The 60948-nt window shown below is 30.9% G+C and overlaps 3 protein-coding genes across 3 annotated transcripts; 2 read left to right on the top strand and 1 right to left on the bottom strand.

The window, feature by feature from the left end:
• The first annotated feature begins 24964 nt into the window (after positions 1 to 24964).
• Positions 24965 to 29551, top strand: LOC131602032 (linoleate 13S-lipoxygenase 2-1, chloroplastic-like). The gene is made up of 6 exons (XM_058873977.1): positions 24965 to 25450; positions 26653 to 26921; positions 27025 to 27580; positions 27670 to 27755; positions 27859 to 27969; positions 28063 to 29551. The coding sequence occupies exons 1-6, from the start codon at positions 25084 to 25086 to the stop codon at positions 29392 to 29394; spliced, it is 2721 nt and encodes a 906-aa protein (XP_058729960.1). The 5' UTR covers positions 24965 to 25083; the 3' UTR covers positions 29395 to 29551.
• Positions 29552 to 33743: 4192 nt separating this feature from the next.
• Positions 33744 to 41472, bottom strand: LOC131602033 (linoleate 13S-lipoxygenase 2-1, chloroplastic-like). Its single transcript, XM_058873978.1, has 8 exons — positions 41059 to 41472; positions 37819 to 38087; positions 36155 to 36392; positions 35739 to 36059; positions 35571 to 35656; positions 35376 to 35486; positions 34986 to 35287; positions 33744 to 34899 (listed from the first exon to the last, which is right to left on the bottom strand). The coding sequence occupies exons 1-8, from the start codon at positions 41411 to 41413 to the stop codon at positions 33870 to 33872; spliced, it is 2712 nt and encodes a 903-aa protein (XP_058729961.1). The 5' UTR covers positions 41414 to 41472; the 3' UTR covers positions 33744 to 33869.
• Positions 41473 to 43714: 2242 nt separating this feature from the next.
• LOC131605184 (uncharacterized) lies at positions 43715 to 45150 on the top strand. The gene is made up of 2 exons (XM_058877572.1): positions 43715 to 44474; positions 44573 to 45150. The coding sequence occupies exons 1-2, from the start codon at positions 43715 to 43717 to the stop codon at positions 45148 to 45150; spliced, it is 1338 nt and encodes a 445-aa protein (XP_058733555.1).
• The last annotated feature ends 15798 nt before the right edge of the window (positions 45151 to 60948 follow it).

A 60948-nucleotide genomic window follows, 5' to 3' on the forward strand; every position in this document is an offset into this window, starting at 1 on the left:
AATAAAGAGATCTCGATAAATTATGTCCAAAATGGAATACAATGGAACCGAAACGAAGTCGACATTGATGATGTTTTTGCATACAATATAGCGTTGAATGAGATAAATGGCAAAGAGGATGAGGAACCAACGTCTATCAAAATTTGTAGACAAAGTGAGGACTGGCCAAAATGGAAGGATGCAATTGAAGCGGAATTAAACTCACTCTATAAAAGACAAGATTTTGGACCTGTAGTCCGCACACCTGAAGGTGTGAAGCCAGTTGGATACAGATGGCTTTTCGTACGAAAACGAAATGAAAAAGGTGAAATTGTGAGATACAAAGCTCGACTTGTCGCTCAAGGATTTTCCCAAAGACCTGGAATTGATTTTGATGAAACATATTCACCTGTAATGGATGCAAGCACTTTTCGATATCTAATAAGCCTAGTAGCACATGAAGGGCTTAATTTGCACATGATGGATGTTGTAACAGCTTATCTGTATGGTTCACTTGATAGTGAAATTTACATGAAACTCCCTGAAGGGTTCAATGTACCAGATGCACACAACTCCGAATCTCGAGAACGCTACTCCATAAGATTGAAAAAGTCTCTTTATGGGCTGAAACAGTCTGGACGAATGTGGTATAATCGCCTCAGTGAATATTTGCTTAGAGAAGGATATACAAATAACTCCATTTGTCCTTGTATTTTTATAAAAAGATCAGGAAAGGAATTCGCAATAATAGCTGTCTATGTGGATGACATAAATATTATTGGAACTCCTAATGAGCTCCCAAAAGCTATGAGTTGTTTAAAGAAAGAGTTTGAGATGAAGGACCTAGGAAAGACAAAATTATGTCTAGGTTTGCAAATTGAACATTTGGACAAAGGAATATTTGTACATCAAGAAGGCTATATAGAAAAAGTGTTAAAACGCTTCTATATGGACAAAAGTCATCCGTTGTCTACTCCAATGGTTGTTAGATCATTAGATGTGGAGAAAGATCCTTTCAGACCTCGATAAAAGGATGAAGAATTGCTTGGTCCTGAAGTACCATATCTCAGTGCAATTGGAGCACTAATGTACCTTGCGAATTACACACGTCCTAATATATCATTTGCTGTAAATCTATTAGCAAGATACAGTTCTTCACCTACACGAAGACATTGGAACGGAGTCAAACATATACTTCGTTACCTTAGAGGTACAATAGACATGGGTTTGTTTTATACAAAAGTATCCCAATTCGAATTAACAGGTTATGCAGATGCAGGTTACTTGTCAGATCCTCATAATGGTAGATCACAAACTGGTTATTTGTTTACATGTGGAAGTACAGCTATTTCCTGGAGATCGGTGAAACAAACCATAGCAGCAACATCATCTAATCATGCAGAACTTTTAGCATTACATGAGGCAAGTCGAGAATGCGTTTGGTTGAGATCCTTAATTCAGCACATCCAAAATACTTGTGGTTTATCTTTTGAAAAATTAAATACAACGATCATATATGAAGATAATACCGCATGCATCGCTCAATTGAAAGATGGTTACATTAAAGGAGACCGGACAAAACACATTTCCCCAAAGTTCTTCTTTACTCATGATCTCCAAAAGAATGGTGATATAAGCATCCAACAAATTTGTTCATGTGATAACCTTGCAGACCTTTTCACAAAGTCACTCCCAAGCAGAATTTTTAATCAACTGGTACACAAGATTGGTCTTCATCGAAGAAATGACTGTTCAACTGAGGGGGGAGAAATGAAAGGATATTGTACTCTTTTTCCTTCAATAGATTTTTTTTCCCACTGGGGTTTTTTCTAGTAAGGTTTTAACGAGGCATATCCTCAATGGACATCCAAGGGGGAGTGTTATAAACATTTATACTAGTGGATGTCCATCCCTCTTCTTATTCTTCATCTTCCTATTCCACTTTAATGTACTTAATTTTCTACCTTCCTTGGGTCCTATAAATAAGACTCATGTTACAATGTAAAATTCACCTTTGAGAAGAATATAATACAATGTTGCTTGTTCTCTTCTCTTCCTATCTTTTGATCTCTATATAGTTCCATTTAGTTTATAATACTTTTACATTTATCTTTCTTTAATTGTCTACTCCTTTCTCTTAAGTTAATTATTTAATTAATCAAACGTGGATTGACATAATTAATTGTTAATAAATTATATTATAATCAATTATTATTAAACACTAAGATATATGAATTAATAGATTGTGTTGTGTATCTGAATGGACTATGATGGATTGTACCATTAAGTTAAGCTCAACGAGAGGTCTCTGCCGTCAACCATTTAGTTATTTAAGTAAAGTCTCATTAGATGATTAACGTACTCTAAAACCTAGACGACAATGAGGGTAGTAACTCTCTCATATTTATTCTCTTCGACGACAATATCTACGATCCTACAAGGGACGCCGTTCATATTATTTTTGAGTATTCTATAATAATATAATATGTTTTAATTTGTATCTATCAAATTTAATTAAATCCATCAATTGATATCAGAGTCGGATATATACATCTTATTACACTTGCTTATATTTTGATTGGTTAGTGTTTTGAACATTATTAAAACTCTAATATTAAAATTAATATTTTTAATAATTAATTACTATCTTCCAAGTGAGAGATTGTTAGACTAATTCTTTAATTAATCAAATGTGGGTTGACATAATAATTATTAGAAAATATATTATGGTCAATTATTTTGGCTTGGTTTGACACTTCTTATGCCATTTCTGTGTTGTCTTTGTGATTTTTGGTTGTTATCTTTTTCGCTTATTAGTATACTATATTTGCCTTTTCAAAAAAACATAGATGAATTACTTGATTGTGTTTGGTATCTTAATAGACTGTGAAGGATTGAACCATTCAGTTAAGTTCTATGAAAGGTTTATGCTTTCAACCGTTTAATTATTTAAGTGTTACTTCATTAGATGATTAACATACTCTAGAATTCTAAACGGCAATAAAGATAGTAATTCTCTCATACTTATTATCTCCGACGACAATCTTTTTATTATTCTTATAAGATATGTCGTTCGTATTATTCTTAATTACTCTATTCTATAATAATATAATATGTTTTAATTTATATTTATTAAATTAATTAAACGATCCATCACCTCCTCTCATATTATAATATAAATAAATTTTATCTTTTTAAATTAATTAAATAATTGATTTACATTTTAATTTTAATAAGTCAATTATTTGAAAGTAAATTTTTCTTATTATATAAAAAGGAGGGAGTGTATTTTTTTTTCTGGAGTGATGGAGGGAGTTTATTTTAAAACTAAAAAAATATTTGATGTTAATCATTTATGAGATATTATATAGGGTCTTTGTCTATATCTATAGTCAAACATCACATCAGTAAAGGATAGTAGCATTTATATTGGCCTTAAATCTTAAAATTTTACCTAGTCCAATAATGTTGTCACATGTTTGAAAACTAAAATCACGTTTGTACTATCTCCGGACTCCGATTCTTATCTTCTTTAAAGACGTGTTTGGTTTGAGAGGCTATGATATGAAGAGATAAATATAGAAGAGCGTAAAAAAAAAATGAAAAAATTGACAAAATTTATATATTAATTTATAGAAAAGAAATATGAGTTTCGTTAATGAGTGTTGTAAAAAATAGAATTTTAGTATCTCAAATAAAACAATTATTTTTAAAAAATAGCGATATATATATATATATATATATTTATATTTATATATATATATATATATATATATATATATATATATATTTATATTTATATATATATATATATATATATATATATATATATATATATATATATATATATATATATATCTTAAAATGTGTCCTAAAGATATTTTTAACATTCTTTATTAATAGAGAAGATATAAATGTGTTAAAAATGATATTTCTTAATTGAATCTTTCATTAAATTTATTTAAATTATTTTTTTTTGGTTTTCACCACTGATATAATTCGATTCGGAGGTCAGATCTGATCGAGTCCTTTCTATCAAATCCAACGCTAATTATCACTGGACCAACTAACGATTGATAATTTATTTAATATTTTAAAATTAAGTGAATAATTATATTTTAGCCTTCATTAAATTTAGTTAATTTTATTATTTATGCTTGTCAAATATAATTTTTTAATGAAATTTTAAAAAATATATATAAATTAATTAATTATTTGAGTCGACCCTTTTTACTATCTTCTTAAAAGTTGATTAACTTAAAGATATACTCACATTTACATTGAGTGATAGACACATATGTAAAGTTGGGCACTTAAAGGAGCAAATGCAGATATTATAGTACTCACTGCTCCGCAATTGTATATATAAAAGGAAACAATTATTTTATTGATCATAATATTTCGTGAACTTGTTACATTCATAATCCATTGGTTTTGTCTAGCTATTTCTTTATCCCACCCAGAATTACCTTGTTCGTCGACTCGACCTACCTATTCGTATGCAGGTGAACAATTGAAATGAACTTCGTTTGTATTTTTAGGTCTTAATAGAAATCGACCACATTGGAGTTGGAGAATTGTGTGCCATTGTCTGAGATGATAACTCCCAGTAAATTGAACCTGCATATGATCCACTACCAATAGAAGTGACAAAGCCTTTGTGTTGTGATTTTAGAGACGACTTTCAAATTCAATCCATTTCGGGAAATAGTCAACTCAAACGATTAGAACATCAATTGGTTAGATGCCAACTAGAAAGAGCTTAATATGTCCATGTCCTATTGGTAAAATGGTCGTGGTGATGTGCTAGAGTGGGGGATCTTAGATGGCGTGTAATGGAGGTTGATATGTTTCTGACATTTTTCATATATTCTGATGAATTTTGTACTATCCTTCATCAGAGTGGGCCGATAATATCATGGTATACTTTACCGCTATATTTTGGATATTCTTCGGCTTCAACTCATTTGATGGGAGTTCGTCTAACAATATATAACGAATAATGGGAGCCATCCAACTAGTGGCTTGGGAGAATTCAAGAATATTGGTTTCCCTCACATCAATACTGAAGGCGGCTAGAGTTTTTGAATGACAATCAAATTATAACTTGATCTTTTGGTAATGATGAGCTTGAAAAGAAGATCAGCTCTAGAGTTTTATTCCTTGGGCACGTATATTATCTCAAAAGATTTGAAACAATTAGAGAATTCAAGTACCTTTTTTAGATATTTGATCAGTTGAGACTCTTTCATCTTATATTCCGTCCAAGGACCTGATTCACTACAAAGTGTAGTTTTCTCATGGCCGTGAGACTTGAAGCGTCCACCTTTAGGGAGAAGACCATGATGACGATGAGAGCTTCATACTCATCTTGGTTGTTTTGGTGTTAAACTCAAACTTCAAAGACTGTTATATCACGAGGTCGTCTGGTCCATCTAGCACTATTCTAGCACCACTTTCTTTCATATTTCAGGCATCATCCAGTAGGGAGTCTCCTAATTGACTGGTGAACTAAACTCTGCCAGGAAGTTGGCTAGCAGTTGCAATATAATGCTTCACTGGGTACATATTGGATATCATACTCATGTAACACTAGTGACTAGGTAATCATCCTTCTTACGAGATCTGGATACTTCAGAACCTGGAGAATAAGGTAATTGGTTTGTACCATGACACACTACCCTTAGAAATTCCGTATAAGCTTCCTCGCAGTTACATGACCGTCAGACCAATCTTTTAATTTCGAATATTTGGTTTTGACTCCTTTTAACACTTTGCTAATGAAACAGACGGGCTGCTCAACTTTAGTTTTTTACTGGATGGGCACATAGATCATCACATTATTAGTAACCAACAGATACAAATAGAGGGATGCGTCCACCTATGGGCATGTCAATACGAACAACGTTACAAGGAAGGCCTTTAGATTGGAGAATGCCTCCTCACACTTCTCAAATTTTGAACCTGTTCATCAATATTCGCCAGTTTCTCCTCACCCACCTTACGCTTCCTCTTGGATAATATTTTCACGGTGGAATCAATGGCGAAGCGATGAAAAATCACCCTGGTATACATCCCGACATGTATGTGGGACCCATGTGAATAAGTCATCATTACTTCTAAAAATGGAGACCAACTGCTCTCCCTCAGCTTTAGATAGAGAGATACCTAGTTTGGTGACATAGGAATATAAGGGCCTAATATGGACCTCTTTTAGATCCTCGTTGGGAATGAACCTTTCATTTGCTGCCTTCACTTTGGGATCTAAACTTGTGGCATCTATTTCCTGCATGCTTGGCTATGGGATGGTGACCACGACCATCTCCTCTCTTTTTATTTTGAGACTTCTTTGATAATATCCATGTGTGGGCTTCTGAATATTGATGTTGTATGGTGATGGACCTCATTAGGTTAAGGGTGGGCTTCTGAATATTTATGTTGTATGGTGATGAGACGTCTACTATGAGGTACTTGACTTTGTCTATCTTTGCACCCGCGTCCAACCCGAACACCATCTTGAGCGTTATCTGACCTTTCACCTATAAATGTTTGCCAAAGAGACCGACTAGAGAACCTTGGAACATTCAGATGTCTTCTGGATTGAGTCAAAGTCTCTCAATAGCTTCCAATAAAAGAACTTTTGCCGAGCTTCCGAGGTCGATCAACACCCGTTTTATGTCCTAATCATCACATTGCACCGTAATGACCATGTGATTATTTTTATGAAGGAGGATGGCAATAATATCATTAAGGGAAAAGTGATTTCGAATTTTGGTTCCGTCGCCAAACATGCCTCAGGGCTAGTAAGTATGATGTTCCGTCATAATCTGCATGACATATTTCTGACGAGAAGAGTTGGATTCTCCACCACCGATGAATCCTCCTGCGATGGTGTTGTTTAGAACTTTTGCACATTGTACCTCCATCTTGTGAAAGAAGGTGGTTGTGGTGTTTGGAAAATGGTAATGACTATGGCCTAAGTTAGTTATATCGAGTCCTACAGTGGGCCTCAATTGTACTTGCTAAAAAAATGTACAATGATGATAACCTTGTATTTTGAGGGTTATTTATGATGTTAAGAGTTATTGATGGCGTTTAGAGGTAGCTCACACATAGTAATGAGAAGCTCAATATATGTGATTTTGGGTGAAAATGATTCGATCCCTTCCAATCTAAAGTTGGGGTATGTATAGAGGCCTATTGGGTCTGAATCTTTAGACCTAAGGAGTGGTTATTCTCCCTCTTCCCTCTGAAACATGGGATATGTGGGGGTCGTTATTTCTCTTATAATTATCGAGAATGTGGTATTCCTTCTTCATTGATCTTTCTATTTCATTAGTATGCAAGGATACGTCATTCCCCACACTTTATAAGCGGGTGAGAGACAAACCGACTAAAACCAAATACATGTGAGTGATTTCAACTAGTAGGCGACCAAAAGCACGTCTTTAGATGGCCTGTGGCGCTACCCTTGAGCTCTCCCGACATCAATATGTCTTATTTTCCTTGCTTCCTATTAGATTACCTTTCCTTAAGCATAATGAAATTATCCCAGTACATTAGTGATATAGACACATTATAAGGTGGGAATGCACATGTAAAAGAGGAAACATAAAATTACACGAAAGAAAGAAAAAAATATAGCCAAGCATAAAGTGTCACATAAATCAAACAAAGAGAATAATCACTAACTATTTATGCAAATAGTTAGACAAAGTTAAATTTTATAAGCAACAATTTAACCAATAACACTAGTGTTTACTTATGAATATCACATTTGTATTCTTAGCACAGATATTTAAGGAGATTATTTACATATTTTTTTTATCTTTTAATCTTTTTGTGATATTTATATTTATGCATTTTTTAGTTAAGTAATTGGTTTTGTTCGATTTTGAAAGAATCTGATACTCAAATTGATTAAAAACATATTGATTGATTTTAAATCGGATAGCACATTTTTGCAATAAAACTCAAGCCGAATCAAATCAATAATGGTTTGAATTAAATTGAACGAATACATTAGAAACAAATATGCAAAATATTTTTAAAAGATATTTAATTCGCATCAACTAATTTTTTAAAATAATATAAAATCTATAAGTTTTTATTTTTTCATATAAGTTGTTAATATCACAAATGGCGTTTCATGGTTTTCTTTTTGAAGTTAAATTTTTTATACTATATTATATTATACTAATTAATTATGATTGATTCGGGTAGATGAGATTGCGGGTAGAATTTTGAAAATCTATTATCTGAACTAATTATCAACGAATTTCATTTGTTCGATTCGATTTTTGTTCGAACTAAAGAAATGTCCGACTTAAATATCATAGTTTCGTTTGAATTATAATTTGATTTGAATTTGACCGAATCAATAAACACCAATAAATATTCCCATGATAGAGGGACATTCTTTCTCGATATAATTGTTTAAAAAATCATGATTAAATTTATTCATCGGCTTCTTAACTAATTTTTAAATTTCGACAATATAAATATTAATGTATTTTTTTTTCTTTTGTTAGAATGTGAAATCTCTATATTATGTTAATAGACTTTTATTAAAAATGTGATCATATAATATTTATTTCTTTAACTACGTTATTTCTTTCAATCTAAAGAAAATCCTAATTCTATATCCTCTATCTTGATTGTTTGGTTCCCTTTTGTTTTTGTTGATTGTCTTCTTTGCTAAATGACTGACAACAACGTGGTCCACGCGGTAGCTATGTTTGGATGAATTATTGTGTCTTTCTAACTAAGGAGTTCATTTTTAATATCTTAGTCGATCTTTTTTAGTAAATGATTATACGTCAAAAGATTTTTTCAACATTTAAAAAACATATGATTAAAATTCTATAGAATTATAAAATATATTTTAAAAAAGCTATATTTGAGGGCAATAATTTATTTTCACTCTTTCAGTATAACCAGAAATTTTACATTTAAATTCATTCATAGACATTCAATAATTTTAATTTTTGTGAGAGAATGCTTGTCGTAATTCACTCTATATGCATTCGGCCAACATAATTTACTCTTGAATGTTATCTCAATTAAATAATTATATACAACAAATTATAATTTGTAATTAATTTATATTTATAAAGGATTTTCTCCGTTTGAGTTTTACATGTTCTCAATAGCCAATACAAGTATCTTAGATTATTTTATTTAGCGTGCTATCTAGGAGTTATCTAAGGATAGGGATAAGAATAAGTCATACTAAGGTAAGGTCTATGATATTAGCCTACACAAACTCAGATTATGCCAATTTTATTTTAAATAAAAATAACATAACTTTTTTATGAGTCTGTTTAATTAAAAAAAGACTAGGTCATAAATCATAAATAAATTTAAGTCTATTAGACAAATTTATTTGAATAAATATAAATTATTTTAATTTTATTATACTGTAATTTTTATATTTTAAATTAAAATACACATATAAAATTTAATTATCAAGTTAAAAAATTTTATGAACAATGTCATAAATTATTTTCATAAGTTCTCTTAAATAAATAGTATCACAAAACTAATGTTATTAAATAAACTCAAATAAATAAATAAAAACAAATATTTCATCTTATTGATATTTTAATTTATTAGTCTATTTAAAGTGTGTAGTTCAAATATAGCTAATAGGTTAAGGATATAATATTTATATGTAGAAGAGAAATTATGATAAGATATAAAAGATTAGGGGTGGCAAAACGGGCCGTCCGCCCCGCCTTATGCCCGCCAAAAAACGAGCGAGGCGGGCATGTCCGCCAAGTAAAATGGGCATAAAAGTCATGCCCACCCCGCCAAGATGGCGGGTTGGCGGGCTTACCCGCCTATTTTTATTTATATTTTTTTAATAGATTAATAGGCTTTTTTTTACCTTTTAATTAAACTTTTCACTTATTTTTTAAAACAATTTTTTATAAAAGTAATTTTTTAAGAAATTTACTTAAAAAATATTACATATACTTATAAATAAATATATAAAATAAACCATCAAAAATTGGAATTACTAGAATTAACTAAAAAAAGAGTGAGTTTTGGAGGAGGATGGGGCTTTGGCGAGCGGCGGGCTTTGGCGGGGCGGGTATGGCGGACGGCGGGCTTTGGCGAGCGGCGAGCCTAAAATCCCAACCCAACACGCCATTTTTTGGCGGGTGCGCGGGCGGCCCGGCGGGCCCCGGCCCATTTTGCCACCCCTATAAAAGATGATATAAGATGCTTACTTTCTAAACATTCTTGAGTGATAGAAGAACCTGAGTTGTGAATTGTACTATCAAGTAAGTTGCAATGATAGTTTTGTAGGGATGAGAGAGATTTCACAATTCTAGTGGATCTTCTAAGTTGAAGATCATTGGTAGGTGAGGTATGTATAGGATTAGAGGAACTGTGCATATCGGTGGAATTTGTAAAATTATGGTGAGAAGGTGAAATAGAAGTGTGGGAAATTTTTTGAGATGATTTATTTTGAGAGTGTGGAACAAGTGTTGTTGCTTCTAAGATGACATGTATAGGTTCATGGGAATGGGGTTAAGACATGGAAGTAAAATCAAATAAATCATCTAGAACATAAGTATTATAAGTTTCAGAAGCAGTAAGATTTAAATCTTCTTCATGTGACTTAGTTTGATAAGGAAATATGTGTTTAAAAAACATGAGTTCTCTTGAGGGAAAAAATTCTTTTGAATGCAAGTCAAAAAGTGTGTGTCCATTGATACCAGTTTTAAAATTCAAATATATGCATTTTCTAGATCTAAAATCTAATTTCTTTCTATTTACTTGAAAAGTAGAAGCAAAACATAAAAAAAAAAAAAACAAAAATCATTAAAAAAAAGCTTATATCAAGTAAGGATTTATGTAGAACATGATAAGGTGACTTGTTGTGCAAGAAATGAGTTGACAATCTATTTATGACATGAATCAAATGGCAAACTGCATAAAACCAATTATTTTTGTCAAATCTGCTTGAAATAAAAGAGCTCTAGTGATGCCTAGAATGTGTTGGTGCTTCCTCTCGACAATATCATTTTGTTGAGGAGTACCAACACAAGAAACTTGATTAAAAATACCAGTTTCATTATAAAAATATTTAAGAATAAATTCAGTTGCATTATCTGATCTTATGCACTTGATTTTTTCTTTAAATCGTGTATGGACCATAGAAACAAAAGACTTAATGAGATTAGAATTTTTTAGTTCCATCTCATGAGAAATATCCAATAAATATACTTTTATCATTAACCACTATAAGAAAATATTTATGACTATTCATTGGAGGAATGGATAAAGGACCACAAATGTCCATATGAATTAAGTTAAAATTTGCAATAGATTTATAAGTACTATTGAGAAGAAAAAAAAATCTTTTATATTTTTGTATAAAAACACATATAACTAGAATGCACAATTTTAACAAAGAGAAAACTTTTATTTATTTCAATCAGTTTTTCATTTGAAGGATGACCAAATTATAAATGTCAAATATTACAATCAACTTTCTGTCCTAAACTAAAGTTCATAATAGAATTGACACAATTTTTCTTTCATAAGGTGTACGTTTTTAGAGAAAGGACATTGAAATATGATGGTGTATGTAATATAGTAACTAATGGATAACTGAGAATGTAAGATCCACCTCTCAATTCACTTGCACCAATGATCTTTTTGGAGTAAGTATTATGTATCAAACCATTTGAATTATAAAAAAAGTTGGTATTTGAGATTTTGAGTCAATTTTGTAACATATATGAGGTTAAATGAAAATTTGGCTATGTATAGAACATTAGTCAACAATAAATTTTGATCAAACAATATGGTTCCTCGATATTGGTGGCAACTAAGGAACCATTTGGTAATTTTATGGTTACGGGCTTAATTATCTTCAGGCATTGAAATTTTTTCTGAAAAAATATACATGGTCAATAGCACCAGTATCTAAAATGAAAGTTTCAGGTCTAATGAAAGTGGGAATTGCATATATAATACCTTATTTTGAATTGGGTTTTGTGGCAAAGTGATTCACACAATGAGATGGCAATTGTGATGATTGTTCAAGTAATGCCAATAAGGCTTTATGCTGATATGAAGTGAAGGCTAATAAACTATAACCTTTCTCATAGTAATATTTTTCATTAGTCTCAAAATGAGAACCATCATTGATAGTACCATATTGTTGCTAAAGTGCTGGATAATCATGATTCTTGAAGCATTTTTCTTTGGTAATGTTTTGTCTTTTTTGTTGAACAAGTAAAGAGTAAATTTTATAAATGTTAGGAAAATTCTCTATTAACATGATTTGAGATCTAGAAAATAGAATATTGATCATTCAATTCTTTAAAAAAATCTAATAACTTAATCTAAATACTTGTAGCTATGAATCTTGTCGATGGATGGACAATTAATATCACATTCATAAACAAGAATTGAAAAAAGACCAATTCTTACCACAACATTTTCAATTTTGTGTAATAAGAAGAGATGGAGAAATCACCTTTTTTTTAGGTACATACTTCCTCCTGAATATCTAAAATTATAAAAATATCTCCATGATAGAACATGTCTCTCATCTCTTTCCAAATGCTAGAGGTAATTTTCATCCATAATATGATTTGAGAGATTTCTGAATCAACTAAATTATTGAGCCCAAACATGATCATAGTTTTGCGCCTATCCCAAGTTATCGAATCACATTCTTCATCAGGTGGTCCTGACAAAGATCCATAGATAAAGTGAAGCTTAATTGAAGGTTGGGATTACTAATAATCCTAACTGAATTGTGAGCTATTGTTACCAATGTTCTTTTTCAAATATGATAGTCCAAAAATAATGTTAGGCATGGCAAGATCAAGCCCAATGTAACTGCTTCTATTGATTGGATTATGTAACATGTTCAACTTTCAGGTAACAATCCCACCAGAACATCTCAAATCAATATTATGGACTTCTCATATATAAAAGCTTTTAATGTTAATATTCACACTCTCAAAGCTCCCTTTATTAAAGAAGTTAGTTGAGACCCTCTTATCCAGAGTTTGTATAAATGCAATTATGATGGGGCTTTTAATCGTGGTACGCTTGCTTCTGGATGTGGAGGTATTTTTAGAAACCATAATGGTGATTTTTTGCTGGCTTTTGCTGAGAAGCTTAACTCTGACTCTTCTATTCATGCAAAGTTTGTAACTATTATTAAAGTGATTGCAATTGGTATTTGTCATGGTTGGTTAAAACTTCAGCTTGAGACAAATTCTAGCATGGTGGTCAAAGCTTTCTTCAACCCTTTATTAGTCCCTTGGAAGCTTAGGAGCAGATGTAACTTGATCTTTTGGTAATGATGAGCTTGAAAAGAAGATCAGCTCTAGAGTTTTATTCCTTGGGCACGTATATTATCTCAAAAGATTTGAAACATTTAGAGAATTCAAGTACCTTTTTTTAGATATTTGATCAGTTGAGACTCTTTCATCTTATATTCCGTCCAAGGACCTGATTCACTACAAAGTGTAGTTTTCTCATGGCCGTGAGACTTGAAGCGTCCACCTTTAGGGAGAAGACCATGATGACGATGAGAGCTTCATACTCATCTTGGTTGTTTTGGTGTTAAACTCAAACTTCAAAGACTGTTATATCACGAGGTCGTCTGGTCCATCTAGAACTATTCTAGCACCACTTTCTTTCATATTTCAGGCATCGTCCAGTAGGGAGTCTCCTAATTGACTGGTGAACTAAACTCTGCCAGGAAGTTGGCTAGCAGTTGCAATATAATGCTTCATTGGGTACATATTGGATATCATACTCATGTAACACTAGTGACTAGGTAATCATCCTTCTTACGAGATCTGGATACTTCAGAACCTGGAGAATAAGGTAATTGGTTTGTACCATGACACACTACCCTTAGAAATTCCGTATAAGCTTCCTCGCAGTTACATGACCGTCAGACCAATCTTTTAATTTCGAATATTTGGTTTTGACTCCTTTTAACACTTTGCTAATGAAACAGACGGGCTGCTCAACTTTAGTTTTTTACTGGATGGGCACATAGATCATCACATTATTAGTAACCAACAGATACAAATAGAGGGATGCGTCCACCTATGGGCATGTCAATACGAACAACGTTACAAGGAAGGCCTTTAGATTGGAGAATGCCTCCTCACACTTCTCAAATTTTGAACCTGTTCATCAATATTTGCCAGTTTCTCCTCACCCACCTTACGCTTCCTCTTGGATAATATTTTCACGGTGGAATCAATGGCGAAGCGATGAAAAATCACCCTGGTATACATCCCGACATGTATGTGGGACCCATGTGAATAAGTCATCATTACTTCTAAAAATGGAGACCAACTGCTCTCCCTCAGCTTTAGATAGAGAGATACCTAGTTCGGTGACATAGGAATATAAGGGCCTAATATGGACCTCTTTTAGATCCTCGTTGGGAATGAACCTTTCATTTGCTGCCTTCACTTTGGGATCTAAACTTGTGGCATCTATTTCCTGCATGCTTGGCTATGGGATGGTGACCACGACCATCTCCTCTCTTTTTATTTTGAGACTTCTTTGATAATATCCATGTGTGGGCTTCTGAATATTGATGTTGTATGGTGATGGACCTCATTAGGTTAAGGGTGGGCTTCTGAATATTTATGTTGTATGGTGATGAGACGTCTACTATGAGGTACTTGACTTTGTCTATCTTTGCACCCGCGTCCAACCCGAACACCATCTTGAGCGTTATCTGACCTTTCACCTATAAATGTTTGCCAAAGAGACCGACTAGAGAACCTTGGAACATTCAGATGTCTTTTGGATTGAGTCAAAGTCTCTCAATAGCGTCCAATAAAAGAACTTTTGCCGAGCTTCCGAGGTCGATCAACACCCGTTTTATGTCCTAATCATCACATTGCACCGTAATGACCATGTGATTATTTTTATGAAGGAGGATGGCAATAATATCATTAAGGGAAAAGTGATTTCGAATTTTGGTTCCGTCGCCAAACATGCCTCAGGGCTAGTAAGTATGATGTTCCGTCATAATCTGCATGACATATTTCTGACGAGAAGAGTTGGATTCTCCACCACCGATGAATCCTCCTGCGATGGTGTTGTTTAGAACTTTTGCACAATGTACCTCCATCTTGTGAAAGAAGGTGGTTGTGGTGTTTGGAAAATGGTAATGACTATGGCCTAAGTTAGTTATATCGAGTCCTACAGTGGGCCTCAATTGTACTTGCTAAAAAAATGTACAGTGATGATAACCTTGTATTTTGAGGGTTATTTATGATGTTAAGAGTTGTTGATGGCGTTTAGAGGTAGCTCACACATAGTAATGAGAAGCTCAATATATGTGATTTTGGGTGAAAATGATTCGATCCCTTCCAATCTAAAGTTGGGGTATTTATAGAGGCCTATTGGGTCTGAATCTTTAGACCTAAGGAGTGGTTATTCTCCCTCTTCCCTCTGAAACATGGGATATGTGGGGGTCGTTATTTCTCTTATAATTATCGAGAATGTGGTATTCCTTCTTCATTGATCTTTCTATTTCATTAGTATGAAAGGATACGTCATTCCCCACACTTTATAAGCGGGTGAGAGACAAACCGACTAAAACCAAATACATGTGAGTGATTTCAACTAGTAGGCGACCAAAAGCACGTCTTTAGATGGCCTGTGGCGCTACCCTTGAGCTCTCCCGACATCAATATGTCTTATTTTCCTTGCTTCCTATTAGATTACCTTTCCTTAAGCATAATGAAATTATCCCAGTACATTAGTGATATAGACACATTATAAGGTGGGAATGCACATGTAAAAGAGGAAACATAAAATTACACGAAAGAAAGAAAAAAATATAGCCAAGCATAAAGTGTCACATAAATCAAACAAAGAGAATAATCACTAACTATTTATGCAAATAGTTAGACAAAGTTAAATTTTATAAGCAACAATTTAACCAATAACACTAGTGTTTACTTATGAATATCACATTTGTATTCTTATGAATATCACATTTGTATTCTTAGCACAGATATTTAAGGAGATTATTTACATATTTTTTTATCTTTTAATCTTTTTGTGATATTTATATTTATGCATTTTTTAGTTAAGTAATTGGTTTTGTTCGATTTTGAAAGAATCTGATACTCAAATTGATTAAAAATATATTAATTGATTTTAAATCGGATAGCACATTTTTGCAATAAAACTCAAGCCGAATCAAATCAATAATGGTTTGAATTAAATTGAACGAATACATTAGAAACAAATATGCAAAATATTTTTAAAAGATATTTAATTCGCATCAACTAATTTTTTAAAATAATATAAAATCTGTAAGTTTTTATTTTTTCATATAAGTTGTTAATATCACAAATGGCGTTTCATGGTTTTCTTCTTGAAGTTAAATTTTGTATACTATATTATATTATACTAATTAATTATGATTGATTCGGGTAGATGAGATTGCGGGTAGAATTTTAAAAATCTATTATCTGAACTAATTATTAACGAATTTCATTTGTTCGATTCGATTTTTGTCCGAACTAAAGAAATGTCCGACTTAAATATCATAGTTTAGTTTGAATTATAATTTGATTTGAATTTGACCGAATCAATAAACACCAATAAATATTCCCATAATAGAGGGACATTCTTTCTCGATATAATTGTTTAAAAAATCATGATTAAATTTATTCATCGGCTTCTTAACTAATTTTTAAATTTCGACAATATAAATATTAATGTATTTTTTTCTTTTGTTAGAATGTGAAATCTCTATATCATGTTAATAGACTTTTATTAAAAATGTGATTATATAATATTTATTTCTTTAACTACGTTATTTCTTTCAATCTAAAGAAAATCCTAATTCTATATCCTCTATCTAGATTGTTTGGTTCCCTTTTGTTTTTGTTGATTGTCTTCTTTGCTAAATGACTGACAACAACGTGGTCCACGCGGTAGCTATGTTTGGATGAATTATTGTGTCTTTCTAACTAAGGAGTTCATTTTTAATATCTTAGTCGATCTTTTTTAGTAAATGATTATACGTCAAAAGATTTTTTCAACATTTAAAAAACATATGATTAAAATTCTATAGAATTATAAAATATATTTTAAAAAAGCTATATTTGAGGGCAATAATTTATTTTCACTCTTTCAGTATAACCAGAAATTTTACATTTAAATTCATTCATAGACATTCGATAATTTTAATTTTTGTGAGAGAATGCTTGTCGTAATTCACTCTATATGCATTCGGCCAACATAATTTACTCTTGAATGTTATCTCAATTAAATAATTAGATACAACAAATTATAATTTGTAATTAATTTATATTTATAAAGGATTTTCTCCGTTTGAGTTTTACATGTTCTCAATAGCCAATACAAAGTATCTTAGATTATTTTATTTAGCGTGCTATCTAGGAGTTATCTAAGGATAGGGATAAGAATAAGTCATACTAAGGTCTATGATATTAGCCTATACAAACTCAGATTATGCCAATTTTATTTTAAATAAAAATAACATAACATTTTTATGAGTCTGTTTAATTAAAAAAAGACTAGGTCATAAATCATAAATAAATTTAAGTCTATTAGACAAATTTATTTGAATAAATATAAATTATTTTAATTTTATTATACTGTAATTTTTATATTTTGAATTAAAATACACAAATAAAACTTAATTATCAAGTTAAAAAATTTTATGAACAATGTCGTAAATTATTTTCATAAGTTCTCTTAAATAAATAGTATCACAAAACTTATGTTATTAAATAAACTCAAATAAATAAATAAAAACAAATATTTCATCTTATTGATATTTTAATTTATTAATCTATTTAAAGTGTGTAGTTCAAATATAGCTAATAGGTTAAGGATATAATATTTATATGTAGAAGAGAAATTATGATAAGATATAAAAGATTAGGGGTGGCAAAACGGGCCGCCCGCTCCGCCTTATGCCCGCCAAAAAACGAGCGGGGCAGGCATGTCCGCCAAGTAAAATGGGCATAAAAGTCATGCCCACCCCGCCAAGATGGCGGGTTGGCGGGCGGCGGGCTTACCCGCCTATTTTTATTTATATTTTTTTAATAGATTAATAGTTTTTTTTTACCTTTTAATTAAACTTTTCACTTATTTTTTAAAACAATTTTTTATAAAAGTAATTTTTTAAGAAATTTACTTAAAAAATATTACATATATTTATAAATAAATATATAAAATAAACCATCAAAAATTGGAATTACTAGAATTAACTAAAAAAAGAATGAGTTTTGGAGGAGGATGGGGCTTTGGCGAGCGGCGGGCTTTGGCGGGCGGCGGGTTTTGGCAGGGCGGGCTATGGCGAGCGGCGAGTCTAAAATCCCAACCCAACCCGCCATTTTTTGGCGGGTGCGCGGGCGATCCGGCGCGCCCCGACCCGTTTTGCCACCCCTATAAAAAGATGATATAAGATGCTTACTTTCTAAAGATTCTTGAGTGATAGAAGAACCTGAGTTGTGAATTGTACTATCAAGTAAGTTGCAATGATAGTTTTGTAGGGATGAGAGAGATTTCACAATTCTAGTGGATCTTCTAAGTTGAAGATAATTGGTAGGTGAGGTATGTATAGGATTAGAGGAACTGTGCATATCGGTGGAATTTGTAAAATTATGGTGAGAAGGTGAAATAGAAGTGTGGGAAATTTTTTGAGATGATTTATTTTGAGAGTGTGGAACAAGTGTTGTTGCTTCTAAGATGACATGTATAGGTTCATGGGAATGGGGTTAAGACATGGAAGTAAAATCAAATAAATCATCTAGAACATAAGTATTATAAGTTTCAGAAGCAGTAAGATTTAAATCTTCTTCATGTGACTTAGTTTGATAAGGAAATATGTGTTTAAAAAACATGAGTTCTCTTGAGGGAAAAAATTCTTTTGAATGCAAGTCAAAAAGTGTGTGTCCATTGATACCAGTTTTAAAATTCAAATATATGCATTTTCTAGATCTAAAATCTAATTTCTTTCTATTTACTTGAAAAGTAGAAGCAAAACATAAAAAAAAAAAAAAAAAAAAATCATTAAAAAAAAACTTATATCAAGTAAGGATTTATGTAGAACATGATAAGGTGACTTGTTGTGCAAGAAATGAGTTGACAATCTATTTATGACATGAATCAAATGGCAAACTGCATAAAACCAATTATTTTTGGCAAATCTGCTTGAAATAAAAGAGCTTTAGTGATGCCTAGAATGTGTTGGTGCTTCCTCTCGACAATATCATTTTGTTGAGGAGTACCAACACAAGAAACTTGATTAAAAATACCAGTTTCATTATAAAAATATTTAAGAATAAATTCAGTTGCATTATCTGATCTTATGCACTTGATTTTTTTCTTTAAATCGTGTATGGACCATAGAAACAAAAGACTTAATGAGATTAGAATTTTTTAGTTCCATCTCATGAGAAATATCCAATAAATATACTTTTATCATTAACCACTATGAGAAAATATTTATGACTATTCATTGGAGGAATGGATAAAGGACCACAAATGTCCATATGAATTAAGTTAAAATTTGCAATAGATTTATAAGTACTATTGAGAAGAAAAAAAAGTCTTTTATATTTTTGTATAAAAACACATATAACTAGAATGCACAATTTTAACAAAGAGAAAACTTTTATTTATTTCAATCAGTTTGTCATTTGAAGGATGACCAAATCATAAATGTTAAATATTACAATCAACTTTCTGTCCTAAACTAGAGTTCACAATAGAATTGACACAATTTTTCTATCATAAGGTGTATGTTTTTAAAGAATGGACATTGAAAGATGATGGTGTATGTAGTATAGTAACTAATGGATAACTCAGAATGTATGATCCACCTCTCAATTTACTTGCACCAATTATCTTTTTGGAGTAAGTATTATGTATCAAACCATTTGAATTATCAAAAAAAGTTGGTATTTGAGATTTTGAGTCAATTTTGTAACACATATCTTAATATATATAAATGGAAGGTTGTCATGATGGCAACCCTAGCCACGTGTCATCATGATAGTCATTCCTAGCAAAAACCCTACAGTGTTATTTACTTATTTGACCCTACACCTAATGTGTTATTTACTAATTTGACCCTATATTAAAAATAAATAAATAATAATAATATAATATTTCGGCACTACTATTAATAATAATCATATAAATAATAATATAATAATATATAATAATATAATATATAATAATACTATCCAGATAACAATATTAGAAATAATTTTGTTTATAAATATTATAATTTTTTGTGTATTATACAATAGCCAAAAATAAAAAATATAAATACAATTTTAATAAATGTATAATAATATCATAACAATCAACATAATATTAATAACATTAATAAAATACAATTTTAATAAAAAAAATTAATCTAAAAATAATTTAAAAAATTAATTAATATAAAAAATACATAAAAATATGAGTAACTAAATCCAAGTATTTAGAACCTATCATTTTTCACTGAAAATGAAAAGATAATTTATTTATAATGAATTTTATAAAAATTAAATAACATAAAATTATATAAAAATATGGGTAATTAGAATGAGTATTATATATATTATTAAAATGTTATTAAATTAAAAATACATGAACTTCTTTAGAAAAATAATATATTTAAAGTATAAAACGTTTTTATATTTCATGATTTTTTACGATTATAATTTAAGATATCTAAGAACATTTTGATGAAATCATTGAATTAATGGAATCAATGTAAATAGGTGTCATTAGTAAATAAATTAGAGGATTTGGGGTGACAAAATTAATGAGAGAATGTTAAAAAGGAAGACTTTGATGTAATTAGTTAATTAATTTTTATTACAAATTTTTTAATTTTATTTACATTGTTATTATATTATTTTATTCTTAATATCTACCAACAATATTTGTTTTGGTTACTATCAATGAAGTTTCTAATAATCATTTTACAAATAATTTTAAAAGTTGAAGCAATTTAAAATTTATATAAAGTAATGTAAAATAATTTTATTCTTACTCTATTTTTTTTGTAGTAAATTGTATTTTAGTAGTAATTATTAATTTATATAATTTTTTGTTTTTATATTTTAATGTTATCATAATTATATTGTATATCAGTTACGATTTATTTTAAGTACAACTATCCGTTACAAATTTCTAATTATTGTAAAAGTTAATGTTTATAAAAGAAAGAGTTTAATGAAACGGTTAATTCAATGAAAATTTAAATTATAAATTCAATCACACAAATATATAAATTAAATTTAATAGTTTGTAATTTCTTCATAAATTCAATCAAAATATATGTGATGTTTTATTTCCTTCCATAATATCATTTTATTATTCTTAAACTGTCAATTTGTCCCACCTTCTATCTTAAATAGATAAACTCCTCTTGCTGTCTTCATGACACGCATATTTTAGAACATGCATAAAATGGAAAAGCATGAGATGAATGGGCAAATTATTCAACACCTATAAAAAACAAACTTGCTTTTTCTATCTTTATCTAATCATGAAAGGTTTCATTTTTTTTTTACAACAATTCAAATCAATTTCATATCCATATTTTTCTCTATAAATTTTAATTTTATTGTTTTGATCATATTCCAATTCATTTTATAAATATTAATTTGATCATGTTTAAATTCATTTCATACTTATAAGTATCAAAATATAGTATGAAGATCAAAATATAAGTATCTTACTCTTACAATCATTTGGAGCATCACAAATTTAGAAACTGAGTTCAAATATTTTTTTGTATTGATTTTTATTTATTTTTGTGGGTTTAATTTCCTTCCTCTTTCTTCACAAATCTAAAATAACTATATTTTCTTTCTGATAAATATTTATTTCTTTCTTTAATATAAATTCTAATTATTATTTTAATCATATTTTGTACTCATAATTATTTTGATATAGATTGTTTATTGTCTTTGTAATAAACATTCACATAAATTTACATGTCTAGCTGTTTTATAGTTTATGGTCTCTACAGATAACAATCTTAGAATGAAGATTGAAATATACACTGTCATTGCTTTCGTCTAGATCTAACCATACCAATTAAATTATTTTTTTAATTAATTTCCTTCTTTTATTTATGATTTCTTTCGAATATAACCATATAAATAATATTTAATTTTCATTTAATTGTTATGAACATATTTTTTAAAAATTCTTCTATAAATTGACTTATTATTCTATATTTTATTCTGCTGCATTAAAAAAACTACAATTATGAGGGGATGTGTCAGTTGAGAAATATAGAATATGAAAATAATAAAGATTTTAACATTTAGGGAGTTGGTAGTGACAAAAATAAATGATATAGCCGCGCATCGCGCGAGTCACAATCTAGTAAGGATAAATGAAAATTTGGCTACGTATAGAACATTAGTCAACAAGAAATTTTGATCAAACAATACGGTTCCTCAAAATTGGTGGCAACTAAGGAACCAATTGGTAATGTTATGGTTACGGGCTTAATTATCTTCATGCAGTAAATTTTTTTTTGGAAAAATATACATGGTCAATAGCACCAGTATCTAAAATCAAAGTTTCAGTTCTAATGAAAGTGGGAATTGCATAAATAATACCTATTTTTGAATTGGATTTTGTGGCAAAGTGATTCACACTATGAGATGGCAATTGTGATGATTGTTCAAGTAATACCAATAAGGCTTTATGCTGCTGATATGAAGTGAAGGCTAATAAACTATAACCTTTCTCATAGTGATGTTTTTCATTAGTCTCAAAATGAGAACCATCATCTTGATTTTTATCATTGGCCAAGTTATTGATAGTACCATATTGTTGCTAAAGTGTTGGATAATCATGCTTCTTGAAGCATGTATCTTTGGTAAATGTCTGTCTTTTTTGTTGAACAAGTAAAGAGTAAATTTTACAAATGTTAGGAAAATTCTCACATGATTTGAGATCTAACAATAGAATATTGATCATTCAATTCTTTAAAAAATTTAATAACTTAATCAAAATACTTGTAGCTATGAATCTTGTCAATGGATGGGCAATTAATATCACATTCATAAACAATAATTGAAAAAAAAAAGACCAATTCTTACCACAACATTTTCAATTTTGTGTAATAATAAGAGATGGAGAAATCACCTTTTTTTTAGGTACATATTTCCTCCTGAATATCTAAAATTATGAAAATATCTCCATGATAGAACCTGTCTCATCTCTTTCCAAATGCTAGAGGCAATTTTCATCCATAATATGCTTTGAGAGATTTCTGAATCAACTAAATTATTGAGCCCAAACATGATCATAGTTTTGCGCCCATCTCAAGTTATCGAATCACATTCTTCACCAGGTGGTCTTGACAAAGATCCATAGATAAAGTGAAACTTAATTGAAGGTTGAGATTACTATAATAATCCTAACTTAATTGAAGGATGGTTCTAATACAATAACAAATCATCTTTGTTAGCTTTGGTCTGGTGAGCTATTGTTACCAATGTTTTTTTCAGATATGATAGTACAAAAATAATGCTAGGCATGGCAAGGTTAAGCCCAATGTAACTGCTTCTATTGGTTGAATAATGTAACATGTTCAACTTTCAGGTAACTATCCCACCAGAACATCTCAAATCAATATGACAGATTTCTCATATATAAAAGCTTTTAATGTTAATATTCACACTCTCAAAGCTCCTTTTATTAAAGAAGTTAGTTGGGACCCTCTTATCCAGGGTTGGTAGTTATATAAATGCAATTATGATGGGGCTTTTAATCGTGGTACGCTTGCTTCTGGATGTGGAGGTATTTTTAGAAACTATAATGGTGATTTTTTGCTGGCTTTTGCTGAGAAGCTTAACTCTGACTCTTCTATTCATGCGAAGTTTGTAACTATTATTAAAGTGATTGCAATTGGTATTAGTCATGGTTGGTTAAAACTTCAGCTTGAGACAAATTCTAGCATGGTGGTCAAAGCTTTCTTCAACCCTCTGTTAGTCCATTGGAAGCTTAGGAGCCGATATAACTTTTGTATGAATACTGCTAACTTTTCTAACTTAGTAATCATGCACATATATAGGGAATGAAACACTTGTGCCGATTATTTGGCGAATTTTGCGCTCAACCCTAGTTCAATCACTTTTTCTGATTTCATTCCTTTCCATATTAGAAAGGAATTTATAAAGAATAAGTTAGACATATCTTTCTTTAAATTTTCTTAGTTGTCTTGGGGTTAACTTATTCCCTATTTTTTATCCGTTTCTTTTATCAATATATTGTTCTTTATATAAAAAACTAATGTGATTGTTCTTTAAATTTTTCTCTTTTTAATTGAGTTTTGGCCTATTCCCTTATTTTTTGTGTATCTTTTTTCTCTATCAATGTATGGTCTTTATTTAAAAAATGTTATACATATAAACTCAATTCAACGAGTGCTAGAAAAACCTATTTTTAAGTCTTTCTATAACACATAACTTTTTAATAAATAAAATACATATGAATTTTCATTTTTAAAATGAATTTTGAATAAAATTATGAGACTCATGTGTTTCGTCAATAAAAAAAATTAAATAACGTTAAAAATGTCACTAATTAATTAAGATTCATACTTGTGTCATTGATAACAATAAATTTTAAAAATATTTTTACAAAAATAATTTTGTCATTTAAAAAAAAAATTGACACAACTTATTATCTGTTGAGGTTCTATTTCTATTTCTATATATGAACATAGAAATAACAAGATATTATATAACAAAATCATACTACTATACAAAATTTTTAGAGAACGTTAAAAAGAGGGTGACCACCTATTCAGATTTCTCGACACATTACATAAAACAACAAATCATGTACAGTATATGCCATTATACATGTGAACAATGTTGTTATATCATCTAATATTTATAAATAAAAAATAATTTTATTTTGCCTATTTTCGTAATATAAATATATGTTATTGGAGATCATATCTTCCATCCCATTTCCATAGCTTCTTTCCCTCCCAACCTCTTCCTCTACTCTTTCAAACCACAAACATTAAGAGTAAAGGAAGAAACACCAACACATAATAAACCCAACATGTTTATGCAACAAAGTTACGTATCAAACTTAAGACCAAACTGTCTCACCTTGCACAAGCCATGTCTTCATGGCATTGGAAGTAGTAGTAACCAAACATGTTTTAAGGTTGGGTCTTCAAGGCCATTGTTGACAAAACAAAAGAATGAGAGTAAGTTTAAAAGAAACCAGTGCAATAAAATCAAAGCTGTGGCTGTGAGTGAAGAAGCAGTAGACAAGAAAACAGTGAAAGTCAAAGCTACAGTAACTGTTCAACCAACACTTGGAGGACTTTTCAGAGAAGTGGGTGCTAGAGGGTATGATGACTTCAAGGATTTGTTGGGTAAATCAATTCTCTTGGAGTTTGTTAGCATTGAGCTAGATCCAGGTGAGTTCTTCTTAATATTTATTTAATGGAAAACTATGTTTAAATTTTTTGTCATTTAGTACTGGATATTTGTTTTGTTTCTTGATCAAAAAAAATACTTATTTTGTCTATTCCATTTATTTTGTTTTGGTTTATTCCATTTTTTAATTTTAAATTAATTTAAATTAGTTTAAGATTATATTTTATTTGATTTAAAATTTAAATATAATTTGAATTCAAATTTAAAATTAGAATTTAATTAATAAAATAATAAAATCCATAAAATAGTAAACATATGTGAGTTTAAGTAAATACAAAATTAAATGAAACAATCATTTACTTTTTTTTAAACTAGCAAATATCCTTCATTCAATAAAAATCAATTATCGAATAAATTAACATATAATAAATAAAGTCAGTCCAATTTATCTAAAGATTTAAAATGACTTTTAAAATAATTAAAAAAGAAATCAATTTTGTAGATCTAAGTTTTAATCTATGGTTCAAGAAAATAAGAAGTATTTCTTTTACCTACTTATATATATATATATATATATATATATATATATATATATATATATATATATATATATATATATATATATATATATATATATATATATATATATATATATATTATATATTTTTAATTAAGTTTGACCTTTTTTTAAATATTTTTTATTTAAAATCCTAAATAGGAACTTGTTGGAGTTGGACCATGGACTGATCTTGATTATAAATGAGACACAAGTTTTTTATCTTAAAACAAAGTATAAATTACTTAAAAAGCACTATAAACATGTGTTAAAGACAATTATCATTTATCAGTCAAGTTTTTCTTAATAATATGGACTTATAAATTATAATTAAAAAAATCTCTATAAGCTGGCCTGTTGGTTTGGTTTCTTGTCTTGTCTTGCCAAAGAAACTTTTAATTACAAATTATTTTAGTACCACAAAATCTAATATGCCTTATCTTGTAAACGAAACACTTTTCTTTGGCCTCTCAAAAATTCATCCGTTTGGTTTCAGCATCTAATCTATAATTCTTATTATGATAATGAAGTATGAAGACAAAATCATGATAGTTTCCGTTAAAACAAGCTAAAAATTTATTACTTAGTTTGTAGTAAAAATAAAAGTCATTAATTAGTTTAAATTTTTGCCAAAAGAGTTACTAATTAGTTACTTGTAATTTTGTGTCATCGTTTTTCATACAAAAGAGACAAACTTGGAGAAGAAAAGAATCAAAGGTTACGTCCACTTGACGCATCGATCAACAAAAGAGATTAAGTATGAAGCTGATTTTGATGTACCAGCAAACTTTGGTGAGATTGGTGCTGTTCTTGTGGAAAATGAGCATAAAAGAGAAACATTTATGAAGGAAATTGTTCTCGATGGCTTTCTCACTGGTCCTATTAAATTTGCTTGTGATTCTTGGGTTCATTCCAAGTTTGATAACCCCCAATTGAGAGTGTTTTTCTCCAACAAGGTATATTTATCGTAGTAGTGACGTAACTAACTTGTAACAAACTTAACTAACTAATAACTAATTATAAATATTACAGCTAACGTAACTAACTCTTTTTGAATAGTCATATTTGCCATCTGAAACACCGGAAGGATTGAAAAGGCTAAGAGAAGGCGAACTGGTAACTTTACGAGGCAATGGCCAAGGCGAACGCAAGATTTTCGAACGTATATATGATTACGACGTGTATAATGACCTTGGAAATCCAGACAAGGATATCCATCTCAAGAGACCTGTTCTTGGTGGCAAAGAACATCCGTACCCGAGACGTTGTAGAACTGGAAGGCCTCGTTGCGCTACAGATCCGTTGTCGGAGCAACCAAGTAACAAAGTCTATGTTCCGCGAGACGAAAGCTTCTCGGAAGTAAAGCAAGTTACATTTTCTGCAAATACGTTACAGTCGGCTCTCCACGCACTTGTGCCTGTTCTGAGAACATCTGCAGTTGACAAAAATCTTGGATTCCCTGTTTTCTCAGCCATAGATGATCTTTTCAATGAAGGATTTAACTTGCCTCCTCAACAACAACATGATTTCAAGACTGCTTTGCCAAGGTTGGTCAAGCTTGTTCGAGATGCAAGAAATGACATTCTTCGTTTTGAAACTCCGGCTACAATGGACAGTAAGATATTTATACTTCTTTGCTCATGTTTAATGCGATTGCGAGTATAGAATTTACAAATTATTTATGTGATTATTTGAATATGGCAGAGGACAGATTCTTTTGGTTTAGAGATGAAGAATTTGGAAGACAGACTATAGCTGGTCTTAATCCTTGTTGCATCCAATTGGTTACGGTATACTTCTAGCACAAGATACCTTTTTTATTTATTATTTTTTTTAAGAAAATCGAAACTCAACGATGATCATTGATAATTTGCTATAAAAAAAATCATGTAGGAATGGCCATTGAAAAGCAAGCTTGATCCTAATGTTTATGGTCCTGCGGAATCGGCGATAACCACTGATATAGTCGAGAAACAAATCAGAGGATTCTCTACAGTAGAAGAAGTATGTTTTTGTTTAACACTACTAAAATGTAATAATTATATAAGTGTTATTTTATCTTACTAATACTAATGAAATTTAAATGATTCGATACAGGCTATCAAACAGAAGAAGTTGTTTGTCTTGGACTACTACGATTTTTTCTTGCCATTAGTAGAGGAAGTTAGAAAACTTGAAGGAACAACATTGTATGGATCAAGGACACTGTTCTACCTGAATGAAGACGGCACGGTGAGGCCATTGGCGATCGAGCTAGCTCGCCCGCCTATAGGTAAAAAGCCATTATGGAGGCAAGTTTTTATACCTTCTTGGCATTCAACTGAAGTATGGCTTTGGAGGCTTGCCAAAGCTCATGTCCTTGCTCATGATGCTGGCTACCACCAACTTGTTAGTCACTGGTTGAGAACTCATTGTTGTACAGAACCATACATCATTGCAACAAACAGGCAACTGAGTGCAATGCATCCAATCTACAGATTACTACTTCCACATTTTAGATACACAATGGAAATCAACGCACTTGCGCGTGAAGCACTGATAAATGCTGATGGAGTAATAGAGAGTAGTTTCACTCCTAAACAACTTTCCATCTTAGTAAGTTCAATAGCCTATGATAAACACTGGCAATTCGACTTACAAGCCCTTCCCAATGACCTTATCCATAGAGGATTGGCAGAAAAAGATCCAAATGCCCCTCATGGCTTGAAACTGGCTATAGAAGATTACCCTTATGCAAATGATGGCCTTGTTCTTTGGGATGCTATCAAATCTTGGGTCACTGATTATGTCAACCACTACTACAATGATGATTCAAGAACTGTTGTGTCAGATAAAGAATTACAAGCATGGTGGAAAGAGATTAGAACTGTTGGTCATGGTGACAAAAAGGATGAACCTTGGTGGCCTAATTTGAAAACAAATGAAGATCTTATTGAAATAGTGACGACCATTGTTTGGATAACATCCGGACATCACGCAGCGGTGAACTTTGGTCAGTACACTTACGCGGGCTATTTTCCTAATAGACCGGCTATTGCGAGAAACAACATGCCCACAGAAGACCCTTCTGATCAAGAATTGGAACTTTTCTATGATAAACCAGAAGTAACATTGTTGAAGTGTTTCCCTTCACAAATTCAAGCTATGACGGTGATGACTGTGTTGGATATTTTGTCTAGTCATTCGCCGGACGAGGAGTATCTTGGACAAACAGTTGAGCCAGCGTGGGAAGAGGAACCAATGATTAAGGCTGCTTTTGAAAAGTTCCAAGGAAGGTTGATGGAGCTTGAGGGTATAGTTGATGAGAGGAATGCTGATAAGAATCTGAAGAATAGAAATGGTGCTGGGATTTTGCCTTATGAACTTTTGAAGCCAACTTCAGAGCCTGGTGTAACAGGAAAGGGTGTTCCATATAGTATCTCTATTTGATTTGAACACATTGTGTATGAACTTGACTTGTATTTGTATGTGTTGTCTTGATCTGTAATGTTCTATTTTGAGCTCACTTTAATGTAATTGACAGTAACTCTGAATAAAGTTTTAATGTACAACCAAATATATTTGGCTGTAACATTATATTCAATCCAACTTGATAACATCTCTAATCAACTTCCATTATGCTTCTTTAATATGTGTCTATAATTTGGATAAAAGTATTACTCTCATCAGATTGAATTTACAAGATGATATTGATCCTTTCTATTATGTTATGTATCCTTCAAACATAAAAATTCAAAAAGGAGATAAAATTAATGACCAAGCAAAAGCTGTAACTTGCAAATCAAGTAATATAGAATTAGTGAATGATAAATACATAAAAGGGAGAGAAAGTTTTGCTCAAAATTGTTTTTCACTTAATCTTCACACAGCTTATGAATATTACAATGCATTACATGAAAGACATAGAGATAGTTAGGTTTTATAATTGCTTGTGATTTAAGTAACTTATATGAGTCACAAGCTAACCAATTTAACTAACTACCTAACCAACTCCTAATTAATTCTAACCCTCATTTAGAATCTATTATGGACCGACAAAATCGACTCCGGCCAATTATCAGAAAGGGGTTCCACTCCTTCCTGAATCTTCCATCGCACGAAGATTATCATCGCAAAGATCACAATAGATCTCAACTGGAAGTACATCTAACGAATAGGGGTTTCACTCTTCTGTCTCGCACACTTACTGGAGCGTTGGAGTGCTAATCTTTCACCCCCACCCACTCCACCGTACCGAAAGCTGTGATCCACCATCACCGCCATTCCTCCTCTCATTTCTGGTTCTAGAACGAAACATAATCATTACATCAAAAATAAAATCACTTATCAAGTTGTGAATTGGATGGTGAAAAATAAGTCTGTACACTTATCAAATCTCTCCAACTTTCCATTTTGTTTGTCCTCTAGCAAAATACAAACAATTGTATGGTTTTCAATAAAAATAATCACAATAACTAATGGTCTAAAAGAAACATGTTTTTCAATAACTTACATGGATTTGTGAGCAGCCAATTCTAGATAACCAGAACGAATTTATCAAAACAAAACATGTATATAAATACGTTTTTATATATCAAAGAATACAATCAAATATTTAATCAACATTCAACATTCATTATTTATTTAAAGTCATTGTCAAAACAAAGCATATATACTAATAATTTCCTATATGTAATTGATGGTAGTCGTTATTACGTGAATTTTTTGAGGAAATTCGGATGAATTTGGAGGAATAATGATCAAAAGTCATGTAAAAGATTGAGAATTGAGCAAAAAGCCAAGACAAGAAAGACACATAATTTACTTTTAGATTTCTCGCGCACGCGGTGCATCCCATTGCGGCCTGACGAGGCTTGCATTGTGGCGCAATATTGACTTGACGCGGCGCGATGAGACGCTTTTTGGGTGTCACGATTTTTGCTATTTAAAAGGCTGTTTGGCTATTTCTTTAGAGTTCTGAATCAGAGATAGAAAGTGACAGCTAGGGATATTCAAGAGGTGATTTTATAGTACATTGGAGTCATTGGAGAACAATTCTTCCATAGATTTTGATGATGAATACTTCTCCACTCATGGTATTTGTTAATTTATCAATGAGTAGCTAAGTTTCTCTAGATTAGGTCTTTTTGAGATGAAACTTATTTTTTACTCTGTTGGATCATATGTTTGATGAGTAATTTTAATGTTATTATTTTATTTAAATTGTTCTTGTATTTAATGTTTTTTGTCGCTTACAGGCGTACGAATCGATCTAAATAATTAGGGGTTTCTGGCCGTTATAGTCTATTTATGTGATATAGGAAACTTATTCAACTTTATAATTAACTAAGGACATGTAATTAGAAGTTGTTGTTTATGAATTAACACGCTTAGAACGCCTAATTTAACCTTGAATTGACCTGAATTAGAGAATTATTGTATGAATTAGTGAGCTACACACCAAAGAATTGAGTGTAGTGGTTATGTTAATTTGCTATGAGATAATACTTTAATTGAAACTCAATAAATACACACTTCATCAACCGGTAAAAGTAAAGAGAATCAATAGTAAAGACCTAATCGACTTTCGCATTTTAAATTTTATCTTTTTAATTTTTCGTTTTAAACACCTTTAGTAACGAAAAATCCCATCTTTAATTACTTCATTCAGCACGTAATTTTTTTTGTTAAATTACAATCCTAGTGAAAACGATCTTTTTATAATTATTTCGACACTATCAATACACTTACTGAGAAGTCATCAATCATTCTATAATTAGAGAACAACTACCTTTATTTGAAAGATTTTGTTGATAACAATATAAATATAATTAAGAACAATTGACACTCTAATATAATTTATTTTCATGTGTAGCATATTTACAATTATCTATATGAAATAAAGACATTATCAAATGCAAAAGAAATGATCAATTATACTTAAGAAAATAAGTGATCATTTATATTCAGGAAAAGAATTATCATCTTTCCTCAAAAGGTAAGAAAATGTTCATCTATACTAGAAGGCAATAAATAATCATTTGTATCAGAAATTGCAAAAACCATGCTCAATGAAACGGATATTGCGAAATACTTTTGTGCAGAATTATTAAATATGTTGTGTTATGTTGAAAAGTAGAATTTATATCTTACATATCTTAAACAAAACTCCTTATGATTTGCTCAAAGAAGAAACTGAAGAAGGGTAAGAAAAAGTTCAATAAAAGAAGAAATTGGTCTACTTCAAACAAAAGGCCAAGATTTATGACGTTGAATCCTCCAAGAGAGGACGAGGTTTTGCCAACAAAAGAAAGAAGAAAGAATTTGACAAGAAGAAGATTCAATACGTCAAACGTAAAAATTTAGGACATTATGCTGTTGAATGTTGGCATGGTAAAGAGAAGAAGGCTCAAAAGAATGTAAAAGAAGCTAACAAGGCTAAAGTTGTGGATTCATATTCTGATGCAGTGATATTAATGGATGCAACATGTAAAGGCAATCTAGTTTGTGAGGATTAATATCTTGATATATGATGCTCCAATCACATTACTGGGCAAGAATGACTGCAATTAATTGATCAAAAAAGAGGCTAAGTTGCAGCTCTACTTTGTAGTACATTTGTTGATGAATATACCCATAATTTTGTGGATATACACCATCATGCTCAAGAGTGAAGCATTGCAATTATTCCAAAATTTCAAGATCTTGTCTGAAAAGGAGAGTGAAAGATCAATCAATATATTGAGAACTGATGGTGAAAGAGAACATACTTCAAAAGAGTTTGAAGTATATTGTGAAGGTCAATAAATTTTGCATGAAGTTACCTCACTATACTCTCCTCAACATAATGGATTGGCTGAAAGAAGAGACATAATAATACTTTACATGGTAGGACTAGGAGCATGTTGAAACGAAGGATGATGCATCCCCAGCTTTCCCGGAAACTGTGACCACATTAGCTTATTTATACATGTGTCCAATGAAGACGTTTCCAATGAAGGTAACCGAAGACGGATGTTGTGGAAAGAAGCCTAGTGTAACTCGCTTAATAGTGTTTAGCTCATCGTGTTTCAAACACATACCTGATACTAGAAGGAGTAAACTAGATGATAAAAGTGAAATCATATGTGCAACTCCAGTTGAAGCTAACCTCAAAATTGAGGACTACAGTGATGAAGAACAGATAGATGTAAAAGCAAACAAGCAAATAGTAGGTTCATTATGGTACTTACACAATAGAAGATCACATGATATCTGCTATGCATTAAAATTTATAAATAAGTTCATGAATGAACCTAGAAAATCTAAGCTCATGTGATGGCAGCTAAAAAAAGTTATGAGATATGTAAAAGGAACACTCAAGTCTTGGCCTGCTATTTCCTGCACAAACATATGACAAACAAGCTGAATTGATCGACTATTCCAACTCTGATTGGTGTGGAGATATAAAGGATAGAAGAAGCTCTTTGGCTACTGATTTCAATTCCATGGAGCCTCAATCTCTTGGTGCTCCAAGATGAAATCAGTGACATATCAACCGAATGTTAATTTATTGTACGACCCTTTAGTTAATTCAGATAAACTTGAGGAGTTGTGTTATGCTATTTATTTTAGTTTCGTAGTTGATAGAGAAGGTAGAGTTGGAAGGGTAGCGCTATTGTGGCTAGCAACTTTGAACTGCACTATAGTGAATTTCTCTTTAAACCACATTGATATTGAAGTTGATGATTCTGTAAAAGATAACTGGCGTATGACAGTTTTCTTCTACTATCCTGATCAGACTAACGGTAGAATAAATGTTTATCATAAGCAAAACTTTATTCGAAGTTACTGTCAATTGCATTACAGCGAGCTTAAAATAGAACACTCAAAGACCAAGACAACACAAGCAAGTACCAAACAAATTCATACACAATATGTTCAAATCAAATAGAGATACTATATGGAACACCTTTTCCTGTTACACCAGGCTCTGAAGTTGGCTTCAAAAGTTCATATGGCAAAATCCCAGCACCATTTCTATTCTTCAGATTCTTATTAGCATTCCTCTCATCAACTATACCTTCAAGCTCCATCAACCTTCCTTGGAACTTTTCAAAAGCAGCCTTAATCATTGGTTCCTCTTCCCACGCTGGCTCAACCGTTTGTCCAAGATACTCCTCGTCCGGGGAATGACTAGACAAAATATCCAACACAGTCATCACCGTCATAGCTTGAATTTGTGAAGGGAAACACTTCAACAATGTCACTTCTGGTTTATCATAGAAAAGTTCCAATTCTTGATCAGAAGGATCTTCTGTAGGCATGTTGTTTCTCGCAATGGCTGGTCTATTAGGAAAATAGCCCGCGTAAGTGTACTGACCAAAGTTCACCGCTGCGTGATGTCCGGATGTTATCCAAACAATGGTTGTCACTATTTCAACAAGATCTTCATTTGTTTTCAAATTAGGCCACCAAGGTTCATCTTTCTTGTCACCATGTCCAACTGTTCTAATCTCTTCCCACCATGCTTGTAATTCTTTATCCGACACAACAGTTCTTGAATCACCGTTGTAGTAGTGGTTGACATAATCAGTGACCCAAGATTTGATAGCATCCCAAAGAACAAGGCCATCATTTGCATAAGGGTAATCTTCTATAGCCAGTTTCAAGCCATGAGGGGCATTTGGATCTCTTACTGCCAATCCTCTGTGGATAAGGTCATTCGGAAGGGCTTGTAAGTCGAATTGCCAGTGTTTATCATAGGCTATTGAACTTACTAAGATGGAAAGTTGTTTAGGAGTGAAACTACTCTCGATTATTCCATCCGCATTTATCAGTGCTTCACGTGCAAGTGCGTTGATCTCCATTGTGTATCTAAAATGTGGAAGTAGTAGTCTGTAGATTGGATGCATTGCACTAAGTTGTCTATTTGTTGCAATGATGTATGGTTCTGTACAACAATGAGTTCGCAACCTGAACAAATACGAAAACCAAATGAGCTATGTTTATTGTTTTTTATTTTCAATCCTAGTATATATTAGAGGTATAGTGTTTCATACCAATGACTAACAAGTTGGTGATAGCCACCATCATGAGCAAGGACATGAGCTTTGGCAAGTCTCCAAAGCCAAACATCCGTTGAGTGCCAGGAAGGCGTATACACTTGCCTCCACTGTGGCTTTCCATTCATCGGCGGACGAGCTAGCTCAATCGCTAATGGTCTTAACGCACCTTCGCGTGTAAGGAAGAACAAAGTCCTTGATCCATACAATGTTGTGCCTTCAAGTTTTCTAACTTCCTCTACTAATGGCATGAAAAAATCATAGTAGTCTAGAATGAACAACTTCTTTTGTTTTATGGCCTGTATTGAGTTTGTTAACATTGCAAAACGTTAACATTGTCATTTAAAAATATATTCACTATTCAGTATCCTTAAACTCAGAACATACCTCTTCAACAGTAACGAATCCTCGGATTTGTTGCTCAACTATTTCAGTAGTTATCGCTGATTCCGCAGGACCATAAACATTAGGGTCAAGCTTGCTTTTCAATGGCCATTCCTACATTATCAATGATCATCGTTGAGTTTCAATTTTCTTAAAAAAAGTAATAAATAAAAAAGGTAACTTGTGCTAGAAGTATACCGTAACCAATTGGATGCAACAAGGATTAAGACCAGCTATAGTCTGTCTTCCAAATTCTTCATCTCTAAACCAAAAGAATCTGTCCTCTGCCATATCAAACCAAGTTATTATAACTAACTAGTATAACTAACTTTCACGTGCATGAATACAATACAAATCATATCTTACTGTCCATTGTGGCGGGAGTCTCAAAACGAAGAATATCACCCGTAGCATCATTGACAAGCCTAACCAACCGCGGTAGTACAGTCCTAAGAAATCCTTTCTCCTTTTGAGGAGGCAAGGTATATCCTTCATTGAAAAGGTCATCTATGGATGAGAAAAGAAGGAATCCAAGATTCTTGTCAACTACAGCTGTTTTTAAACCCGGTAAAAGCGCGTGGAAAGCAGATTTTAAAGTATTTGCTGAAAACGTGAGTTGTTTTACATCAGAGAAGCATTCGTCCCTAGGAACGTAGACATTGTCACTTCTTTTCTCAGATAATGGATCTGTTCATACAAAAGTATATATATAAAGTCATTAGACTTTAAAATTAGATATGTCTGGTATTCAACGCGTGTCAGTGTCTTACACGGACACATACCTGTATCGCAGCGAGGTCTTCCAGTTCTACAACGCCTAGGATATGGATGTTCACTGCCACCAAGAACAGGTCTCTTGTGATCAGGGTTAGTGTCTGGATCTCCGAGGTCATTATAGACATCATAATCGTATATTCGATCAAAGCTTTGGTGTTCGCCTTCTCCATTGCCTCGTAAACTTATTAGTTCTTCTGCTCTAAACTTTTGCAATCCTTCTGGTGTTTCAGATGGCAAATATGACTGTTAAAAAATTAAGTAAGAAATAATTAGGTACCAAACATGCATGTAAGTTTGTACACATGATAATTCAAAAACTTATCAATGTAATATTTTTTAATATTTTCATTACTATACTGTTCTATTTAACTATTTCATCAACTATAATTAATACAAACATTTTAATTATTTTTTTAATTTTATTATTAAAACTAATGCATCTACTTATTTTATTAACAACTGCATATATTTGCATAACTACAAATAGAATATAAAGGAGTAATTGTTACTTCAGATTCATAATTGAATGACACTGACAACTCTTACTCCCCTCTCATTTGAAGAAACAACTTGTCCTATTTCTTAATCAAGGATTTCAATTTGCCAAAAATAAAACTCAATGATTAGAGTCATGTAGCATATGTTTTTCTATATATTGATTAGAGACAAATTAACAATTATTAATAGGAATTTATAAATTTTCATATTCAAATTCAAAACAAAATATTTAATTAATAATAATATAAATATATCTCAGTTCAATTAAATTTATCAACAATATTTTATGAATTTAATTGAATCATAGACGTTAAAATTTTATAAATATTTGACTTTTCTTTTAATCACAGTATTGTGATGCACCGCCCATGTAAAATATTTTACATTAATAGTGCATAATAATTAATCTCATATTTTATATTTTATGTTTTAACCCAATCAAATTAATTTAATTAATTTGACTATTTAACCAATTATTTAATTTACTTTGGTTTGAACTTTTTAATACAATTTTTTACATTTAATATTTTTAAATTTTTTTTAATACAAATAATATTAATTGTTGAACTATCACATCCACCATCTTTGAATAAATGATACATATGTAAGTTTTCTTTGTTTTAAAATAATTATCGTTTTGTCTCGTTAAGCCAACTTAATTAATAGTTGTGCATGAATATTAAATTATACGCAGAGTACAAATTCAAACCCACAACATTCTACTTGTTCATCTTTAAAAGATGAATTCTAACCGCTAAGCTATTTGATAAAAAAAAATAATTATCATTTTGAAATATTAATATAATATTTATTATTTTTCATTAATATTTGAATTTCTCTTTACATGATTATTTCAAGAGGAGTGCTAGCAACACTCTCTTTTCAACACTCTCTCCAACACTCACTTTCTTATTGGTTAGAACATGTGTGGGTCCCTCATTTTGAAAATGGATCTCACATAAAGTGGTAGGACCCACACATGTTTGAACCAATAAGAAGGAGAGTGTTGGAGAGAGTGTTGAAAAGAGATTTCAATCCTTACATTAAACAAATATTTTTTTGTAAATAATATTTATTTTAGTATTAAAATCAAGTAAATTAATTTTTTTTATAAATAATGTCAAATTTAAAATGACATTTAATTCAAGTCACTTGTAAAAAGTGGAGGTACCTTGTTTGAGAAAAACACTCTCTTAGCAGGGTTGTCAAACTTGGAGTGAACCCAAGATTCACAAGAAAATTTAACAGGACCAGTGAGAAAGCCATCAAGAACAATTTCTCTCATAAACATTTCCTTTCGATGTTCATTTTCCACAAGAATAGCACCTATCTCTCCAAAATTTGCTGGTACTTCAAATTCAGCTTCATATTTAACCTCTTCTGATGATCGATGCGTCAAATGAACGTAACCTTTGATCCTTTTCTTCTCTAATTTTGTCTCTTTTTCAAACAAAACAAAGGAAGAAATTACAATTAATGTTGAGTGATGGTTAAAGACAAAGTAGGTGCTAGGGGACCTCAAGAAAGATGTTCAGCTAAACCTTCTTACTGATTCTTACCGGACAATGGCATGTGAGATAAGTAAAACAAAATTTAGTGTTTGTTTTATTAAGGTTTTTAATTAAACCATAAATAAATAAATTTAATTTATTACTATTAAAATTACTTTATTATTTATTTGAGTTAAATAAATTTAAACTACGGATTTAAACTACTACTACTACAGTCTCTAATATGTATTAATATAAATAAATTATTAATATATATAAACAACAATTTTAAAATAAATTATTTTTTTAATTAAAATCTTATTTCAACATATTTGCATTTAACTATATAAAAACACTCTAATAAAAAAATTGTTTTCAGTAATAATAAAAAATTATATTCATATATATTAGACTGCGTTAATGTATCAAAACAATTCGACAAAATCATAAAATAAACAAAAGAACTAGCAAATCATGCTCAAAAACTAAAGCATATCAACACAAAAGTGATAGTAGAAAACCACCACTAAAAAAGATGAAAAAGTGAAATACACTTCAACCCAGTGTTTTAAAAACCGGACCGGTCATCGAACCGGTGAGGGTACTGGATCACTGGTTTATCGGTCGAACCACTGGGTCACTGGTCGAACCGCACGACCAAACCGGATTAAACCGGATTAAACCGGATAACTCGGTTGAATAGACCTGTCATTATATAAGTATAAAACCGGTCGAACCGGATGATTCAGTCTCTAAAAAAATATAACTAACTTTTAAATTTTTTTAAAATATCATATCATAAATTCACAATTTCATAACTTAAATTCAAATTTTAAACAAAGGTATCACACATAACAAAATAGTAAAAAATTACAAAGTATAATTGCAAACAAAGTCTAATTACAACATAATCTAAACAAAGTCTAATTACAACATAATCTAATTGAATAGTTTATAATAAAATAACTCCAATATGTACCAAATTTAATTCAAAATAGGATCCTCCTAAAAAGAAAATCAAATAAAATTCAATATGTTTATGCTATTTAAGAAAATTTATTAGCAAAGATAACAAATAGACAATAAAGTTTTTAATTTGTCACTAACGAAAAAAACTATGTGAGAATGCTATTTAAGTAATACACTACTAAATATATTAAAAAAAAAGTTTAAAAAAAAAGTTTAAAAGAAATGTAAAAAAAAAAGTTTAAAAAAAAAGTTTAAAAAAAAAGTTAAAAAAAAAAAAAAAAAGCAATTAAACCACCGGTTTTCCGGTTTTCCCGGTTTTCCCGGTTTTCACCGGTTTTCACCGGTTCCCACCGGTTTGATGGCATACCCGATCTGACTATTGAACCAGACCGGTTACCTGGCCGGTTCCCGGTTCGACCGGTCCGACCGGCCGGTCCGGTCCGGTTTTTAAAACACTGCTTCAACCTACTAAAAACTAGTACTACATAAGATGAGGTTCTTCTGTCATTCATAATAAACATAAGGGTATCCAGATGACTTGTCAAGATATCACTTCAAAAAATAAATGCAGTGATTGAACAACTCTTTCATGTCTACCACCTTTCCAAAAAAAAAATCATTTCTAACTTTTCAAATGAGGCAAATCACAACATGTCAAATCAACAACAAATCAAATATACAACTACGGTGGACTCCTAAAAATCTAAAAATCTAACCAGATCTAACACCTTAGATAAAAAAAATTAGATAAAACTAAAGGTCAACCAAATTAATCACCAAAAAACTTTATGCCACAGACACATCGAATCCTCGCAAGTCACAATAGATGAGAAGAAGTTTCAAACCTCGATGAACAAAAGTTACTACAACAACTATTCAGGTCTATAACCACCTTATGTTTGAGCAAATTCACTCTAATTGCAATCTTATCCTACAACAGTTGCTAGAAAAAATCACCTAGCAAGAGTCAAACTATTTTAAATGAAAATCAGAGACGGGTTGGAACAAGGTCTACAATTAACAAGTGGCAGATCAGCAACAAGTAAGAGGAAATCCCCCGCAGTGACCGAGTAATCATCATCCTTATCATGGCTCTACCACCATAGGCCCCTCTCAAGGGAGAGAATGATGCTTTAGATGAATTGAAAGAGCTCATCAAGAAGCTATTTGTTTCTAATAAAAAAGTTCATCATCTTCCACTGAAAACCTCAAATTAGTACATCATCGACCCTGCGGCCCACCTCTCCCACTTTTTCAAGTTCTTAAAGAGAAACCTAAAACAGTCTGGATAAGAGTAACTTCAAGCGTTAGAGACAAATCCAATGATCACTCTAAAACGAGATAAGGAGATCGAAGCCCGCTTCTTTTTAGATATACTTTTCTTAAGCCAATCTGAATGGGTATCTGACGAAGAGCCCAACAAAGAGACATATCTCCACCCATGGGGATGCTAATTATAGAACAAACAGTATTCCCCCTCTAAGAGACATAACCTTTTGAGAGCCATACCTTGCGACAACAAAATTTTAGCGTCATAATCTAAGCGTGTCAGTAATCAGCTTCCACTACTATTTCTCAAGTAGGATCAAATTAACCAGCCTAAGATCACATACACCCAACCCACCTAAATGCTTAGGTTTCCAAACCTCAGACCACCTAACTTAAAAAAATTTACACACACCATTAACCCGTCTCAGAAAAACTTCCTCTGAATCTTAACTATAGTCTTTCAAACCTTAACATGCATTTTAAAAAAGAGAAATAGAAGATCGAGACTCAATTAAAAACATAGTTTAGAAAAATAACACGGCAACCTAAACTTTTATATGAAATTTTAGATTAAAATTTGAATGATTAATATTTTTTCTTTAGATCAATAACATAATATTATTAAATTAAAAAAAATTAATAATTTTTTAAGTCATATTTACATTTTTTTTAAAATGACTTACTTGGATCTAGCTCGGAGCTAACAAGCTCCAAGAGAATAGATTTACCCATCAAATCAGTTATTTCATCAAGACCACTTTGTAAACCCAGTTTTGATAAAATTCCACCAGTTGCTGGTTGAACAGTCACTGTAGCTTTTACTTCTACTGATTTTCTTTCTATTGCTTCTTCACTCACAGCCACAGCTTTGATTTTCATGCACTCATTCTTAAATTTCCTCCCTTTCTTTTGCTTTGTCAACAATGGCCTTGACAAACCAACCTGAAAACATCTATGGTTACTACTACCAATGCCATGGAGGCTTGGCTTTTGCAAGATCAAACAATTTGGCCTCCAATATATTTGTTGCATAAGCATGCTTACTGTTTTGTGACTCTGTGAGAGAGAATCAATGATTATATGGGGTGAAAATACATTCTCTCCATGTGAGATATATTTATACTACTATGACACTAGGTATAGTTATATTTTCTTTTATGAAATATGAAATATAAACACATGTTTCACGTGTATAACTGTTTACACTATTTTTCTATGGCAACACTCAATAAATTTAGATAAGAAAAAGAAAGTATAATGCATTAGGCTCAAGGTAAAACTCTTTACATACGTTTAATTTTTTTTACATTCTTCCAGTATTTTTTTTTTAATTACATAGAAAAATATGATTAATTCAAATTAACTACTCCCTTCGTCTTACAATAGGTGTCCACTTTTCTATTTTTATTTCTTTCAAATTATTTGTCCATTTAAAATATTAATGTGACATTTATTATTTTTTTCCACTAACTTACCCTTATTTATTGTATTTTAATTTATTTAAATACTCTATTACTTATTATTAATAAGATTATTTTAATAAATGAAACTCATTTTTTCATTGAAATCAACATAATTAATCATTTTATTAAAAAATGTGAAAATCTCAAAGAAAACAACATTTATTGTGAGACCGGGAAAACAGCATTCTTCCAGTATCATTTTTTATTACTTACATTTTATCTTACCATCCTTTCATTTTGTATAAGAAACATAATATAATATAGAGTGAAGACCCATTTTGGTCCCTCACAATAATCACACAACTTAAATTAGTCTTTCACAAAAAAAAGAGCCCACTTTAATCCCTTGCAAAATTTAACCGGACTATATTAGTCCTTCTATTAATATTTTTTCAAATCGGCTTTTTTTCTAATTTTAAACCGTGACTGGACTGCCACGTTGTATTTTTTTTATTTTTTAAATATTAAACCGTGACTGTCACGTTGTATTTTATTTTTTATTTTTCATTTTTTAAATACTAAATTAATTTTTAATTTTTAATTTCATATTTTAACAATTTTAATTTAATAATATCCAAAAAATCAAAATTGTATCTTATAAGAAATCGAACTCAAGACTTTTAAACAATATCTTAAATTTTTTCCACTAGGCCAATATGCATTCATGACAAATAATTTCGAAGAATTTTAATATTAAATAATTATGAATTTAAAATAAAAATTACAAAATTTGTACCAATGGGGTTTCGAACCTAAATCAGATATATGATAATCACTTTACAACTAAACAAATCAATTTCTATTTCTTAATGATAAATACTTAACTAAATAATTCTGAATAAACATTTACTAATTACAAATAATACACCAATTAAAAATAAAGTTTATAAAATGTAAATCTTACTTCAAACTAATTCAAATTAAATAATAATTAGTTAATTTAATAGTAATTCAAATTGTTAAAATATTTAATCAATTTAAATTAAATAATCAGTTATTTTTAAAATTATTTTAACTAATTCAAACTAAAAAGTGATTAATTAATTTAACAGTAATTCAATAAAATATTTATTTATTTATTTTATTTGATTAATTATATTTAGGATTTATATTTTATTAATTTTATTTTTAAATTTTTGTATTATTTAAATTTTTATAACTAAAATGACTATCATTTAACTTGAACGGATATGGGTTTAATACCTCATTAGTACAAATTTTAAATTTTTGGTTTAAAATTCATAATTATTTAATATTACTAAAAATTATAGGAAATATTTGTCATAAATGTACATTGGACTAGTGGTAAAGACTTAAAATATTGATTAAAGTTCATGGGTTCAATTCCATATAAAAAATAATTTTGGCTTTTTTGATATTATTAATTTAGTATTGTTTAAAAATAAAATTATAATTAAAAGTCAATTTAGTATTTAAAAAATAAAAGCCAACGTGGCAGTCCATTCACGGTTTAAAAGTATTAAAAAACCCGATTTGAAAAAAATATTAACATAAGGACTAATATGGTCCGGTTAAATTTTATAAGGGATTAAATCGAGTCCTTTTTTTGTGAGGGACTAATTTGGGTTGTGTAATTTTTGTGAGGGACCAAAATGGGTCTTCACTCTATAATATAACTATAATTCATTCCTAAGGTTCATTCTACTTCTCACAATTATGTTTTCTTTCGGAAAATAAATATTCTTTATATAAATTAGTATCAGTTATTATACTTATCGAATGATATTTAAAATTCTTTAGTTACTAAATGCATTAAATATTAATTGGTATTCATACGTAATTAATTCTATTAAGTGAAAAGCAACGAGGTGGGGTGTTTTTTTTATATGGCTATGGTGGAACTGGTAAGACCTTTATGTGGAACACTTTATCAGCCGCACTTAGGTCTAAGAAAAAAATTGTCTTGCCTGTTGCCTCAAGTGAGATTGCAAGTTTGTTGTTACCAGGTGGAAGAACAACTCATTCTAGGTTTAAGATTCCTGTCCCTACTTTAGAAACTTCTATTTGCAACATTAACAAAAAAGATGATCTTGCTGAGCTTCTAAAGATGACTGATCTTATTATATGGGATAAAGCTCCTATGGCTAACAAATTTTGCTTTGAGTCTCTTGATAAATCATTGAAAGATATTATGAGTGGAATGCCACATGCATCTCATAAAATATTTGGAGGTAAGGTTGTTGTCTTTGGTGGTGATTTCAGACAAATTCTCCCCGTTATACCAAGAGGTACTAGATCTGATATTATCCATGCAACAATCAATTCTTCTTATATTTGGGATCACTGTAAAGTCTTGAAGCTTACAAAGAACATGCGGTTACAAACTGGTGCAACCACTTCTACTGCTAATGACATTAGGAGCTTTTCAGAGTGGATTTTAAATATTGGGGATGGGACCATGTGTGAGCCGAATGATGGTTATGCTGATATGTGTATTCCATATGAGTTTTTAATTTCAAACTTTTCTGATCCTATTAAGGCAATTGTTGAGGATACCTACCCTGATCTTATTCATAACTATCTTGATTCCAACTATCTCCAAAGTCGTGCAATCTTAGCTTCAACGATTGAAGTAGTAGATGATATCAACCAATATATCACAAACCTTCTTCCAGGTAACAAACTTGTACTTATTCTGAATTTATTACGTTAATAGGAAATACTTGGTCATAGCAATCATTTATGAAATGTTGAAATTTTACAATTGTTGTAGGAGAAGACAAAGAATACTTCAGTAGTGATTATATAGATAAATCTGATGCTACTAACTTTGATGCATATGAGCATGTAACACCTGAGTTCCTAAATGCTCTCAAAACTTCTGGATTGCCTAATCATTCAATCAGGTTGAAAGTTGGCGTCACAATAATGTTAATGCGCAATCTCGATCAGTCTGAAGGGTTGTGCAATGGTACACGACTAACTGTAACCAGACTTGCATCTCATGTCATTGAAGCTAAGATCATTTCTGGAAAAAATATTGGTAACATCATTTATATTCCTAGGATGTCTTTGTCCCCCTCACAATCACCATGGCCATTTAAATTGGTTAGACGCCAATTTCCCATTATGGTTTCCTTTGCCATGACAATTAACAAGTCTCAAGGGCAATCTCTTGACAATGTTGGTTTGTATTTGCCAAAAGAAGTTTTTAGTCATGGTCAATTATATGTGGCTATCTCAAGAGTTAAATCGAAAAAGGGATTAAAGATTCTTATTCATGATAAAGATAGAGAACCAATGTGCAACACCACTAACGTTGTGTTCAAAGAAGTGTTCCAAAACTTGTGAAAGGTATCTTTTGCTTAAATTATTTGGTCATTCCATGCTATATAACTTATAATGCATTTTTTTACTATACGTTTGACATGTCTATTTTACTTTTATGTGTTTTTCAGGCTCAAGCCTCCACTACAATCTTGAAGATTCATGTTGCAAGTCTATGAAATGTTGTAATTCTTTGTAACAAATGTTGTATTCTACGTCTTCTTTTGAGACAATCAATATCAATGAGTAATAACACTCATTATTTTCTATTTTCTTTATCAAAAAACTAATTGTTCAATTATCATATCATTATTATTTGAAACTTCTTAAGTTCACAAATTTATATAATTTTATACATACTAAACAAATATCAATTACCCGTGCGGCAGCACGGGTTTCTGACTAGTTTCTTTTATGAAATATGAAATATAAACACATGTTTCACGTGTATAACTGTTTACACTATTTTTCTATGGCAACACTCAATAAATTTAGATAAGAAAAAGAAAGTATAATGCATGAGGCTCAAGGTAAAACTCTTTACATACGTTTAATTTTTTTTACATTCTTCTAGTATTTTTTTTTAATTACATAGAAAAATATGATTAATTCAAATTAACTACTCCCTTCGTCTTACAATAGGTGTCCACTTTTCTATTTTTATTTCTTTCAAATTATTTGTCCATTTAAAATATTAATGTGACATTTATTATTATTTTTTCACTAACTTACCCTTATTTATTGTATTTTAATTTATTTAAATACTCTATTACTTATTATTAATAAGATTATTTTAGTAAATGAAACTCATTTTTTCATTGAAATCAACATAATTAATCATTTTATTAAAAAATGTGAAAATCTCAAAGAAAACAACATTTATTGTGAGACCGGGAAACCAACATTCTTCCAGTATCATTTTTGATTACTTACATTTTATCTTACCATCCTTTCATTTTGTATAAGAAACATAATATAATATAACTAGAATTCATTCCTAAGGTTCATTCTACTTCTCACAATTATGTTTTCTTTCGGAAAATAAATATTCTTTATATAAATTAGTATCAGTTATTATACTTATCAAATGATATTTAAAATTCTTTAGTTACTAAATGCATTAAATATTAATTGGTATTCATACGTAATTAATTCTATTAATTGAAAAATTATCTATTTTAATAAGTTAATATGGTCTTTATCATTAAAGGTGTATGTATACCTATCTGGCAAAAGACAAAAAAAAATATTAATTACAAAATATAAGTAAAGAATGCTTAAGTCTTTCAATGTGGATACAATATTGTAAATAAAGGATGATGCAATTTTATTCATATTCGAATTAATTACAGATTCAAATTTTCCTATGACTACTGAAACAAAGGCTGTCACCGAGATTGTGAAGGTAGCCAAGGATGAAAACAATGGTGGAGGAGTGTCAGACGACTTACAACGACGGCTGGGTATTTGAAACATCTATTGCCATATTTACCTAAAATAAATGATTTACATGCTAAAGTATTTGATGCAAACTTTGATCTTAAATTACCAAAAGATCTGCATGATGCTGAATGGTATTCAAAAGAAACTTTAAAAAGGTTGAAATGAAATAGCGATTGCAAAATAAGGGTTTGTCTTAAGTTACCCCTAATCTTTTAGTGTATACGATTAAGTTACCCCTAATCTTTTGAATGATATTGATTAGTGAATTAAGTCCTTATTGAGAAGTTGAACTCACTTTGATGAGTGAACTGAATTAACTTTGTTAATAGTGAACCAACATGAAAATCCTTGAGTATTTTTATCATTGTTGAGTTTTTTTTGGTTGGTCATACTTGAAACCCAATTCAAAACCCTCATTTCTTATGTTTCATTGAACCTTGAGTTATTACCAAGGCTTCTTGTTATGGAGATCTCCTTTTATCCCTACCTTGACTGACATCCAGTACATATCTCTAAAGACAGGTTCTCTGTATTAGTTTCTCGATCTCCTGCTTCAAGTGGTGACAGTCGTTAGTATGGTGACCTCACACTTTGTGGTATGTACACCATTTATCTGTATCTATCCCTATCACATTTCCCTTTGATGGGTTCAGCTCACGAAGGATCTTTGTATGATAGACCTCTTGCAAAATTATGTCCTACTTTGTGTTCAATGGGGTGAAATATTCACATGGCCTCTCTTTGGTCTTGAACAATGCTTTCTCTCTAGGGGTGGTTGATCCCTATGTTTTCTTTGCCCGTTAGTTTTTTATTCTGACACTCCCTTCTTTTTTGCATCCCTTGTCCCCTTATGTGCATTGATCTCCTCCCCTTTAATGTATCACTCTATGTGTCATTATCTCCTCCATTTTAGATGCCAACTTATGGGGTAGAGACTGGTTGAAGTTCCTTACTTTGAGGCCGTTTAGAAAAGCCGCTACAAGCACATCTTGATTAGGGTGAGCGAACTCAATAGTTTCCTCATTAAAGCGAGCTAGGTACTCTCGCAACAACATGATCTATCCTTGATGGACATTGAAAATGCTTGTGGTCGAGGCCTTTATGTGTTTGCTGGTGAAGAACTGATGTATCATTTTCTTGGCTAGATCTTGGTAGCTAGTTACAGAGAACCTGAGAAGGCTCATGTACCAGCGTAATACGACATCCTTTAATGTGCCCGCCAACATCTTGTATTTTAGTGAGTTGGCCATTATCATATGCTCATGAGGGTACTCTTTCCATCAAAAGTGGCCAACGAGGGTAGCTTAAAATTATCAGGGACTTGATTGTCCTAGATTTCCACTATCAGGGGTTATGGATCAAGCGGATCTTCCAATTCTTTGTCCTTCAGTAGAGGTTGATGTTAATTTTTCTACAAGGCGTGCACGATGCCCTATAATAGTTCATTGTGATGGAACATGTATTCCATGTTGGCGGGTAATTCCTCTATGGCAGCCTATGATCCTTGATTCTTGCTGCTTGCTCTCGTCATATATGAATGATGAGATCGATAATTTGAAATGTTGTTGTGTGGCTCATACAAGTTTTACCAGAGACCACGGGGGATGATAGATGTTCACACACAAAACACTAATTGAATAACTCCTTCGATGTTGGTCAGAAATATCCATAATGGATGACTTCTCTATAATAATTAAGTCTTCTTTTCTTGGTTTGTTGCATTCCTCTTATATACTCATTACGTTCCCATGATCTAGGATCAAGGCTTAAATGCCATTTAAGTAGTATAATAAGCATTCATAGTCATTTAATCGATTATCATTGTGTGAGGGAACATGTCAAATCCTTTTGATAAATTCTAATAGATGCATGTTCGGGGTTTTCACGCCCACGGGTGGTCTATGAGCAATGTCCGACTTAGTTACAACTCGGTCCACCCATATTCTGAGATGTACAAGGTCAGACCAGATTTGTTTTTAAAATAAAAAAGGTCTAAATTTTTTCTAAAGCATATTTAATTAAAAAGAATAGGCTATATGTCATAAAAAGTCTTTTAAATCTCTCCGACCAACCTATTTAAATAAATATAAACAAACTTATTATTATTATATTGTATTTTATATTTTAAATTAAAATAAAGAACTGTAATAATATTGAAAAACTTATGAAAATATAAATTGAAAGAACCTCGGGAATATTATCATAAGTTGTTTCATAATTACTTAAAAATAAATAGTCTCACAAAACTAATGTTATTAGATAAGTTAAGATTGGTCAATACAAACTAACATTTAGTTTCATTATTCTTCTAATTTAGTAAATAAATTTAATATTAATTGAATTGCTTAATAACATATGCTCAAAAGCAATAAGATTTTGAATAGACTTTAATCTAAAAATAAATCTTTGACAGACTATATATCTATCTATCTATCTATTTAATATAAATCTAAGGTTGTCATGATGACAACCCTAGACAAAACCTGCTGATGTGGCATTCTCACATAATTTGATGCTTATGTGGCATTCTTACCAAGCTTCTCTATTTAATCCAAACTTTCCATTTTTTAAAAATATTTTATAAAATTTTACATTTCTTTCAAAGGTGAGTTTCAAATAAATTTTGCTTACAAAAAATTGTCAAATAAATATGTTATTAATATTTTATAATTTATATCACAATTAATTCTCTTTAAAGTATTTACTCCTTTTATAACTCTTATAACCGTTAAATATTATAAACTTTTAAAAGTTTTATTTTATAAATTTGTAGTCACTTAATATATTAAAACTAATAAAAATTTAACCTTTGCATTTTTATGAATATAAAAATCTTTTATATTACTAAAACAAATTCTTTGACCGACATCAATGAATAACTTAAAATGCATAAAAATTACTGTGAATGAATAGTAAGGATAATAAAAAGTAAAAAAATGGAGCAGGTGAAATATAAGAATAATTTAAAAATGGTATTGATGAAATAAATATATAATATTGTTATGAAATAAGGAGACACAAGATAAAAGAGAAGAGAGAAAGATAGAATGATTCTGTATTATTTCATCGGTGTAATCGTATACAATGAGATTGGTCCTATTTATAGGACATCGTCTAGACAATATAATAAATACAAATGGATTAAATAAGGAATGAAGTGATTGGGAGACAAATCATCCAATTATTCATAACACTCCCCCTTGGATGTTTGTTTTGGATATGCCTCGTTAAAACCTTACTAGAAAAAATCCAGTAGGAAAAAATCTAGTGAAGGAAAAAGAGTACAATATCCTTTTAAAATAAACTTATTTCTCCCCCTCAGCTGAATGTTTATTTCTCCCCCTCAGCTGAACAATTATTTCTTCGATGATAAAGACCAATCCTTTTGCACTGAAAAGTCTTATGTAGTGCTAAAAGTTTTTGCATGATTAGATGAACTTGTTGCTATTGTATGTTTCACTGATCTTCATGAAATAGTTGTACTACCACATGTAAATAAACAAATAACCTGTTTGTGATCTACCATTATGTGGATCTGACAAGTAACTTGCATATGCATAACCTATTAATTCGAATTTGGATATTTTGGTATAAAATAGACCAATGTCTATTTTACCTCTAAGATGATGAAGCATATGTTTGGTTTTGTTCCAATATCTTCGTGTAGGTGAAGAACTGTATCTTGCTAATAGATTGATAGCAAGATAAATTAGTGCTTAAATTACACTAGGATATGGTACTTCAGGACCAATTACTTTTTTATCCTCTTCTCGAGGTCTAAAAAATCGTCTGCAAATCCCATGATCTAACATCATAGAAGTAGACGACATACGAGATTTGTCTATCATTAAGAACATTTTAACATTTTTCTATATACGAGATTTTCTCATATAGAAATGTTTTAATTTTTTTTATATAACCTTCTTGGTATATAAAAGTTTCATTTTCTAAATGTTCATTTAGTAAGAACTTTTTCTTTCCCAAATCTTTCATCTCGATTAATTTTCTTAAGCAATTTATAGCTTTTGGAATCTCTTCAGGAGTTCCAATAATATTTATGTCAAAAACATAGATAACTATTATTGGAAATTCTTTTCCTAGTCTATTTATAAAATAAAAGGACAAATGGAGTTAATTGTATATCACTCTCTAAGCAAATATTTACTAAGACAGTTATACCACATGCTGTTGCACCCCAATTTTTGACCTCTGAGATCCCATCATTTTCTAAGTGTTATGATCATTATTGTTATACCCCAAAATTTGCCCGCATTTTTTTTCAAAGAGAAGTCAAAAGACTTCTGTCTAAAAATTTGGAGTTTTATACAATCTTGGATTTTTATTTCATAAATATCCTGATTTTATGAATACTCAATTTTTAGAATTTTTTATACAGTATTTTGGTTCGCTGTTAAATTTATTTTTACATAAACGCCAAATACTGTTTATCACTTCATACACTGTTTATTTGAGATTTATTTTCAGATAAATAATGCTGACGCAGTTTGTGCAGAATTAAAATTTGCAGGCGCGGAGTCCGGATTTCAAATTATGCTGGTAACAATTAAATTATTATTGGTTTTATTTCCCACTAATTTTTATTTTTATACTATATTATTTTTTTTCAAAATCTCTTTCTTTCTTTTCAAATATCTTCCTTTCTTTTCAAATCTCTTTCTTTCAAATTAAATTCTAGCTTTATTCTACACCCCTTTTCTTTTCAAAAACCTACCATACTTTTTTTTCAAATCCTACTACTATTCAAACGGTGCACTCCACTCCCAACGTCTCTATCTCTCTCTTTTCACTCTATAAATACTCCTCATTTTTTCCATAAATTCTCACATCAAATTTCACTCATCTCCCAAATTTCTCAAACTTCTATCTCATAATTATTTTCTCTTCTTCCTCGGCAAAAATGGCAAAGTGGATGGATACACTTTTTCTTATAGTCATCACTATTTTTACGGTGATCATGTCCTTCTTCTGTCTGCATAGTCCTGAAAAATGCGGACCTGCGATGGTTACACTTCCGATCATCTATTTTCTGTTGTTCATAGCATGGATTATTAATCGTCATTTTTAAAGTTTGTTGTATCTGTCGCTTTCAAATAGTGTACCGTCTATTTTATTTGCCGTACTGTTCATTATATTATGTAATATTTGTACTGTTAGTATTAAATGTTGTACTATCTGTCGTACGGTAGTTTAATTATCAAGATAATATTATGTGTGTTAAATATTTATTTTTCTGTGCATTAAATATTTATTTTCAAGGTTATTATCGGTATTTTCGTTCGCGTACAGTATATTTTATTTATTTATTATGTTTGTGTTTTTCTAACAGCTCAGGTAAATAAATTTTTCACCATTAACACAACAAAAACAAAAAAAGAAAAAAATTAACTTTAAACTGTTGAATTTTCACTTTAACTGTTACGTTAATACCCGGACAGCTAGTTACCAGTCAAACCCGCTATCAGCGCAATTCTCCGTGTTTGTACCATCAGTCAAATCAATTTTTCGCACTTCAAATTTCCAAGATTTTGTTCTAGAAGTCTTCTGATAATCACGTGGTCAACAGAGACTCAACACTGCACAAAAATCAGGTACGCCTAACTGTCTCCTACACAAACAGTCCCTAACTAGGGTTTTTGTTTTTTTTCAGGAGAACGAGTTTTTGAGACCTCAAATGGATTTCATGGATCTCCATATGTCTCAAAATACCACCAGACAAATTTTCAAACTTCGATTCGCTCAGACGCACAGTCAACAGCTCAAACAGTCAACAGACGACCAGTTTGACCAAAAAGTCAACAGACAGTCAAAAATGCAATTTTTTGTCAACATCCATATTTTGTCAAAAGATTCATCATGTGATCAATGGTTGATCATAATTCATCAAGGAAAGTTCAGAAATCGACAAAACTCAAAATTGCAAAATTAGAGTTTTTTAGCTAAAAGTCAACTGAACTTTGACCGACCACAACTCTCTCATAATTTATCAGAAAAATTCCAACCAAAGCTCATTCTCAAGTAAATTCAATTCTCTACAACTTTGATGTTGGGACCAAGGTCAAGAAATGCTTCCGCCTAAGAGATATAAGCCAAAACATTACGGGTCATTTTGAAAGTCAACAAAAAGCAGTTTTTTGTCAAAGCCCATATCATCAAAATAACTTCTCCAAATGCAAAAACGCTTCCAAAGTGACTTGTAGAGGACATCTTGGGCTTTCCAAAAAGTTAAAGAACACTTTCATAGGATCAAAATTGAGGGAGATATGCCTTGATGAAGTTGACCTTTTTTGGAAAAATGCATGAAACAAGTAATGACCAAAATTTGATTTTTTTTCAAAAAGGCCAATTATTTTGTGATTCAATCTTGATTCCCATATGTCTAAGGGCATCCATGACCTATCCATGGTTCATGACATTTTTATTTCATTTTTGTTGAATTTTTATTTATTTAAAAATTTAATTAAAATGAAATAATTTTAAAGATATTATCAAAAGATGCTTAAGTGATGTAAGGCATGACACAATTCATCCCAAAAATATCTGATATGATCATTGGCTAGAGCTTTGGATCAAAAGGAATCAAATTGCCATCATTACATTTTTGGAAATTTTGAAATTTCTTCATGGCCAAGCAATTCAAACATGACCTCATCAAGCTCACCTCACTCTCTACCACTTGAGATCAGTTTTCCTATAAATATAGAAGCAACTCAGAAGCAAAGGGGACCAATGGACAAGCAAAGAAACCTCTCAAAGAATTCAAAATTCTCAAGAAAAATCTCAAAATAAAACAATTTTCGTTTTCATATTTCCACACCCTTTCAAGTTCTAATAACCACTTCAATCTCTTCCTGGGATAATATAGGGTAGGTCCATGTAATCTCTAAGCCATGAACATGTTCATAATACATATATCATGAACATGTTCATCATCCATGGTGTAATTTTCGTTTTATTATTATTATTGATTTTTAATGTGAAACAATGATACTAACATGTTCCTGAGAATATTTAGAATAATTTTGAACGTTAGCATGAAGCTTTAATGGCCAAAACCAAGAGAACCATGTTAAAACACCATGTATGAACATAACCATGGCCAAACTCGAAACTCATAGCTACGTTGCTCAAATGGAAAAACTAACACCGCTATCATGTTTAGAAGGGTCAAATTAGGTGATCTGGGTGGCCTTTGTTTTTTTCCATCTTCATTTTGTAGGTCGTTCAAGAGTTTTAAAATTCGAAGGAAAAATCCGCAGGAAATTCCGCAGGTAAATCTGCAGCAAAATCCGCAGGTAAGAGGTTGAAGAAGATGAATAGTAAGTTTGAAAAGTTGACTGCTGCGTGGCGCTTCTTTATTGGGCAGTCAGCACGCGTGGGCCCAGCCAGAATATTAATTTTTCCTTGGATTCGGTGCACTCCATCCACCATCATATCATGTACACTCTCTCTCACAGCCATTAGATCATTCTACTGATTCATCCAACAGCCCTGGACACGCAAGCACACCAAGGTCCACCACAAGTTAACCACACAGGATCCAGTTTGTTTTAATTTTCTTTATATTTTCTTATTTAATCTATTTTCTTTATAAAATTAATTAAAAATACTTTAAAAAACCAAAAAAATATTTTAGTTTCAGTTTTAAGTTTATAAAATATTATTTTATTTTTTAGCATAAAAATATTTTATTTTTATTTATAATTTATTTATTTTCCTTAATTAATTAGTAATTATATAAATATTGCTTTTTTTAATTATTTTTAACCAATCAAAAAAACTCCAAAAAAATATTTTCCTTTTAAATTTAGGTTTATATTATTATAATATAATATTTGACATAAAAATATTATATTTTTATTTATAATTATTTATTTTGCTTAATTAATTAGTAATTATGTATATGTTTGCTTTTTAATTATTTCTAACCTATCAAAAATTTCCAAAAAAAATAATTTCTTTTGTTAAATTAGGTTTATATATTATATACTAATTTTATACATAATTAGATTTATTTTTATCTTTAAGTTTAATTATTTTTATAATTATTTGTTTAATTAACTTGTTAATTAACTTAAAATCAATTCCAAAAAATCACAAAAAAAATGAATTAAGTTTAATTTGTTTTATATTTATTTTTGTATATTATTTGATATTATTTCTTATCCTTTTTTCTTTGTCCCGACTTGGAATTAAAGATCAAATATGGCAGAGATTGTATGCAGTTGATTTAAGACTTTTGGAAATTTATCGTGTAGTCGCTATGATTCTATCAAGCTTCTGATAAATTTTCATTAACTTTAAATCCGAGATCATCATTCACTCACCATTGACCTTCACTAATATCGTGAATATACTTGACTAGCTTCAAGATGATTCGCGTGCTAACATACTAACAATTAACTTTAATTTCCGCATTTTATTATATTGTTCTTTATATTTCTTGCTTTATGCTTTATTTTATTATTTATTATTTATATTTCTGTTATTTTTTCTTTGTCCACTTGGACATATTATTTATATTTCTGCTATTTTTTCTTTGTCCATTTGGACATATTATTTATATTTCTGCTATTTTTTCTTTGTCCATTTGGACATATTATTTATATTTCTGCTATTTCTTCTTTGTCCATTTGGACATATTATTTATATTTATGCTATTTTTTCTTTGTCCATTTGGACATATTATTTATATTTTTGCTATTTTTTCTTTGTCCATTTGGACATATTATTTATATTTCTGCTATTTTTTTTCTTTGTCCATTTGGACGTATTATTTATATTTCTGCTATTTTTCTTTGTCCACTTGGACATATTATTTATGTTTCCGCTATTTTCTCTTTGTCCATTTGGACGTTTATATTCCGCTATTTTCTCTTTGTCCATTTGGACGCTATGTTTATGTTTCCGCTATTTTCTTTTTGTCCACTTGGACCATACTTTACTTTTATGCTAAAACACTAATAAACAACAAAAAACTAAAAAAAAAAACGCTTAAGGTTCTCTCTTGGACTACTGGTTACTATCCCTAGCATTTTGGAGATTCGGACTTATGGATTTAGTGCCTCTGGACCCTTATTCTGTTATTACTTTGTGGTTGTTCAGTCTGTCTGGCATTGGATTGTTGTTTGTTTGTGTATGCAGGTATTTCCTTGAAAGTCCTTGATGGTTAATTCCAAGGCATTGAGATAAGGATTTTACCCGAAAACAGTCGTTACTCTGCCCGATTTTCATCAAAATTTTAATGTGCTTAATGCAAAGTGGTGCTAAAGATAATAAGTTCATCTGGATCCCCAAGTGGTAATGCGTCGGTCAACTGTTGGTTTCTAATTTTGGTCAGATCATTCTCTCCTTAAACTTTTATTTTATGCACTAGGTTAGCCTCTTCATCTCCTCCACTTCTTATATTTTCAAAATCTTCTTCTTTTTTTTTCCGAATTCTTCTTATGTTTGTAAAACCTTTTTTTAAAACCTTTCTTAAAAATGTCTTTTGCCCTTAGTGGCTTTTCTGCAAAAGTTTAGACACGATTAATTGTTGTAGTGAGTTGCGATACCCCACGATTTTGAAATTGATTGATATAATGAGATCTTTTCTGCATGAGAGAGCTAGTGGCATACTCGTTGATTTTATCCGAGTTGGAGCCCTTCTTTCATTAGCGATGCAAAGAACTCATTTGTTCTCATGCTCAAGATCAATGGCCGAGTATTTCTCTCCGACGATGATAAAGTGTTTATTCGTTTTTTTTAAACCGTTTTCCCTTTTAAGCGGAACTACATTAGCTCTGACTTCTTCATTGCACCGAGGAGGTATGTAGGCACAAGGCTTAATGTCTTGCCGAGCTTATTTTATAAATCAAACAAGAGCAAAAGTGATCTAAGCAAAACTAAGAGCCCATGGATAACCATGGATACAAAGGGTGCTTAAAACCTTCCCTTTGTATAACCAACCCCCCGAACCCAAAATCTGTCAAAAGGTCTTTCCTGTTCTTTTATGCCTTTCCTAAATGTTGGATAAAATAAAAGTCGGTGGCGACTCTTGCAAAAAAAAAAAAAAAAAGAGCAAGGAGTCAGTTCGCAAAAACCGAGTGACAGAACTGGCGACTCTGCTGGGGAGTGAAAATCTTTTTAAAGAGGGGTTACCTTAGAGTTTTTTATCACTTTAATATTTGCTTATACTTGTTTATTTTGTTATTTTTTTGCTATTCTGGATATATGTGTGGTTCCGTCACTTGAGATACATTATAGACAAATCCTAACCCAGATTAAGTACACATAAGAATTAGGTGGAGGGTATAGTCATGTATGGACAAGTATTTCAGACGGGATAGCTCATCCCTATTGCTGATTAGTCACTAGGCCTTGTTTCTTTACTGTTTGTATTTCCTTAATTGTGCTGTTTACTTTTAGACTTTGTTGGTTTATGAATGGTGATTTTAATGAAATGAGCATCGTATGTTTGAATTCATTTTCATCTACTATGTCTATGTTTATGCTTCTTTTACAAAAAAAAAATTATATTTTGCTTTCTCTATCAAACTTGTGTTTTATGCAAAGATTGGAGGGAGGATGATGACAACGAAATACCTAGGTTGTTGAACTGTATGCTTTCAAATAAAACTTTGTTGACGATGTACAGGCATTGTTTCACTTCCCAAACACTGGAGAAATAAGGAAGTTAATCCCTCGTCAACCCCTTTGAGCCTAGAAGTTGGTGTTTCTTTCTATACGAAATAACCCACATTTTAACCCGGGGCAGGGTAGTTCCCAGTTAATTTGGTTGTGCATTCTATTTTAAGAGAATCATTCAATACACCTTTCAACAAGTGTTTTAATCACAAGCTTTCCTCCGCATACATCAAAGAAGTGCTGGAGATGCCAATCAAAAGCTGATAATGGTTCATTATAATCATTAAGCAGGGTAGTCACTATCTTTCAAAAAAAAAAAGTATCAAAAAAGAAAATCAAAGAAAAGCCTGCTAAGTCAAAATCAAAAAATGACTTAGGCAAAAATTAAGGCATCCCGCTGACTATAAGTTCAAAATAAACAGTTCAGGCAAAAGTTAGGGATATCAAAAGAAGGAAAAAAGAAGAGATAAGTCAATAAATTCTTGAACCACAAAATGTTGTGACTATCAAAAGGAAAAAGTGACTGTCATCTCTAAGTTTTCTTGGCTTGTGAACTTTCATCATTACAACAGGTAAAAAATTCCAGAAGTCTCTTGGAACCTGAATGCATATTTTGAATTAACTGGGTTTAGGACTGAAGATCATCACGAAGATGGGGTGGGTTACAAAAATTTTGAGCCTTATACCTTTTATTTTTTAAACCGTGAACCTGACCACGTTACAACCTTCAAAAGCCCTAATTGAAGCAAGGTTTATTTTGAAAGCATACTACAACAAGGTTGCGTAAGCTGACTCCCAAGAGATTTACCAATCATTTATGTTGATACCATATCTTTGCTTTATCTTTCACGTTGATTGTTTTAACCTTTATGTTTTGACCAGTGATTCCATTTGCTTTACACATATATAACATCATTCTAAAAGTGACTTTGATTTCAAAAATATGTTTTGAGCATTGCATTAAAATTACCATTCTTGAATGAACATTTTATTTGCCAGTAAGCACTCATCTTCTAGGAAGTTCAAACAGTCGAGAAACTTGGTCAGTGATCCTATCAGGGGCACGTTACTTTAAGATCCTGTTGTTCATATGTTTAATCAAGATTTGTTGATCAGAATATCCTCTGCAAGATGTATACTATGGCAAGTCTTCCCAACATTCATTTCAAGAGTTGTATCCGTGATCAGTTCATCCCCAAGCATAGTTTATCAGTCCTTCTCAAAGGATCATTTGTTTGATACAGTTATCAGTGTGACAAGAAGTTTGTTCATGCATCTTCTTTCCAAGCGGATTTTTTTTTAGAGTTCCTGTGTTGAGGAATCAAAGCTCCAATCTTGCCTCACAAAAGAGTCAATCCCAGTCGTCATGAATAACTACATTGCATTGAGCATTCATCATGCATAGAAAACTTTAACATCATGCATAAAAACAAAATCATGCTCATTTACATTCTTCTAAGGTCCTGTTGTTGTCAACATCTTACCCTGAGATCAAAGTCCAACTTACTTGGCACCTACCCAAACAAATTTATCCTTTTGATTCGTTTTGTCTGTATCTATCTGATATTCTTCATGATATGTCTTGTTTGTTCTGACAATTTTTCAGAACTTTGTCACCTTTTATTCAAAGCTTCTATGGATGTCCCAATTCCCAATAAAGTGTTATTACCTCATTCAATGTCACTCTTGAATGTCTCTGAGTTCAATCATGTTTTATCTTGATTGTCGTTTGATGCTGCTGCATTCATGGTTTATCTTAAAACGCTTTTGATATTTTCTTCTTAAAGTTCAAATCATGTTTTACCATGATTGACCTTGGTGTTCTCTAATCATGTTTTACCTTGATTGTCACTTGGTATTCTCTAATCATGTTTTACCTTGATTGTCATTTGGTATTTTTCAATCATGTTTTACCTTGATTGTCATTTGATGTTATCCAATCATGTTTTACCTTGATTATCCCTTAATGACATCCAATCATGTTTTACCTTGATGGATCTGTGACGATTATCTAATCATGTTTTACCTTGATTGTCCGTTGATGATTACCCAATCATGTTTTACCTTGATTGTCATTCGATGTTTCCCAATCATGTTTTACCTTGATTGTCATTTGATGTTGTCCAATCATGTTTTACCTTGATATTCATTTTATGTAGCCACATTCATGTATGCCTCAGATATTCTCTTCTCAAAGTTCAATCATGTTTTATCTTGAAAGCTTTTGTCAACTGTTTCTTTCTTGTGTGAAGTCTGATTCTATTCCTGGATGACTTATACCTTTTCCCCAACGGAGTCTGTTTACTTCTCCCCTGTGGTGTCCTGTTTCCATCTCGTGGAAATCATATGCATTCATAATCATAAGCATTATATTGCATCTCAAGTTCAAAAATTGTGTTTTTATATATATTTAAGTCTCTTCAATCACGTCGAAACGAAGATTTACAATCATCGTGTCTCCGGATAGAAGAAACTTAAATAGGGGCATCTGTTGCACCCCAATTTTTGACCTCTGAGATCCCATCATTTTCTAAGTGTTATGATCATTATTGTTATACCCCAAAATTTGCCCGCATTTTTTTTCAAAGAGAAGTCAAAAGACTTCTGTCTAAAAATTTGGAGTTTTATACAATCTTGAATTTTTATTTCATAAATATCCTGATTTTATGAATACTCAATTTTTAGAATTTTTTATACAGTATTTTGGTTCGCTGTTAAATTTATTTTTACATAAACGCCAAATACTGTTTATCACTTCATACACTGTTTATTTGAGATTTATTTTCAGATAAATAATGCTGACGCAGTTTGTGCAGAATTAAAATTTGCAGGCGCGGAGTCCGGATTTCAAATTATGCTGGTAACAATTAAATTATTATTGGTTTTATTTCCCACTAATTTTTATTTTTATACTATATTATTTTTTTTCAAAATCTCTTTCTTTCTTTTCAAATATCTTCCTTTCTTTTCAAATCTCTTTCTTTCAAATTAAATTCTAGCTTTATTCTACACCCCTTTTCTTTTCAAAAACCTACCATACTTTTTTTTCAAATCCTACTACTATTCAAACGGTGCACTCCACTCCCAACGTCTCTATCTCTCTCTTTTCACTCTATAAATACTCCTCATTTTTTCCATAAATTCTCACATCAAATTTCACTCATCTCCCAAATTTCTCAAACTTCTATCTCATAATTATTTTCTCTTCTTCCTCGGCAAAAATGGCAAAGTGGATGGATACACTTTTTCTTATAGTCATCACTATTTTTACGGTGATCATGTCCTTCTTCTGTCTGCATAGTCCTGAAAAATGCGGACCTGCGATGGTTACACTTCCGATCATCTATTTTCTGTTGTTCATAGCATGGATTATTAATCGTCATTTTTAAAGTTTGTTGTATCTGTCGCTTTCAAATAGTGTACCGTCTATTTTATTTGCCGTACTGTTCATTATATTATGTAATATTTGTACTGTTAGTATTAAATGTTGTACTATCTGTCGTACGGTAGTTTAATTATCAAGATAATATTATGTGTGTTAAATATTTATTTTTCTGTGCATTAAATATTTATTTTCAAGGTTATTATCGGTATTTTCGTTCGCGTACAGTATATTTTATTTATTTATTATGTTTGTGTTTTTCTAACAGCTCAGGTAAATAAATTTTTCACCATTAACACAACAAAAACAAAAAAAGAAAAAAATTAACTTTAAACTGTTGAATTTTCACTTTA

The sequence above is a fragment of the Vicia villosa genome, linkage group LG5 (assembly GCF_029867415.1).
Source record: "Vicia villosa cultivar HV-30 ecotype Madison, WI linkage group LG5, Vvil1.0, whole genome shotgun sequence".
Taxonomy (NCBI): Eukaryota; Viridiplantae; Streptophyta; class Magnoliopsida; order Fabales; family Fabaceae; genus Vicia; species Vicia villosa.

Excerpts from the sequence above, each read along its gene's own strand:
- LOC131602033 (XM_058873978.1), bottom strand. The coding sequence starts at position 41,413 with ATGCTTATGCAACAAATATATTGGAGGCCAAATTGTTTGATCTTGCAA. Across the intron at positions 35,288-35,375 it reads GATTCGTTACTGTTGAAGAG|GCCATAAAACAAAAGAAGTT; the intron begins GTATGTTCTGAG and ends AACTCAATACAG. Across the intron at positions 34,900-34,985 it reads CACCAACTTGTTAGTCATTG|GTTGCGAACTCATTGTTGTA; the intron begins GTATGAAACACT and ends GTATTTGTTCAG.
- LOC131602032 (XM_058873977.1), top strand. The coding sequence starts at position 25,084 with ATGTTTATGCAACAAAGTTACGTATCAAACTTAAGACCAAACTGTCTC. Across the intron at positions 27,756-27,858 it reads GTTGCATCCAATTGGTTACG|GAATGGCCATTGAAAAGCAA; the intron begins GTATACTTCTAG and ends AAAATCATGTAG. Across the intron at positions 27,970-28,062 it reads GATTCTCTACAGTAGAAGAA|GCTATCAAACAGAAGAAGTT; the intron begins GTATGTTTTTGT and ends GATTCGATACAG.
- LOC131605184 (XM_058877572.1), top strand. The coding sequence starts at position 43,715 with ATGTGGAACACTTTATCAGCCGCACTTAGGTCTAAGAAAAAAATTGTC. Across the intron at positions 44,475-44,572 it reads TATCACAAACCTTCTTCCAG|GAGAAGACAAAGAATACTTC; the intron begins GTAACAAACTTG and ends CAATTGTTGTAG.